At 38.0% G+C, this 72,089-nt stretch overlaps 2 protein-coding genes across 2 annotated transcripts; both read right to left on the bottom strand.

The window, feature by feature from the left end:
- Positions 1–25,049: 25,049 nt before the first annotated feature.
- LOC113298228 (probable LRR receptor-like serine/threonine-protein kinase At1g67720) lies at positions 25,050–29,558 on the bottom strand. The gene is made up of 14 exons (XM_026546921.1): positions 29,348–29,558; positions 28,604–29,141; positions 27,950–28,464; positions 27,719–27,851; positions 27,485–27,556; positions 27,319–27,387; positions 27,094–27,234; positions 26,731–26,903; positions 26,391–26,650; positions 26,181–26,307; positions 26,012–26,077; positions 25,738–25,924; positions 25,519–25,651; positions 25,050–25,429 (listed from the first exon to the last, which is right to left on the bottom strand). Exons 1-14 carry the CDS (start codon positions 29,415–29,417, stop codon positions 25,088–25,090), a joined length of 2,826 nt encoding a protein of 941 aa, XP_026402706.1. The 5' UTR covers positions 29,418–29,558; the 3' UTR covers positions 25,050–25,087.
- Positions 29,559–30,331: 773 nt separating this feature from the next.
- On the bottom strand, positions 30,332–32,234 carry LOC113298229 (adenine/guanine permease AZG2-like). The gene has a single exon (XM_026546922.1). It carries the CDS (start codon positions 32,043–32,045, stop codon positions 30,372–30,374), a length of 1,674 nt encoding a protein of 557 aa, XP_026402707.1. The 5' UTR covers positions 32,046–32,234; the 3' UTR covers positions 30,332–30,371.
- Between the last annotated feature and the right edge of the window lie 39,855 nt (positions 32,235–72,089).

Here is a 72,089-nt window from a genome sequence, read left to right as displayed (position 1 = left end):
CTTTCCTGATGCGGTGCGGTTGAGGGCTGCAAACATGTCTTGACGTTGTGCCTTGGGGAAACATATAATTTCCTATAAATGTGTCATCATGGACTGCACAGTTCTGTGGCCGAAGTCCCCAGAAATCATGCGTCTCTTGACAGGAAGAGAGTCTTCGTGAACTCAGGGGGTTTGCTGATTTTTTTTTGCTTCGATTTTGGAGAACTCGTTCTTGATCTTTACGTGTGATGAAGTCGGATTGCTGATTCCCTATGGGGCGTTCAAGTGTAACGCTTGAAGGATGCAAGCTGCTAGCGCTGGGAAGATGCAAGCTGCTGTAAAATGCAAGATGCTGTAAAGATGCAAGCTGGAAGTGCAAGTGTGACGCTGGAAGGACGCAAGCTGTCAGCGTGCTGGAAAGATGCAAGCTGCCGGCACTGGAAAGATGCAAGTTTTTAGCGCTGGATCTTGCTGTAACGAGCGCTGGCTTGGCATGGACGCTGGCTTGTCAAGGCGCTGGCTTGGCACGACTCTGGCTTGGCGTGGGCGCTGGTTCCGGCGTGGGCGCTGTAGCAATAAAGTGGGCCAGCATATTCCAGGTATGTGCTCCAACGTTTCTTGTTGGTGCAGACCCTAGCCATAGGTATGCCTCCCATAAAGAAATATTATTCTTCTCTTTGAATATTACCGTGGTAGCGTCAGGTACCTCATGAATAGTGACTGGTAATCGTTATGATGCAAAGTAGGTACACATGGGCATGCAACTGATTCCACGAAGACTGGGTGTTAGGGTTGCTCTGAGATCCAAGGTTGCAGGACAAGGTGACCGAAGGTCCTTCTGCGGACGTGGTCAAACAACAAGAGGCGGAGATTGGAATGCTGTCCAAAGAGTTGGAGATGAAACAGGCGGTCCTCCAAATGACGAAGGACATCTTCTTCGAGAAGAGAAAACCACTATTGAATGACTTCCTTTGGATGCACTTCTGTCTTCTAAAATTCTTCTGTGTTTTTTTTTTTGTTTGAAAGGCAAATGAAACACCTGGCTTATGGTTTTGATTTTCTGGATTTCTGGGTTGATAGACAAGTGTTGCCTATGAGGGTTTTGGGTTATTATTCAGGATGAACGTTTTAAGATGATGTCATTTTTGGTTATGATTGTAAGCGATACGAACATCCCAGGGAAGATATGAAATCTTGAACGTTGCGTGTTGGTAGATGACATGGGATGAAACATAACATGGCTATTGGTTTTATCATTCCCGTGAAAACTTGAAATTGTAAACCATATATTCTATCTATGCAAGACTTACTCGGTTTCCCGGATCTCTTAATGAAAAAGGGATCCTCTGTGTGTAAGATCGAGTTTTGTGGGAAGCACCGCCGCGACTGTGGAAAGTCCCCAGTCGTTTTGAGTCACTTGATGACTGGATCGTTTGCTTTCGGTTTATGAGAAGTCCCCAGCCGTCTCTTTCGGTTTGCGACTGGTAACCAGGTTGTCTGGTAGTCAAGTTGTGGATCCCTGAAAAGATCGCTCGCTTTTGCCGTCCTGCTGTCTGAATCGAAGTACGAGATCGAGGATTGAAAACTGATATTGTAACCGAAAGATCAATCTCCCACTGTGGTTGCCAATTGTGTATGGGTGAAAATTGTTTCTACCGATTTTGGTAATTCCGGTAGGTGAGTGAGAAACAGATCTAAACCCTAAACAAATGTACTGCACGGGAGTACTTTAGATTCGAGAGATCAATCTGTACAACTTCGGCCTAAACCAAGAAATGGTCGTTCCGTATTTGCTTCGGTCACAAAGAGGAGGAGAAGGGTTGGTTTAGGGAGGGAAGCGAAGAGAGTGTTGAGACCAGAACAGTTCTGGAAGAGTAGTACTTGACTTGTATCAGAAGGTGAAAGCTTTTGGGAAAGCTAGCAAAGTTTCCTTTCTGAGTATTGTATTTCTCCTGACCAAAAACTTGTTGTATAGGTGGAAATAGGTAAGACCTATTTATACAAGTCTAAGTGAAACGTACTCTGGCCTCGTAAGAAAAAGAAACATATGAGTTAAATGGGAAGAGGTGGTAACACCTGGTATTGATTGAATTTGATGGAATTGATGTTCCATAATGAAAGAGCGTTTCTCCATTACTTCCTGCATTTACTAACCGTTTTATTCTTAATACACTGTCTTAAAACGGGCATTTGTGTATGCCGCACGCTGTAAAACGCCAAACCAAAACCCTAAAGAGCGTCCCCCAGCTTGTGACATGTATTGATGTCTCGAGTGTTTTCGTGGAAAACGTGTAGCATGTCGCTGGTGTTTGATAAGTTGAGCTTGAGAGATGTGTCGGCTCAGTGGCGACCTTCGACGGTCGAGATTTTGCATCTTAAGAGAAATCATGGACTTTGATGTAGGCGCGACATGCCAAAGTGTAAGGGTTGCACGACATGTGCCAATGGCTTGTGCGGAATGCCTTGGCTGTAGGTTGCACATCGGGTGAAAGTGGTAATGCCAAAATGCAAGTGTTGCATGGCATGTGCCAATGGCGCGCTTAGCGGCTTTGGCCCTAGGTTTGCACGGCTTGGCATGCTAGGTTGCAAGGGTCGCTTGGCATGTGCCAATGACGCGTATGGCGGCTTGGCACTAGGTTTGCACGGCTTGGCATGCTAGGTTGCAAGCGTCGCTTGGCATGTGCCAATGGCGCGTGTTGCGGCTTGGCCCTAGGTTTGCACGACTTGGCATGCGAGGTCGCAAGCGTCGCCTGGCATGTGCCAATGGCGCGTGTGACGGATTGGCCCTAGGTTTCCACGGCTTGGCATGTTAAGTCGCAAGCGTCGCTTGGCATGTACCAATGGCGCGTGTGGCCGCTTGGCCCTAGGTTTGCACGGCTTGGCATGCTAGGTCGCAAGCGTCGGTTGGCATGTGCCAACGGCGCGTGTGGTGGCTTGGCCCTAGGTTTGCACGGCTTGGCATGCTAGGTCGCAAGCGTCGCTTGGCATGTGCGAATAGCACGTGTGGTGGCTTGGCCCTAGGTTTGCACGGCTTGGCATGCAAGGTCGCAAGCGTCGCTTGGCATGTGCCAACGGCGCGTGTGGCGCAATGATTGTGCAACTCGAATTTGGCACGGTTGCTGTGAAGCGCAATGATTGTGCGGCTTTGGTTTTGGCATAGTTTCCATGATGCGCAACGATCGCGCGGCTTGGTTTTGGCATGGTTTCCATGATGCACAGCGATTGTGCGGCTTTGGTTTTGGCATAGTTGCCATGATGCACATCGATCGTGTGGCTTGGTTTTGGCATGGTTGCCATGATGCGCAGCGATTGTGCGGCTTTGGTTTTGGCATAGTTGCCATGATGCGCATCGATTGTGCGGCTTTGGTTTTGGAATTGTTGCCATGATGCACAGCGATTGTGCGGCTTTGGTTTTGGCATCGTTGCCATGATGCACAACGATTGTGCGGCTTTGGTTTTGGCATATTTGCCATGATGTGCAGCGATTATGCGGCTTAGGGTTTTGTGTGTCGAAACCCTAGTTTAGCATTTGAAAAAAGATACCTTGGTAATTTTTTACATAAGTGCATTAAATGTTCTAATAAATGTGTTTAACGTCACCGGTGACGTCATGCTATGCGTAAGGTTTTACGATTTTACCCCTTGTCTAAAAACCACCATCAACAATGACGTAACTAAATAAATAAATAAACTTAGTACTGTTGTAGAGAACTATAGGTCAACATTGATGTCTTACTCTGAGTACGATTCTAAGAATCCCACTACTAAAAAATATATTTATTAAGAATTTCCACGACATATTGTGTGGGACAAGAAAAACAAAATGAAAACTAAGGAAATAGGGTTTTGTTATTGCAATGATGTACTTCGTCAGGATAATACAAGTGAACCGCACATAATACTCAGAGGCCAAATCATGAGTATATACTTCAATTTGTATTGTGGATGAACAACCGCACATGAACTATTTCTCTTCCGCCAAGCTTTCTGATGTACTGCTTCTTCGTTTGGAATTGCTTCACTTCTTTTGATCGGAGGTCTTACAACACATCTATTGTTCCAGATTCCCACAGAAATATGTGAGAACAATGTTTAAGGAGTCGAAAAACAGGATCCACATCCATGGAACATAGATTCTGTGTTGAATCAGTAGATCAAACACATCATATGATATTAAGGGTAGTAAGAAAATACTGTTTGGTCTTTGTTATGAAACAATGGCGAACATGGATCCATTTTTTTCCTATTTCGTTCCTCAGTAATGATTATTGGATTTAAAACTAACCAGGGATAAATATTAATATAATTAAATCAAATGATTTTTTTTGAGATATATTTTTGTTGGAACTGTGTGCCTAAATATAAACAGATTCTATTAGTACTGATGTTATAGCAGTATGGGTATCCTGGAATGATATAAGTCATCAATTGTATAATTAACTAAGTTGGAGTATTTTTAAAGAATTTGGATTCATTACTTAATTTATAATATTCCTATGTTGTAATCTTTGTTAATGTGTGTTACAAAAAAAAAATGTACACTTAAGACTAAGTTGTTAATGATACCTAGTATATATACATATATGATTTTCATTTTCATTTTCATTTCAAAATCAAAAGAGTTTGATCGTATCATATGTTGTTTAGGATGTGTATATATATATGCATTTAGGATATAATTAAAAAAAAGAGAGAGAAATAGATCTAGAGTACACATGTCAGTGTTTGCATCAACTGAAATAAAATAAAATAATATCAAAACAAATAAGAGACAATAAATGAAATTTTAATTTCTTTTTAGAAGTCTCCCAAAATATTTCATATTTTGCAAGACTTTCTCTAAGGCGAAAATACACATAAATGTCATTCAAAGTCTTAAAAATTGGTAAGTATGCAAAGTCTTTAATTTTTTTTGTTTATGACGAGTAACACAAACTTTGAACGAGATTTTACAAGTATATAACGAGTAACATATACTTACAAGGAGTTTTATAAAGTATACAACCAGTAATACAATACTTTGGAAATCTATTAAAGTCTCTGGAAATCACAAAAAGTATTTATTGAGTAAACCCCCGTAAATAGCGTGCTAAAAGACGAAAAACACTATTCTGAATAACGTTTTTTAAAGCTATTTGGAATAACGTTTTTCGTCTTTTAGTATAAGTCATGCGCAGAAAAGCTATTCTTAATCTCAACCATGCAAATATTTTAGTCAAATACCATTGACCTATTCTTTTTAGCGTTAAACACCGTTTGGATTAGCGTTTCTACGATTCCATCAGAAGACTTGATCTTCCATGAACAATTCCAAATGCTGAGCTGTCATGAAAGATGGAATTCTTACACCACAAGACTTGTTCTAAGTTAATATCCCTTCTAAAAGAACCCTCACACTCTTTCCCTTAACAAGACTATCCCAGTGGAATGGGAGTGGTACCAACAGGAAGATGGGATCGGAGTCATCAGACCTTTTACGAGCATCCGATGAACTTGCTTCTATCGCATTTTAGAGAGTTCCACTTACCCGGGTGAAAATGATAGAGAATCTAATGAAGTGGTTCAATCAAGACATAATTTTCTGCCCATATTTAGGTAACAAGGATGTATCCATCTAAGTCCTGGAACAATAAGCAGGAGGTTGATAGTCTTGTTAACAGTCATAGATACAATGTATGCATTATCACACTCACCAATCATAACTAATGGAACCTTTTGTGGGTGGTTGCTTATTTTGGGGGATATCAAGTTGACCGGTGGGGGATAGGTTGGGGTGGGGCATGATGTTGATATTACAGGCCTGAAAGCACAATTTTCGTCGATTATGATTTTTCTGGTATTGTCACGAAGAATATCACCAACAGATATAATATTTCCAAATCCTCGAAAATGCTTCACACAACTATAAAATCCTTTTCACTAGCAGCATGTGAGTGTTCCTTGGAATATGCTCGAACTAAGATGTTTAGTTAATGCCAAAGATGATATGAGAACCGCTGAGAGTTAGATACTGAAGGGATCCAAATATTCTCATGTATTCTTGTGGATCATCTAGACTGTCACCATCATTGACAGAAAATCTTGGACCATGTGCACAAGTGGGGTGCACGGTTTGCAATCAACCATATCAGTTTTCTGAAGAAAATCAACTGTGTAGTTGGATTGAGTGAGGAGAATAGAGTTTGTTGTAGAAACATGCTATAACTTAAATGCCAAGGAAGTAGTGCAAGTCACCTAAATCTTTCATAGCAAAAATTTGAACTCAATTTTCAAAAGAAAGATGACAATCGAGATGAAGAGCTGCCAACTAGTAGAATGTCATCAAGATAGAGCAAAAGTAGAAGTATCTCTGACCCAGAGAAGTAAATACAGGGAGAATGATCAGATTCTGACATGATGAAGCGTTGATTGATAAGAAAGATGTTGAATTTTTGAAACTAGGCATGATGTGATTTTAACCATAGATTGACTTGTTTATCTTGCACACATGAGTAAGGTGATCTGGGTGCACAAATCCCTTTGTTTTTTTCCATGTAAACAGTTTCATGAAGGTCACCATGCAAGAAGATATTGGAGACATCTAATTGTCTTATTATCCACCTTTGATAATCTCTCTTATAGTAGTTAATTTTATAATAAGACTGAATATCTTTGTGTAGTCGATGTCATTAATTTGATGACACCCTTTAGTAACCAAACGTGCCTTGTACCTCTTAATAGTACTATCTGATTTTATCTTAATTTTGTAAACCTATTTGCAACATATCACATTCATAGATGGATCATAAGGTAATTTACTCCATGCATTGTTGTTGATGAGAGTTTTGCTCATTCTACACAGCAAAAACCCACTTATGATTTTTAACTGTTGTCTTCTAAGTCTTTGGTTTAGTTGGATAAGAGACAGAAGATACAAAGGCTATTGCTAGAGGATGAAGAGATGCATAGTAGGTGACATAGTCTGATAGATATTTGGGCTTATGAATACCAAGCTGTGATCTGGTGGTCATTGCGTATGGGGCGCAATGATACTGGTGCTTGAATCATGTTGTGTTAGAGAAATGCTCGGTTGAACTCACAAGTTTTGCTATCTCAAGCTTGTTGTGAATGTTAGATGATAAAAATTATTCCTTAATTTCTAGTCTTCTAAGTCAAGTCTCGGACTAGGTTAGAATTTGGTAGTTGAGTATCCAACATCACCCTCGAACACTGAAGATCGACGAATACATTTAAAGAACTTCTGTATCAGGTATGTGAAGATTGAACCATTCTATTTTACTCACTATCTTACCATTCTATTTATTGAGACTATGTTCCATGACTTCTAGTATATTTACAAAGAAGAAATTACGAGTCAAGTTTGTCTCGTTCAAAGGTCCTTAACAATTTAGATCAAAACAATTTATTGTTTGAGAATTAATTTTTGGATTAATTGTAAAACGCCCATATAAGTGATTTTATCATTTGGGAATATTTCAAACATCAAAGAGAGTAAATCATGAAATTATGATATTTCTGCTCAGGGTAGGTTGGCAAACCCGTTTGCAAACCATAGATATCTGATTTCAGAAATACAAGAAGGTTGGCAAACTTGTTCGCAAAACTCAAGTTCAGTTGTGAATAGTTCACGAACCCGGTTGGCAAGCCGTGATGAACTGATTTTTTAAGGTTGGAAGAAAAGGCTTAAGGTTGGCGAACCCAGTTGGTAAACTGTGTCCATCTGAGTTCACAAACCACATAACAGTTAGCGAAACCAATTCGCAAACTGTGTCCATCTGAAGTCCGCGAGCCGAGTAGCGTTGGCGAATCCGGTTCACAAACCGTAGCAACTTGACTCGTGAACTATCCTTACGGTTGGCAAACCATTTCACCAATTGTCCTAATAAACTTAGCAAATGCTCAAAGACTTATTTTAAAAAATGTTTACCATTGCTATGACTCTCTTAAACACCTTTAAGACTTCATTGATCACTTAAAAACTTTTGTGTGAGAATCATGACTAAATCCTTAAGTGTTTCATGAACATCAAATTATTTATTGTTCACATGGCATATTTGCCAAATCGAACTATCATTATACACGGTTCCATTACCAGACCATAGTGTATATTCTTCTATTATATTTTCAAGACATAAAGTATTTGCTTGAAACCAAAGTTAGCTTAGCTTGAATTCTAAGCAACCCTCATTCTTGAAAATCTATAAATAGAGATGCTATTTCAATTGGGAAATTCAATCCCTGACACTATGTGTCCTAGTTGATCTAGAATCGTCCTCTATGAACCTAGGTTTTCTTTGATAAACATAATTAGGTTTACGACTATAAGACTTCGCTTTGGAGATTTGTGAAGCCAGGTTCGACTATATTTACCTTGATAGTTAGTGTATCCTGATCTTACTTTTCTGTTATCAAAGTTTTCAAAATCTTTTTCAGGCAAGATAGATAAGAATCACAAAGTTCACTTCGTCTCATACTTTGAGATTCCTCAAGATAGATATCTCAAAATTGATCTTAAGTGATCTATTGAACATTTTTCTTAAGATATGGTTAAGAAACTAGGTTGCTCTTCGGGAATCGTAAGTTCCGGATTTGTGAGGTTTGCTAGGTTGTCTATTGCAAACAGAAATCCACACCTTGATCTATTGATCTAAACTGAAGTCAAATAGGCTTATCTAATAGAGGCAGATTGGTATCAAAAGTCTTCTCTGAGGTTGAAACAACTCTTAGACTGCAAAGGACGCCAACTAAGGGAATCAAGTGCGTAGAACCTTGCGAGGTTTAATAGATGTAAGGAGCACGATTGTAACTGAATTGCTTGGAGAGTTGATTCAACCCCATCTACATTTTAGACCGAAGTATGATGAAGGATTGTGTCCATAGTTGGTTAATACAACTCGGTGTTCAAATCTGGACGAGGTCCCAGGGTTTTTCTGCAGGTACGGTTTCCTCGTTAACAAAATTTCTGGTGTCTTGTGTTTTTCCTTTTTCTTTTACGCATTATATTGTTTATTTTTATAATTGGATTTATGCAAGTTATACATCTTCAATCTAACTAGATACGTCCATCTAATTGTGATCAATTACGTGACTCGTTCTTGTAGAATTAGTATCTTGAAAGATAGATAACAAGTTTAGTTACTTGGCAGAATTCTGATTGAATTATTTGGACACAACTAGATTGATCTTGGATATTGATCTTTGGGATCGTCCAAGTACTCTTCTTAACAATCAGGTTCACGGACTTATTGTCTTGTACATACTGATTGAGATGAGGTCGAGATTTAAACTCTATATACATATTGTCAAGGATCATTAAGTTGGTCTTCTTGATATTGGATTAGTTTTTGTCTATATAGGTTGTCAAACGAAAAATTTGGTGGTGTACTTGGTACCCTCACGTTTTCAAGGTGTAATAAAGAAGGAGGGATAGAAAATCAGATGCAGACACATCTGATATAGTACATGAGTGTTGAATAAGTTGTTCAGGTTCAAGTTCTTCAATTATTACTGAAAGAGTAAGTGAAGTAATAGTAAAACTTGTCCGAATATAAATAGTCACAATTGAGGTAGGTGAGGAAGTATCAGATGAGGTGCAAGTATAAAAGGGAAATCCAAGCTCATGAAACACCACATGTCTGGAGATGAAGTCTTTCTTACTTGAATTTTCATAGCACATATATCCCTTATGAAGATGATTATACCCAATGAAAGTACATTGAGAGGATCTTAGTCTAAGTTTGTCCTTTCTAGAGTGACTAAGAAATGGAAACTAAGCACACCCATCAACTCTCAAGAATAATAGATCTGATGCTTTGTTACAAAGTAGCTCAAATGTTGATTTGGATGCAAACAACTTGGATGGTGTCATATTGATGAGGAAAGTAAGAGTGAGAAATAAATCCACCCAGAAACTCTTGGGTAGTACAAGTAGAAAAGAAATTGTATTGCCAACTTCAGTGATATGTCTTATCTTTCTCTCCTTAGCTTCATTTTGTTGGGGAGTACTTATATAAGAAGAGCAGACAACAATGCCAGATTCATCAACAAACTTTTCGAGTGGACCATCAACCAAATCATGAGCTCCATCACATTTAAAAGTCTTAATAATACTTGTGAACATATTCTGAGTCAAAGATTTGTAATACTTAAAACAAGTAATACATTCATCTCTAGTTTTCATAGGATATATCCAAGTATTTTTGCCAAAGTCATCATCAAGAAAAATGATGTAATACCCGATCCTAAGTTATATATAACATGGGATGGTTCCCAAATGTCACAATGGATAAGTTGAAGTGGTGCAGTGGATATTCTATCTAAGGGAAGAAAGGGCAGTCTCATGTTATTTCCTACTAGGAACGAATGACATAGAAAGCTTTAAGCATCATTAATGATATGGAAGTCAGATCTTGAGACCAACTTCTAAAAAATAAAATTAACTTGATGACCAAGCCTTTGATACCAAATGGCATGGTTTACTGAATAACAACATGAGATTGAGATGAAACAATACGAGAAGAAAGCAAAGGATAAAGATTACCATCCTTGGGTCCTTGAGAAATGATTTTTTGAGTATTTAGATCCTTAATGCTGGACCCCTATGGAGTAAACTCAACGGAACAGAAGTTATCATTAGTAATTAAGCTTCCCTACTGAAACAAGATTCTGCTTCAAATGTGGAACATACAACACATCATTTAGAGCAATAGATAAGTCAATGGTGTTAATACAGAGTCACCCACCATTTAAATGGGTAGAAATTTATCATCGCCAACCATTTGTCAGAACCAATATAAGGCAGTGGGTTTTACAGAATAGCCACAGAGTTGGTCATATGGATAGTAGCTGCTGAATCAGATAGCCGATGAATATGTTGAGAATTACAGGGCACTTGAATGGTTCAATCAGCTTGTGGCTTAGGTGAATTTGGTATTTCATATATATAAGGACTTCTATAAGCATAGTAACTAGATTTTTTGCATATATGGCAGATAGAAAAGCTATGATCATGTTTCATAGTTGAGGTGGAGGTACCATCTTAGGAAGTGAGAAAAGTTTTCCTAGTAAAGAATGCATATGACGTGAGATTATCAACAACCAAAAATGTTTTCTAAAATTTATTTTGGGGGTATTTTGCGTTTCCTCCCCTTTAAAGATAGCTAATTAGCGTTTCCTCCCCAAATAGATTCAAATCGGTGTTTCCTTCCATCGTTAGGAATTCCGTCCATGACTTGGTTAGATGACTCAGCACCTGTGCACGCGTGGCAGAAACTATACACGTGTTTTTTCGCCTTCCCAACATACCCTCCACTAAACCAGTTCACACCTATCTGTAGCCGCAACCACCACCTTCTCTGTTAATTCTTCACAACTCAAACCCATTAAATCAATTGTTTTTTTTTTGTAACACGACCCTCAATTCCATTTCACAATACCTTCACAGAACCCTAATTTCACCATCTACAACAACATCAGTTCTTCATAATTCGAATCATACACTATATCATTCATCACCATTTTGTTCATAAAATTAACGACAACAAGGTCATCTACTTGCCTTGATTTCAAAATCAAACCCATAGAGAATACAACCACCAGATCCATTCCCTCTAAACAAAATCCATTCTTAATTTCACATCCATCAATCACCACAGACTCCTCCATTGTAGCAACAACAACAATCAACTTCAGCAGCAGCAGATTCGAGTCCCTTTCTTTGTTGTTCAATTTCAAATAAAAACAAAACCCATATCTTCTGCAATTCAACAGACCCATCTGAATCCCCTCTCGAACTTTCAGTAAGCCATCAATTCCATTAATCTTCAATTTCAACAACCAAAAAACCGTAACTAATTCTGAATCTGAAAATTTATTTTTTTCTTCATCTACTTTCTCCACCCATAACATATGAACATCATCGTCTCTCAGATTCAATCGGAACTGCGACTGGGATCAATTGAGAAGGTCAATGAAGCTGTGATGATATAAAGACATCGGTTATGTTTGATTTCCTGAACAAGGAACTGAAATGGTTTGTTAATGGTGGATCTTTACTGATTTTAGAACGAAATTTGGGGGTTTTAGATGTGAATCGGTTCTGAGTTTACCACAGAGATGTTTGATTGGGGCTGATTCTGTGTAATTGGGTTTGGTGATGATTCTGAGTAATTGGGTTTACTGTGTTGCCATTGAAAATGCAAACAAGTGATCTGAGTTTCAGTTTCAAGGAAGAAGACTCAGATTGTGACTTTAATTTAATTCACCAAAAAAATGAGGGTATCTTGGTAATTTTGTTTGACACACATACAGTTTCTGCCACGCATGCACAAGTGCCGATTCATCTAACCGAGCCATGGACGAAATTCCTAACGATGGGAGGAAACACTAATTTGAATCTATTTGGGGAGGAAACGCTAATTAGCTATCTTTAAAAGGAGGAAACGCAAAATACCCCTTTTTACATCCATTGTTCATGTTGTAAGAATCAGAATTTAAGTTCATTTGATGGTAAGAATCACATCGTTGTTCTGGCCTGAGATAACAAAGTTGTTAAACTCACGACCTAACCCAATCAAAATTTGCATCAGCAGATCTAAGTCATAGACTCGTTCAACAATAACAAATAATGAATTAAAAATCTCTTTAAACTTTTGTAAATAAATAGTAAACGAATCAGACCCGTTCTCATTTAAATAACTAATTTCGAAGCATAGGTTTCCTATCTACGAACTTGTTTGAACAACTATTAGCAAGATATTGTCATACTTGTCAAAATTTACTTGAACCCAAAGTACCTTTGGAGACAAAAGGAGTGAAGGTTGCATTTAAAAAACTGATAATAAATCGACCCATTTTTTCCAAAGAGCATAGTCAGAATTTGGTTATGTACCTCTAGGAAAATTTATAGTAGATGGTAGTAAAGGAATGAAACCATCAGTGAAACTAACAAGAATATATTTCATTTTAAACTTCCAAACCAAGTAGTTTATACCATGAAGTTTCTCGGAACGAAATTAGAAATATTTGTTAATTGTATTGATGTAGAAAAATTGTATTTATAAGTTACATTTGGTATTTCATTTATGGATAGATTATCAGATGAAGAAGATATATTAGTATCCATTGAAAATTGATGACAATTGTTGTTTTGTTGGCGACGACTGTTCTTACGATCGAAAACCTAAAGTCTTGATACCATGATTATCATGCCTTTACAAGATAACACTGCATTTAATAACGACAAAATAACGGGTGCGTATCGTCTGTGCCCAAGGTTACATGTGCCAAGCGAATCATATCATGACATTTGTCTTTCCTGATCTAATTTAACTAATCCAGCTATCTATTCCTTAATTAGCTATTAATCAATTAATAGACGGTTAATAATTTTAGGAAACAAAATTCATTCAACCAATGAAACATTTAGAATCATTCACTTTATGTTTGTCTATACTGCTGAACTTAGTAATAATGTTGTGAAAATGCGGGGGTCTAACAACCTCACCCAATATTTCAATTAGCAATCTGTATGGACCAACTCTAATGTACTTTTAAGAGAATCAACTAGACAGTCCGACTCAATATTAATAAAAAGTATATCAAGGAGTTAATATCTCTATCTCTTGATTTAAATCTTACTCAAGCAATCTGCGAGTCTCGATTAAATACAAGAGAGATAAACTTGGATTGTACCAAAGACCAATATCCAAGGATCAATCAATATCCAACCAACAGAAGGTTGGATTTCACTATTGATCGATACAACGCACAACCTGTGATATTTCAATTATATAACAAAATATAATGCAGAATAGAAATAACACAGACACCACAAATTTTGTTAACGAGGAAACCGCAAATGCAGAAAACCCCGGGACCTAGTCCAGACTGAACACCACACTGTATTAAGCCGCTACAGACACTAGCCTACTACAAACTAACTTCGGTCTGGACTGTAGTTGAACCCTAATCAATCTCACACTGAATCAAGGTACAGTTACGCTCCTTACGTCTCTGATCCCGGTAGGATACTACGCACTTGATTCCCTTAGATGATCTCACCCACTACCAAGAGTTGCTACGACCCAAAGTCGAAGACTTTAATAAACAAATCTGTATCACACAGATAAGTGTACAAGGATAGATAAATATGTCTCCCATAGATAAACCTAAAAGTTTTTTTCTGTCTTTTGATAAAAATCAAGGTGAACAAGAACCAATTGATAAACCGGACTTATATTCCCGAAGAACAGCCTAGTATTATCAATCACCTCACAATAATCAAAATCGTATGGTAGCGAAACTAGATATTATGGAATCACAAACGATGAGACGAAGATGTTTGTGATTTCTTTTTATCTTGCCCTATCGGATATATAATCTCAAGTCAATTATTCAATTGAACTCATACGATAGAAAATGGCAAGATCAGATCGCTCAACTACAAGAGAAGTTGTTTCGTCTGGCTTCACAATCCCAATGAAGTCTTTCAGTCGTTAATCGACAGGGTCTCGAGAAGAAACCTACGATTAAAGGAGAATCGACTCTAGCAAACCAACTAGTATCACACAGGAGGTGTGGGGATTAGTTTTGCACAGTTGCTAGACGTGCCCTTATATAGTTTTCAAATCAGGGTTTGCAATCTAAGTTACCTTGGTAACAAGGCATTCAATAATCACCGTTAGATGAAAAACCTGATTTATCCAAGCTAATATATTTCAACCGTTATATCGAAAATTAGCTTGTCACATACAAATGAAATGTATTCATTTAGGTTTGAGTAACCATACCTAAACGTGTACATTGGTTGGTTCACAAATGGTTGACCAATGGTTAGCCATATGAGTGCTTTCATATTAACCGTATTCATCTTTCTCATAACTATTTCAAATGACTCATAAGAACTAGTTCAAGAATTGTTCAATTGCTTAGGTCTCTATACATAGACACAATTGAACCAAAATCGGTTTGATTCATTTGAATCAATTCATGAATAATATACCCACGGTTTGCAAAGATTGCATTAATTTATTGTTTTAAGTACATGAACTACCGATTTGAGAAATAACTAGCTTGGGTATGCGTACCTTAGTTACCGGATTTTGAGTTGGTTTTAGTTTCCAAACTCAGCAGACTTTTTTGGGTGAAAAAGTTCCGCCAGTACGCGTACCTAAGGTGACTGGTTTTTGAGTTCGTAAACTTCAAAATCAGCAGAATTTCACGGACGTGAATTTCCGCCAGTACGCGTACCCAACCGGTCTCCTTCACCAATACCGCATGCACACATATGCACGCACTTGGTTTCCGACACATGGATTTATACACTAATGTGCGAACACACTATATGCTTACATCCATAGGTGGTTACATATTCTCAACTCTACATTTCAATCGTTGAAACATTCTTCTATAATGTTATAACAGTCGTTAGACATAAAGAATCGACTATCGTCATCAAAGCTATTTTCAAGATTGAAACGTCATCATGACTTTCGTCACAGGTAAAGATGAAGATGGTTAAAGTAAAATCTTACCAACACGTATTTCGAGAAAAATATAGGCGAGTAAACTCAGCTCGGAATAACAAATGTGTATTATGAAAACTATCATACTTATACGACTTTGGTCTCAAGAGTAGGAGATAGAGTAGATCGACTTTTGAGTGACAAGATGAGTTCAAGTCTCCACATACCTTTTGGTCGGATGAAGTTCCACTGGTTCCTTGAGTAGTTCTTCGTCTTTGCAAGATAATCGCCATGGAGTCCGGAGCTCAACTATTCCTAACTATCCTAGACCGAGACTTAGTCATAAGTATACTAGAAATCAAGACATATAGTTTTAATCACTAATATTGACAAACATGCTTGAGATAGCAACGCATGCGAGTTCGACCGATAAATGCTCTAACAAGCTCCCCCTTTGTCAATTTTAGTGAAAAAACTATCAATACATATGGATTACAAAATAAATAAAACTTTGTAGCTTCTCGTCCACATGCTTGATCTCCTTGGTGCTTCAACGTTACTTGAAAACTTCGTCTTTCCCAAGTACTCCCATGATTCCATAGATGTTCAATTCAGCATCATGGTTGTTCAAGTTCCGTATCAATAACAATGAGAAAACAAAAGCTCTCGATCATTGATACAACATCAAAGTTCTCATATCACAACTCCGACAACAATACTATGGTGATATGTATCACCCCCCTTAGTCAATACTTTCGTATCAACATGAAAACCACTCTCCTTACATAATGACCCGTAAAGCACGTAAATCATATGTATTTGTAGTGTGAACTACACATTATATTCCCCCTTTTTGTCAATAAAATTGGCAAAGGTACGAAAGCGGGATCCTAATGAAATTTCCATGAAGACGCTTCAAGACCAAATAAAAGTACATATCAACTTTTTTAGATGAAATCATAAAGCCGAGGCTAAATGCATTCATCAAGGAGTTTATAAAGATACAAGATAACCCCTAAATAATTCCATAGCCGCACTCCCCACAAAGATATGAAAATTAAGCGCAAGTTCAAAAGAACTCTCCCCCATTTGATGTCATTCCCAAGAGAACAACAAGAGCGACCTTACTTTTACAAGAAAAGAAGGATTTTACTGGACATCAAAAACCATAAAGAAATGATTTTATATATCCAAAATTCTCAATTAAACTAACCACAAGAGAACCCATGATTAATTTAATCGGAATACACAACCAAAATAACCACAAACGAATCTAGTTGGAAATGCTCGACATAAGAGAGCTTACGGAGCTACGACTAAGTTCACTATAAAAGAATGATTAACTCAAACGTATTATGCTCAACACAAGAAAAACTTATGGAGCATTGCAGTATACACATAAAATATGGATCTGGGAATGATCAATACTGCGACATATACACAGATTCATTCTATTTTCCGTCACTATTTGCACAATGACATACAATAGACATAATCCTTGTAAACAAAAGATTTTAACCTATCTTCCATCAATAATTGACATAATAGGCTTAACTTTTGTTTGTCAAAAGTTCATCGATCTTGTATCAATACTCGCATATCGACATATAAAAGAGATAACTTTTGACATCATATGGGACAATAATAGTTCACGGACGCAAACACACATATCCCATAACATATTGCAATGTATAAAACCATAAAGATTAATACTGCAAAAATCATCTTCCAAACAATTTTTAGAATTTAAATAAATAAACCTAAAAAATAAAGATGAAAAAACGATGGACATAGCTATGTGTACTCACAATAATGGCTATTCCAAACTCTAGTTATTCTTCCTAAAATATAAGAAATAAATTATCATAAGAAGACTTTCTAGACATTGATATCTTTGAGAAATTCTGTATCATTCCCGAACTCCTTGTCATCAACAGCCATTGGAACATAGGGTTCGTGGAGGAATGAGTCAATACCAACAAACCGTCTTGGATGAAGATGTCGAACCAGGGCCTTCTGAATTGCCAAAGATCTTAACACACAAGCCTTTATTTGCTGAATCTCCTTTCTTGTCTCTTTCAACTCATCAAGAACATCAGAGAATTTCTGAGAGTTAGAAGTAACTGCCCTTGGCTTCCTCACATTCCTTCTTTTTCTTTTCAAGGATGGAGACACTGGAGATTTTTCTTTTTCCTTGGTGATTGATGGATTAACAATCATATTGATATATTTTTCATCTGAAGACATGATGCTTAGAGTTTCCATGAAGGCACGGTTGTGTGAGAGGAATTCACAATTCAACTTCAACAAGCAGTCTTAAGATATAAAGAATATCAGAGAAGGAAAAAGGAATGTAGGGATTCGAAACCTTTAAAAAGGTTCGTACACGTCCAACTGACAACCCTATAAAGAGCGGAATTGTCGATAATAACCCTTTTCTTTTGGCAAATCGGTCCCTTCCAATATCAATAATGATATGAAAATTTCAAGGCAAAACAACTCAAAGCTAAAAAAAAGAAATATATATATATATATATATATATTATTTTAAAGCCTGAGGTGTGCAAGATCTTGTCTCTTTTGAACAGGCACATGAGACAAGATGCACAAAAACAACACAATCAGGTTGTGCTGTGGTGAACAATGATTTGTCTACCATGACCCTTTTGTACGGAATCAATGGAGCTATTCCTTTCCGCATGTTTAGACCAGGTTTTCCTCTCTAATGGTCTATATCTTTCCTTAGAAACTATTCTTTTCGAAGAGGACACGATCTTACATACCTTAGCTGTTTTCTCCGCGAGTTTAAGCTTATTGGCTAGACGATCTGCTTTTCGTTGAAGCTTGTTGAAATATCTCATCTTGTGTTTGTACTTGAAACACTTTGAAAATTCATGTCCCTTGAGAGAACAATAGGAGCATGTCAACGCAAAGGATGGTTCAGGGGCCTTTGAAACGCAAGCTGCTAGGCACAAAGTAGATCATGAAACATTAAGCAAAGAGTTTCCAAAAGATGGGTCAATTGATTCTTCCATCTTGATCTGGATCTCTTCTAAAATATTATCAAGATTGATGTATGTATTGCTACAATTATCAAAATCAATATTTTCAGACAGAAGAGCAACACTTAATTTCTTGTCTTCATCAGAATCGTAATTGTCAGACATCCCGTCAAGTGTCGCAACAAGACCTTTGTTCCCAGTGTATTTTCTACGATTTGGGTACTCGTTTGCAAAGTGACCGAATCCTTTACACTTAAATCACTGAGGCATATCCTCGTCATCAATCTCATCCATGTCCCTGTTTTTGGGAGGAATACGATTATGAGGTTTGACTGATGCTTTTGGCTTATCTCTGGAGAACCGTTTACTTCTCTTCAACAGAATATCTCTAAACTGTCTTGTGATCATCGAGACTGATTTGTCAAGATCTTCATCTGATGAATCTGTCTCAGAGTGATCATCGTCAGAGATATACACGTTTTTACTTTTATCAAGTAATTTTGTGTCTTTCAGTGCTTTGAACGCAACATCCTTAGATTTGGAAGAGTGTTCGTGATCAAAGATCTTGGCTTCCCAACTAGTGTATTTCTGGAGAGGTTATCAAGGTTATTTCCCTCAACGATGGCATGCTTCTTAGAATCGTATCTAAATGGCAGCGATCTGAGAATTTTCATCACAATGTCCTTTTCAGGAATAGTCTTACTCAATACAAAAGATGCATTAACAATTTCAGACACTTTGTGATTAAACTCATCAAATGAATCCTCATCTGCCATACAAAGGTTTTCCCACTCGGAATTAAGGTTTTGAAGCCTAGCTTCCTTTTCACTGGTATATCCTTCGAATACGGTTTCTAAGATATCCCACGCATCTTTATACCTAGTGCAATTTGACACATGGTGCTGAAGATTTGGGGTAATGGCATGTATGATAGCATTCAAACCGTCGGAGTTTTACTTTGCAGCAAGTATCTCAGCAACATCGTATTCGCCAATATTTTTTGGAACATTAACGTTACCTACTGCAACAACGGGAGTATCATAGCCATTAACAACATATACCCATGACTGAAAATCACACGCTTGATGAAACGCTCGCATAACAATTTTCCACCATAAGTAATTAGAGCCATCAAAGACTGGTGGTACGTTAATAGAGATAACACCTCTGTCCATAGAGTCAGATCACTACAAACACAGACTTTTGAGGTCTTGAACGTGTTTGCCTGCTCTGATACCAATTGAAAATGCGGGGGTCTAACAACCTCACCCAATATTTCGATTAGCAATCTGTATGGACTAACTCTAATATACTTTTAAGAGAATCACTAGACAGTCAGACTCAATCTTAATAAAAAGTATATCAAGGAGTTAATATCTCTATCTCTTGATTTAACTCTTACTCAAGCAATCTGCGAGTCTCGATTAAATACAAGAGAGATAAACTTGGATGGTACCAAAGACCAATATCCAAGGATCAATCAATATCCAATCAACAACCAAAGGTTGGATTTCACTATTGATCGATACAACACACAACCTGTGATATTTCAATTATATAAAAAAATATATTGCGGAATAGAAATAACACAGACACCAGAAATTTTGTTAACGAGGAAACCGCAAATGCAGAAAAACCCCAGGACCTAGTCCAGATTGAACACCACACTGTATTAAGCCGCTACAGACACTAGCCTACTACAAACTAACTTCGGTCTGGACTGTAGTTAAACCCTAATCAATCTCACACTGATTCAAGGTACAATTGCGCTCCTTACGTCTCTGATCCCAGCAGGATACTACACACTTGATTCCCTTAGCTGATCTCACCCACAACCAAGAGTTGCTACAACCCAATGTCGAAGACTTTAATAAACAAATTTGTATCACACAGATAAGTCTACAAGGATAGATAAATCTGTCTCCCACAGATAATCCTAAAAGTTTTGTTCTGTCTTTTGATAAAAATCAAGGTGAAAAAGAACCAATTAATAAACCAGACTTATATTCCCGAAGAACAGCCTAGTATTAACAATCACCTCACAATAATCTAAATCGCATGGTAGCGAAACTAGATATTGTGGAATCACAAACGATGAGACGAAGATGTTTGTGATTTCTTTTTATCTTGCCCTATCAGAGATATAATCTCAAGTCAATTATTCAATTGAACTCGTACGATAGAAAATGGCAAGATCAGATCGCTCAACTACAATAGAAGTAGTTTCGTCTGGCTTCACAATCCCAATGAAGTCTTTCAGTCGTTAATCGACAGGGTCTCGAGAAGAAACCTACGATTAAAGGAGAATCGACTCTAGCAAACTAACTAGTATCACACAGGAGGTGTGGAGATTAGTTTTGCACAGTTGCTAGACTTGTCCTTATATAGTTTTCAAATCAGGGTTTGCAATCTAAGTTACCTTGTTAACAAAGCATTCAATAATCACCGTTAGATGAAAAACCTGATTTATCCAAGCTAATATCTTTCAACCGTTAGATCGAAACTTAGCTTGTCACACGCAAATGAAATGTATTCATTTAGGTTTAAGTAACCGTACCTAAACGTTTACATTGGTTGTTTCACAAATGGTTGACCAATGGTTAGCCATATGAGTGCTTTCATATTAACGTATTTATCTTTCTCATAACTAGTTCAAATGACTCATAAGAATTAGTTCAAGAGTTGTTCAATTGCTTAGGTCTTTATACATAGACACAATTGAACGAAAGTCGGTTTGATTCATTTGAATCAATTCATGAACAATATACCCACGGTTTGCAAAGATTGCATTCCTTATAATTTATTGTTTTAAGTCCATGAACTACCGATTTGAGAAATAACTAGCTTGGGTATGCGTACGGGTATGCGTACCTTAGCTACCGGATTTTGATTTGGTTTTAGTTTCCAAACTCAGCAGACTTTTTCGGGTAAAAAAGTTCCGCCAGTACGCGTACCTAAGGTGACTGGTTTTTGAGTTCGTAAACTTCAAACTCAGTAGAATTTCACGGACGTGAATTTCCGCCAGTACGCGTACCCAACCGGTCTCCTTCACCAATACCGCATGCACACATATGCACGCTTGGTTTCCGGCACATGGATTTATACACTAATGTGCGAACACACTATATGCTTACATCCATAGGTGGTTACATATTCTCAACTCTGCATTTCAATTGTTGAAACATTCTTCTATAATGTTATAACATTCGTTAGACATAAAGAATTGACTATCATCATCAAAGCTATTTTCAAGATTGAATCGTCATCATGACTTTCGTCACGGGTAAAGATGAAGATGGTTAAAGCAAAAGCTTATCAACACGTATTTCGAGAAAAAGATAGGCGAGTAAACTCGGCTCGAAATAGCAAATGTGTATGTATGAAAACTATCATACTTATACGACTTTTGTCTCAAGAGTAGGAGATAGAGTAGATAGACTTTTGAGTGACAAGATGAGTTCAAGTCTCCACATACCTTTTGGTCGGATGAAGTTCCACTGGTTCCTTGAGTAGTTTCGTCTTTGCAAGATAATCGCCATGGAGTCTGGAGCTCAACTATTCCTAATTATCCTAGACCGAGACTTAGTCTTAAGTATACTAGAAATCAAGACATATAGTTTTGATCACTAATATTGACAAACATGCTTGAGATAGCAACGCATGCCAGTTCGACCGAGCAATGCTCTAACATGTTGTTTCTTCCCCATTTTTTCCATATATTGATGCAAGTTATATAGATCTTTATTTCATCCCAAATCTGTAAAGGTTCACGATTCTTGATTTTCTATGTTAGTTTCTATTAGTTACTACACAATCATAATGGAGTTGTTCATAATAAAAATATGACTGACACAATAGATCTTGATCACCTGTTAGCGTAACAGGTTGCGATATGTACCTTCTTAATATTTATATCGTCCCCTACTACTACCTCGGTCACTCAGAGTACAAAGTAGTTGATTTTAACTAGCTGGCTCTGAAGCTAGGTTTGGATTGCCGAGGAATGGAATGGCATAATCTAACACCTTCTCCGCAGAACATTGTCATTTGCTCTTCATGGGTTAACCCCATTTTTGATAACATAATCTAACACCTTCTCACACTTGCTCTTCATGGGTGAACCCCGATAACATAATCTAAAATTCACACGTAATATCTTGTGTTTCCTAAAAATATTAACCGTCTATTAATTGATTAATAGCTAATTAAGGAATAGATGGTTGGGTTAGTTGAATCAAATCAGGAAAGACAAGTGTCACGATATGATTGTTTGACACATTATGCATAAGTACCTTTGTGTACAGACGATACGCACCGCAAAATAACATCAAACTACATTCGGTTAAAGCAACTATATTAAATTAAATCCATGCACATAAACCTATAGAATTCATAACAATGCGTAAACTCTTTTTCGTTATCTTCAACAAATTGGGAATGAGCCTCAGTCTTCTGAAAAACATATAAACAATAAATTAATATGATATCCAATACCGAATAATAACAACATCTTCTTTTAAAGTGAAGTGAGCAAGAGCCATTGTAGTGTAAAGGATGTGTGATTGGAATGAATAAAATATAGAATATTTATACAAAATTCAAAGAGAACCATTGGATAACGACTATATTTTGAGAACTAACATCTATAAATATATTGAAAAGTAATGACTGTATTATCAACGGTTATACTTTTTTTTAATAAAATGCCACCCATAAAAAATTTTATTCTAAACATAACCTGTCGAAATCATTTTCAACCAACACCATCAACCATGTTTCATAAAGCAAAGAGAAATAAATATTATGTATGGAAAAAAAGAAGAGGTTTGTCCATTATGTTTTATGCATGACCGTAGTCTGATGCATTACCCTTGGATGTATACTAAGTATCCACAAATAGGTTTTCCAGGCATCAGAATGGTCATTGAATCGTAACCGAAAAGACCAGGTATTTACAATGTCAGGATCCTAACTGTCTTGGAGAGCCATGAATTCTAGATGATGCTATGAAGGAGAAAGAAGATGAAAAGGTAGCAACACTTTGCAGAAACTTAAACCAAGTTGAAGAAGTTACAACGTGACCAATACGGAGAAGAAGATCACCCAAAAAAATTATTTATCAGATGCTTAAATCATGGTTGCAACTATTTTTTGCACATGCACACTTCTACAAAAGAAGACACATAGGAAAACACTCCAGGAAATGTCCTATGTGTTTTAAGTCGGAGGGGACTGGTTAAGTGTATGAATTGATTCACTGCTATTTTATACTCCCTCCATCCCTAATAAGATGACCTAGTTGTAGTTTGCACAAATTTTAAGGCAAGGAGTAAAGTTGAGTATATTTAACTATTTTTTACAATTATAACCTTATGGACAATAATTAGTAAAATTTAGAAACGATTTATCTCTTAAACTATACCACGGTTTTCTATAAACTTTATACCGTTGAAAAGCATTTTAAAACACCTACGCAACGAATATAAACATGACTATCAAATTATACATATTTCTTATAGAAAAAATAATCAATTAAAAGGGTAGTTTTAGAAATATCTCTTGATTAGTGAAATAGGTCATCTATTTATGGGACAAAGTTTAAAACCAAGTAGGTCATCTTATTAGGGACGGAGGAGTATATTAGTTTGGTATTATTATGTTGTCCAATGTTTAATCCATGAAAATGTCTTTGTATTTTCACGACTAATTTGAACGTTTCTTATATGAAAGGAAATAACATTAAATTAAAGTAAACTACGTTGGATTAAAGCAAACTACATAAATTAAAACTAATTGCAACATTTAATTAAAACTAAATTATTAAACTCGTTAATTAAAGTCCTGATTCAGTAGCCGGCTGGTAGAGCAACATTTAGGACTTAGAAGGGGTTGAACCATTGAATGTCTTTAAGGAGGTTGAAACAAGCTTCGTAAACGAATTTTTTCCCGTTAGTTAGCTGCCATATCGCTAAGTTCTTTGTACCACTTCTTCAGAAGTCTCATTGTTCGATCTAGTGCGTTTAATACACATTACTTAACTTAGGAACTACGTGACTTTATGATTAGTTGTTTGAAATCGACCTGGCAATCATTGAGCATCACGCATTCTCGGGTTCCTTGTTTCCTCGGTGAACATTGTAGAAATTTTGTGCTAAAAACCAAATACGACACGACTTGTTCACTATGGGTTTCTTTTGTTTGAAAAATATAAGCTTTATAAATAGCTAAATCCTACTTTTGAGTATATTGAGTATATTTAGGACAACAAGCTCTGAGAGATATTTATTGGGTTTGAGATTAGGAAGGAATTAAAGTGAAACTATAAGAAATTATGGGGGAAGAGTGTGTGATTTTGATTTTTTTACAAGGAATGAAATTAAAGCCGTTGGGCGAACAAGCCGTGATCGGCTCAAAGAAGGCCTGTTAGCTCAATACGGGACGATGGTCGTCCCAATTAGAGTCGAGGCTCGCCCATCCTGTGGGGTGAAAGTTGCCCATTTGCCCACCCCACTGGACGGACTTGCTCTAAGTTCGGATTAAGCTTATTTATGTATATAGGTAACGAGTTTAGATGAGATGATGATGAATGATAGATATAACATAATGAACACCAAGAAGTTAGATTCCATTAGTAAAAATTCATTATCTTGCAGATGGATTTAAACATCTAGTTGATAAATCAAGACATTCAATATTGATCGGATGATCATGAGAAGATGTAGAGGAGTGTTGCAGCTTATCTGAACCATCCTCACGAGATGATGATGCTGCTAGGTAATTTCTTTTTTTATTTTCCTTTTCAATCTTAATTGTTTCTTGAATTGCTAATACTATCTCTTGCATTTTTGGTCTTGAAACCCCATGTTTTTCAACACTTAGAATTGCAATTTCAGCTATTCTCCATAAACATTCAAGCTTTATTGTCCCTGCTAATGTTGGGTCTACTATACTTGTCACATCTCCTTTATGTATTAGTGATCTTGCCTACAAAAATATAACCAAAACATTAATTATTGAAATAATAGCTTTGAAGATCAAATGAACAGCACACCTATGAGAAACAGAAGCAATACCCAGTGAACAATGTTCCATTCAGGTCCATAATCTTGAGCTGAAAAAGGTTTTCTTCCTGAAATTAGTTCGAGTAGAACAACCCCAAAACTGTAAACGTCACTCTTTTCAGTTAATTGTTGATTTCTATAATACCTGCATTAAGTAATTGACATAAGATCTGTTATATGCATAACTTTTTAGGGCGATTAAAACAGATTTTCATGACTATGTCGACTTACTCAGGATCTAGGTAACCAACTGTTCCACATGCAAGACTTGAAACGTGGGTAAAGTTTTCATCAGTTTGTCTTGAGAGACCAAAATCTGACACTTTTGCTCTCATATTGATGTCAAGGAGGATATTACTCGTTTTTACGTCTCGATGAATAATGCTTGGATTGCACCCAGTATGTAAGTAGTCTAGACCTGCAAATGTCCATCTTATGTTAAGGTTATAGTGTAGGAATTAATCGCATACCCATATGTATACAGGATAATAGTCGAGTTTATAACCTTTTGCTGCATCTTCTGCGATAGAAAGACGAGATAACCAATCCACGTGCTTCTGATTGCCAGAACCTGGTTGGATGATTATGTTATAGGATTGAATCAAATGCACTTCTTTAAAATTTGGAATTGAATTTGTAAGAGGAGTCAGATGATACTTAATCACAAGGAATACCATGTATATGATCACGTAGAGTCCCATTGTGCATGTATTCATAAACTAGAATTCTCTGGCTTGCTTCTTCGCAGTATCCAACTAAAGGAACCAAATTCTTATGGTGAATTCGTGACAAGAGAGAAACCTAAAACATTTTTTTATGACGATTAGTGCAAATAGTGCTTGGTAGTTGCTTGATCCATAAAAAATATGCTTACAATTGCATACCTCATTTACAAATTGCTGGTTTCCTTGGATAGATTCCTCAGCCAAGATCTTAACCGCAACTTCTTTTTCATCTTTCAATTTACCGTAATAGACAGGTCCAAAACTTCCCCTCCCTATTTGTTTTGAAAAATTGAGAGTAGCTTCTTCTATCTCGGAGAACGTTATATGGTAGGCTACGTCTAGGCCATCATCAATCAAAGATCCTGGTCGCACCAGAGAATAGGCTGTTGAAGGCTTGGAGGTAGCTCTCAGTGAATTACCTGAAATATTAGTCGAAACCTGTGAAACTGAGTATATATGAGGTCAAGTGAATTAGTCCATAGAAGTTGAGGGTGCATACTTGTTTCACTAACTTTCGGTTGAGGTGTCGGCCTTCGACAATTGCACAATAGTATCGAGCTTCCTGACAGCATAAGAACAATTATTACAATTGCCCCAAATGAAGCACCAATTATTAACTTAAGGTTCTTGCTGTGCTCCCCCTTTTGAAAAAGTTCAGGATTTCCACCATAACTGCATATCAAATGCAATAGCCTTTTAAGAATATGTTTGACTAAAAGCTGACGCAGCTCTCTTGTTTTGTAGCAATAGGATGTTACTATCTATTGTTTCTCTTTAGCCATATATGTACTGGGTATCATTTTGGTTACAGGTTTCTCTTTAGCAATAGGATGTCAGTTCTCACTCATGCATATATACTTACTTGAATATCAGCCTCTTAGTTAGCAATGCTGAAGGTATCTCCCCTCTGAAAGAGTTGTTCTGAACATGCAATTCTCGTAAATTAGGTAGGTAACCAAGGTACGAAGGTATTGGGCCAGTGAGTCTGTTGTTCTCTAGGTGACTGCCCATTTACAAAATAAACCAAGATAAGACAACTGTTTTGATGAGGTAGACTATGATATCAAAGCATGAGTGAGAAACTTACATAATCGTCAAATTAATCAGATTACTTAGGTCAGGGATTTGCCCAGTCAAGCAGTTACCGTCCAGCCACCTAAAAACTCATAAACCGATATGGGTAAGTATATATCTTTGATACTTTGGAGTAAAATTACTTAAAAAAAAATCATTTACTGGGTAACATCACTTACAGCTCCTTTAGACCCTCCATGTACTTAATCTCTATTGGAATCTCACTCTTTAACTTTTTTCCTGATAGAACTCTGTTTAAGAAGAAAGTAGGATTCAGATGTTGTTAGATATGTCAGTAATTTAGGTGACTTCTCATCTCACTGAAAGAAACTCCTGATGTTTAGTTTCCTGCATAAACTACACTACAGCGATTCCAAATACAACAACTATTATTAAGAACAAACAGGATTTACATTTTTGTGATCCTTGGTGGTGAGCTCGAACTGCAAGCAACCCATTCCCAGTTAGTTGGGATACAAGGATCACCTTCTGCATGAGTCCAGTTACTTCCTTTGGATATGTCTCTAAAGGCATCCAGTACAATAGCTTCAGACCCAGAAACAATTCAAACATCAACATGTGTAAGAGCCAAGAAAAGTTCATAGATCTGCAAAACATAACCAAAAATATTCTATTTGACTTACCATCTTTGTTATCTGTCTTTGGTATAATCTGCACATATTTACAGATTTCTATAGCATTTAGAAGTGGACCACGTGTAGAGTCCTGAGTCTTAACGAATGAAAATGACAAAACAAAGTCTAACGATATATTCATGTAGCTAGGTTCGTAAAGTGTGTAGCTCCCGTTTGCATTCTCAGCGATATTTACCACGACGTTGTTATAACCGCCAGGAACATGAGGTTGCTCCATTTTGAATTTCCGAGTTTCATTAATACCCAAGTCTTCGATTTCGGCTAGGTACGCATATGCTCTGGCATTAGCTGGAAAACCATCAAGGTTCAACCTGTAGCTAAGACTTCCACCGGAACCCACTACTGCTGTTTGCATTACCTTATTAGGTGGAAATTCTCGTGTTTTCATTTCTATTTTCTTAGAAGTACTGATCCTTTCAGTTCCGGTAGCCACACCAACCAGGTAGTTCTGCCTCTTTTCGAGATCCGAGTTCCATATACGGTCATAGGGGTCATCTGGGTACCTGTTAAAAAGTATACTAGTCTTGGTATCACTTCATTGATGATCTTGAACAGCTTAATTAGATTTGTGCAATCTAAATTCTAAGACTAGTATCCGACAGCATAAGTTAGATGTTCATATCAAGAGAGAAGATTACCTACCTCACTGCATCTTTTGTTGGAGCTCCAAAGTTTACTCTTGCCGCAACATTGAGGAAGAAATCATCCTCATAGTCTGTGGTATACATTGAAAGATTTAACGGTCGAAGTTCAAGAGTAGAGATGAATGGAGAACCAGTCGATGCACAACACAGACACACATTGATTAAACTAGAAGGTGCTTTGACAATCATTTCTTCAACGTAGACCCTTGAAGCATCAAATATAGTCACAGTTGACCACATAGTAGCATCCAAGTAGAGCTGAAATTTGGGATATGGATCTCCGTTTCCCGAGTTGCCATACTGGAATGTAGCCCGGACAAGATACCGTCTTCTCTTGGTTGTTCTTAATGTATAACAATACTTTTTGCTGTCAGCAGGGAAATCTCGACGTCTCCAGTGTTGTGAAATGTCTCTGTTTGGGCTATCAATTTCGACTACCGTACCATGACGAAATAAACCTGTATCCGAAATCCATTGTAATCCAGTGCTTGGATCAGTGTAATCACTTGTCGCTCCACAATCAATACTGATAAACTCTGTACATGTAAGTTCTTTAAGGCATTAAATCACTACCGATTTTCTTCCCTCTAGATTATGTAAAATGTTTTATAGATTCGATTAAGATTTATACTGAAATAAAGAATTTCAATCTTGTGAACTCAATATAAATCTGTTAGTTGTTGTTAGTCATAGTATGATGCATGTGCTATATATCACTTAAGTTTCAAAATTTAGAACTTACCGTTAACTTGGGCTAAAGCAGAAGGAGCTGAATGAAGAAACAAAATTAGAATGCAAGAGATTAGACCCATTAAACTTCCACGAGCAACAATTGATATTTCGGGATCTTTTTTGTGCTTAACTTCCTACTTTCTTAACATTGTTGCACTTAAGATTCAGACTTATCTCCCATCACCCTTCCACTCACCCTCATATCTTTCCGTTTAACTGTTTTCTTTAAGATGTTTGTTCATTCACATGTCTCTTTCTATCTTCGAATCTGCTTTTACTTTTTTGAAAATTCACTTTCACTGGTCACCTTTTGTGATCTCCAAAGGATATTCTCATTCCAAGGCTCACAAAAAATCCTACAGTATAAGATTTTATGTTTTAATTACTTATTCTAGTTTGTTCTTTGATCAGACGGTAAGAATTAGGATACTGCCGAGTTTTAATTTCAGGTCGTTAATATCTACACTTAAAATTTTGTCACTCTATAGAGGATTATCTACAACGTTTAGTCTAATTTGAGTTGAATTTTTTATTTTAAGATGACAGAATGGCCAAGGAATATTAAAAGAACAAAAGGAAAAGATAGGGAAAAAATGGTGCTAAGTAAGAAATTTATCACACCCATATTCCGTCTTTGTTGTTCTGCATACACATTATTGATCTCTCTTTCAAGATATTTGCTTTTAGGTTTTTCTCTTGTACTTTTGCTGTTATTGGATTTACCAAAGACCTCAAATCTACGTACAAATGCTTCGCTTTGATTGTGTTGCTCAATTCTTGGCCACACCCTTGGTCAAGACTCGAGTGGATAAAACTCTTTCTGATGTCAACCATGAATCAAAAATCTTAACATTTGTTGTATACCCACCATGGTCATGGTAGAACCCAACTTGTTCTTATTCTGACCCACACATGTACTTAAACATTGCATAACAAGAGACATGCATAGACAAAGAAATTCAGTTAGAAACAAGAGTGAAACAAAACTTGAATGTTCGTCAAAGGAAATTTCAAATAACAAGTTGAATTTGCATTTATGGAGCAATTACAGAGATTGGTTCATTGGTGTTAGTAGCTGAAACCTGATTCTGAACACCCCCCATAGCCTTTCTCATCAAACCCATTACCCATTTTACAGACATAACCACATAATCATAGAAATTAAGAGCTACATAAACCATAATCCCTCCGATAATCCCATTAGATATGGAATAAGTTAATGGCATCAACAAAATTGTAACAAAAGCAGGAACACCTTCTTTAATGTTATCCCAATCAATATCCTTGACCACTTTCATCATCATCATTCCAACCATAACTAGTGAAGGTCCAATTGCCCATGGAGGTACACTAGCCAACAGAGGTATGAAACACAATGACAACAAGAAGTAAAACCCGACAACTATAGTTGTTATACCTGTTCGGCCTCCTTCCTTTATCCCGGCTGTTGATTCCACATAGACCGCAGTCGGGCTAGTTCCTAGAGCAGAGCCGATAATTGTAGCTATAGCATCAACTATATATGCTATATATTCACCTTCAAATCTCCCTTTTTCATCAACAAATCCTCCAACTTCAGCTAAGGAAAACAATGTACCTGTAGTTGCTAAAACATCTACATAAAGGATTGTAACCAAAGCTATCCAAACTTCACTCCTATTAAACTCACTAAAACTGATTGCACCAGCTGTGGTTTGAATTCCTTGAAAATCCACAACCTTTTTGAAATAATCATATTTAGTGTTACCTATTTGTGTGTCGGGAAAAAATGTCACACTAGTACCTCTGATCCAGGAAACTAATGTAACAAAAACAATACCATATATCATGCTACCTTTGATGTTTTTCATTAATCCGTAAGACATGATTAACAGCCCAGTGGTGCCGAGCCAAAACGTCGGACTCCGTAAAATTCCACCTTCGCATGCGCCTGTGACCGGGTTAATTCTAGAGCAAGCTGCTAATGTTAGCATCGTCGAAGAACTAGGCCCAACAAGACCTACTCCTTGTTGGGTTTGGAGGCCTGTGAACGCGATGAAGAGACCGATGCCAGCGGCGGAAGCTAGTCGAACTGCACGAGGTATAAGCCGAGCGAGTTTAGCTCGGTAACCAATCAAGGCTATTGCGAGAAACGCACAACCTTCGACTAATACCACAGCTAGAGCTGTCTGGTATGTCATTGGTCCTGATCCATGTAAGCCCACTAAGTTGTATGCAAAGTAAGCATTGATTCCCATTCCTGGTGCAACAGCTAAAGGAAGGTTAGCAAAAACACCCATTCCTACACAACCAAATAGTGAAGTTAATACAGTTGCGACAATAAGATCACTTTTGGTTTTGGTTAGGCAATTTTGGTAGCCTATATTTGGTTTGAATTTGCAGTCTGGAGTTGGTTCCTGATCATTGATGATATTGTTGGTTGTGTTCGAGGCGATTGATGGTGGAGTACAGTCTTGGATAGAGCACGTTCCACCGGAGTCAGCGAGTATTGTTGCGTTAACCGTTATGATATATGCCATGGTGAGAAAAGTGGCTGTACCTGCACATATCTCTCTAGTGAAACAAGTCTTTCTTGCTTCTAGTTTGAAATATTTTCCAACTTTGCTTTTAGATACTGTTTCATTCAAGTTTTGCTTCTTTCTTTTCCATGATTCTCCTAATCTTGAACAAAACCCAGTACCTAATCTTGAACATGCCTCACCACCCATTTCTAGCTAGGATCTTTCAGAGATGTAAGCTTACCAAGTTTTAGATCCCTGAGAGATTAGACAGAGAAAATGAAGAACTCGAGATGATTGATATAAGCGGAGTCTTATCTCATTCGAGTATATAAGAAATGGTGTATTTGTCTTTTTAAGAGAATATAAAACTAATTAAGTACCAATATTTAAAAGCAAAAGTTTAAATAAAGGAAGCGGAAATGCTATTAAGTAGTACTAGTATTTATTTTTGTGTCCAGGTTTTTGATTGATGGGAATGGGATTGGGTTTCAATATCTTTAACAAACTTGATATAAATAATGGATTCTAAGCATGCAAAGCTGGTCCTCCATTAAATGAGCTAGTTTTTCTTCTAATGTATGCTTTATTGAAAATGATATTTGAACCGATTAAACCAAAGACCAAAATGAAAGAGATAGTGAAGCAACAACTTCTAAATGATTTTGAATTACTCTACTGATAATTGAATTTGTGTTGGGTAGTGGAAATTTGACAGCTTTCAGTATAGGTTCCACGTTGTTACAGATTATGAAATCTAATAATGTTCACAACTTCCATAATGAATAGAAAGTCTTCGAAATTTCAAAATGTAAGCATGCGTGGGAGAGATGATTAGGGAGGGAATAGGGGTATTATTGTATTATTATTATAAGTGTAGTAGATAGATGTAATGTTAATTGGTGGTAGTAGTTGTTCTTTTGAGGGAAAAAAAGGGGAAAGAAAACAAAAGAAAAATTAGAAGCTAGAATTAAAGAAGTAAAAAACAGATTAGATCAGAGCAGAACAGAATACATATTATAATGGTGATGGCATTATTGTTAGTCTGAGTGTACATGTGTTGAGGGAGGTAAAGATCAGGCTCAGATTTTAATCTTTTTGATGCGCATCTTCTTTCCCAATTTCCAATCATATGTATGCCGTTCATCCAAAGTAGTAATACCACATAGCTCGAGATGTGCATGTGATTTTAGGTCAACAGACTTGCTAGGATACCACAACACAGGTTTTTTTTTTTTTTTTTTTTTTATTAATCAACAACACCTGACCCTGTAATACCTGTCGAGGTTCATCGTACCAATTATTGGTAATGCGAAACTTCCTACTGCATTTTGCAAGCACATCTGTTGCATTATTACATGATCTTTTCGCATAACAAACTTTCTGGTTCGGAAGTAAATTCAATCAAGCTAGAGCATCAAGCAGAATGTTTTCGTTCTCCCAAGTGATAGTAAGCACGGAGCTATTGATGTAGTCTGTTATGTTCTTCAAATCCAATTCAAAAATCACATTCATCAACTGCATCTCACTGCTCCAGTTTACGGCATCCAGAAAAGCATAGCATTCCGCATGCTCAGCACTTAGCACATTTCCCAAGCTCCTAGACCTGCAACCCCTCCAGGCACCTGTAAAATCGTTCAAAATTAATCCAACGACTCCTGAATTATTCCTTTTTAGATTTTTAGAAATTTATTGTAAAGAAAGGTTGAGGAGGTGGAGTCCAGGTTGGTTCATTAAGTATAGCTAATGGTAAGCTAGCAGGTGAATCTGCTACAGGTTGTAGTATGATCACTATGATACATTCACACGGACCATTCGACAAATAGTTAACAATATGCTAGGTAATTAACACCACTGAATGTAAAGAGTTCTAATATAACACAATTCCATCAAATTAAATGTGGTAATATAAGAAAATTACCTCGTTACGGTAATGAGATATCTTGAAGATTTACTCTAGTATCTCGTTAATTTCAGATGGATAAGAAATATGTAGTTTGCAATTACTCTAGTAACTTCAATATTTCACAAGTAAAAGACGGTTTTTTTTATCTAGATCATACATAATGCATATTTGGATGTCGTTCAAAACTCTAATAATACGACTGATTTCAGGAATTCCACGAATCTACATAGATCTAATTTTTTCTGGCGGTATAAGCAATATACTCGTGCAAAAGAACAATACTGATTATCCAGTGTGAACATTAGAGATATTGGGGTTTTCTTAAAAAATGAAAGCTAAAAAAACGGCCTACTCAAAAAACAAAAAGTTAACTATTAAGGAAAGTGTAATACTTTCCAAGACCGTAGTTGTCAGTCTATGGAAAGTATTATCCATGTAAGTCACTAATGTGAGACCGATAAGGTAAGTGATATATTAGGAAAGGATTGTCCATGTAAGTCATGATTTTGAGACTTATAAGGAAAGTCTCAAATCCGTGTCTTAGGAAAGTTTTGAGTCTCCAAGTTATCGGTCATGTATAAATATCTATAGAACGACTATGAATAAAATCAAGAAAGGAATTTACCAAAGTTTTAACATGGCATCACGAGCCAGTTGAAAACCGAAAAAAATCATTGAGAATGGGTGGAGATGGAGAATCAAGCAAAGACAAGAATATAGATTATGATACACAAAAGAAGAATCCAGTATATCACCTAGGATCCAGTGATGGTCCAGGTATAATTATCACACCGGTTGTTCTAAAAGGACATAACTATGATGAATGGGCTAGAGCCATAAGAAGATCATTAATAGCTAAGAGGAAGTTTGGTTTCATTGATGGAACAATCCAAGAACCTAAAGAAAGTGAACAGTTGGAAGAATGGGTGGCAATTCAGTCAATGCTTGTCTCTTGGATCAGCAACACATTGGAGCCATCACTCATATCGAGTTTGGGAGACTATGATGATGCCAACTTGTTATGGAACCACTTGAAGAGACGGTTTTGTGTTGTAAGTGGAACACGGACATGCCAGCTAAAGACATCTTTAAGTGAGTGTAAACAAAAACAAACAGAAAGTGTGGCTGCTTATTTTGGAAGATTGGATAAGATATGGGATGAGATGATCACATATATGAAGGTACCAACGTGTAAGTGTGGCAAGTGCGAGTGTGATATTGCAACACAGGTTAGTACTTTGAGAGAAGAAGATTTACTACATTATTTCTTAATTGGACTAGATGCTGTCTATGGTTCCTTGCGTGAACAATTGTTGGCAAGAGATCCACTACCTTCAATAGATGTAGCATATCAAACAATGATAAACTCGGAACGTCTCAGAAGAGGAGATGTAGCTGCCACACCGGAAGTTCATGACAATGTTATGGCGTTCAAGGTACAATCTGATCAACGTACTCTCAATAACACTTATGATCCTAATAAATATTGCAAGCACTGTAGCAGACAAGGACACTCGGATGAAGGTTGTTTTCAGCTTATTGGATACCCTGAATGGTGGGGAGATAAACCTAGAAGTGGAAGAGGATATGGTCGAGGTGGAAGAACCGGTGGTAGAGGTCGTGGTGGATTTGCGAATGGAAGATGAGGTAGAGGACAAGGAACGGGCAATCAGGTTCGAGCACATAATCTAAATATATCAGAGACAAAGCAGTCAAATGGTCCATATTCCTCAGACGGCTCAGATTTGATGGGAGTAACCGCAACACAACTCAGACAGGTGCTTGAGTTTTTGAATGCAAAGAAAAATACGTCCCAACTTCAAGGTAAGCAAACTAAACCGAATTGGATTATTGACACGGGAGCTACAAATCATGTCACGTGTAGAAGAGATGACATGATTGATGTGAAAGATATTGTGAAGTGTACTGTTGGACTCCCAGATGGAAAATATGCACAATCTGAGAAAATAGGGACTATTATTCTGCAGGGCGGTTTGAGACTTAATAATGTGCTTTATGTGCCTCAAATAACTTGTAACCTAATTTCAGTCACACAACTTATTGATGAATTAATATGTACGGTACAATGTACTAACAGTTTATGTCTTATACAGGACCGGTTGACGAGGAAGGTGATTGGAATGGGTGAACGACAAGGTGGACTGTATATTTTCTGTGGTGTGCCTCAAGTTGAAGTTATGGCAGTCAGTGGAGAATCATACGAGATGTGGCATCGACGAATGGGACATCCATCAGAAAAAGTATTGCAAAGGTTGCCGGGTGTGAGTAGACTGAAGAAGCATAATGAAGTTTGTGACATTTGCCCAAGAGCGAAACAACATAGGAGTAGCTTTACTAGTAGTCTAAGTAAATCCAGTTGTATTTTTGAGTTGATTCATATAGATTTATGGGGTCCTTATAGGGCTACATCGTCTTGTGGAGCACAGTATTTTTTAACAATAGTAGATGATTTTTCAAGAGGTGTGTGGATTCATTTACTTCAAAATAAAACGGCAGTTGAACGAACGTTTCTTGATTTCATTGCTCTTGTGAAACGACAATTTGATAAAGACATCAAAATTGTTAGAAGTGATAATGGTACCGAGTTTAATTCATTGCGTGGATATTTTAAGACTAATGGGATAGTTTTTGAAACATCGTGTGTAGGCACTCCGCAAAAAAATGGAAGAGTGGAGAGAAAGCATCAACATATATTGAATGTGGCAAGGGCTTTGAGATTTCAAGCCAACTTGCCAATACGGTTTTGGGGAGAATGCGCATTGACAGCTGCGTATTTGATTAATCGTACTCCTACACCTATTCTGGAAAATAAAACGCCGTATGAAATATTGTTTGGAAAACAACCTCCGTATAATCAGTTGAAAGTGTTTGGGTGCCTGTGTTATGCGCATGATCAAAGTAATAAAGGGGATAAATTTGCAAGTAGAGGAAGGAGGTGTGTTTTTCTTGGATATCCGTTTGGTAAAAAGGCATGGCAAGTATATGACTTGGATGAAAGAAAATTTCTAGTGTCAAGAGACGTCCAGTTTTGTGAGAATAGTTTCCCATATAAGAATGAAACGTCTGTGTTGCAGCAGCCAACAGTTTCGACTAGCAACGAGAGTGATCAGCCTGGTCATTCTATTGAGACCGAGGTGACTGGTGTATCAGCTGAGACTGATCAGTTGAATCCAGCGTTTGACTGGAGTGATGATGAAGACGTAACAACGACAGCAGGAGAAAGTGTGGCAGTACCAGGCGTAACTGCGACAGCAGGAGATGCTGTAGGTATACCAGGCATAACTGCGACAACATGAGAAGGTGTAGCAGTTCAAGATGTGACTGCGACACAAGGAGAAGGTGTAGCAGTTCAAGATGTGACTGCAACGGAAGAAGAACGTGTAGCAGTTCAAGAGAGATCTGCTGGGATTATGAGTCCGGGAAATGATGTTGCAGTAGACGGTGATATGGGTAAAGGAAAGCGTACGAAAATTCCATCGAGTAGGCTTAAGGGATTTGTGACGCACACCACTCGAGAAAATAGTCCATCACATCTGCATCCATCACAATCATCCTCCTCGGGTACACCGTATCCTTTGACATATTGTGTTAGTTGTGATAAATTTTCTACACCGTATAAGAAATTTCTTGCAGCTATAACTGCGAGTTCTGCACCTCGCAACTTTAAAGAAGCAATGAAACATCCAGGATGGCGGAAAGCCATGGAAGAAGAAATACGAGCACTAGAAGAACAAGATACCTGGTTTTGCAAGAATTGCCGGAAGGCAAGAGAGCACTAGGAAGTAAATGGATATATACAGAAAAGTATGATGAAAATGGGAATTTGGTTCGTTTAAAAGCAAGATTGGTGATCTTTGGAAATCATCAGGTGGAAGGCTTAGATTACAAAGAGACTTTGCACCTGTAGCAAAAATGACAACAGTGCGCACTTTTCTAGCTGTTGCAGCTGTTAAAAATTGGGAAGTACATCAGATGGATGTGCACAATGCGTTTCTACATGGAGATTTGGAGGAAGAGGTGTATATGAAAATACCACCTGGATTTGCGAGAGGTAATCCTAATATGGTATGTAGAATGAAGAAATCGTTGTATGGTTTGAAACAGGCTCCACGTTGTTGGTTTGCAAAACTATCAACAGCTTTGAAGAAATATGGTTTTCGGCAATCTTATTCAGACTATTCTCTCTTCACTATGATCAAAGGAAAGATGCAACTTAATGTTTTGGTGTATGTGGATGATTTGATTGTTGCAGGAGATAATATAGTGGAGCTAAATAAATTTAAAACATATTTGGGACAGTGTTTCAAGATGAAAGATTTGGGAAAATTAAAATATTTTCTGGGCTTGGAGATAGCTCGCAGTAAGCAAGGCATTTATGTTTGTCAACGGAAATATGCATTGGACATTATTATGGAGACGGGGTTATTAGGAGCAAAACCAACAGAGTTTCCAATGGAAACTAATCATCGTCTAGCTTTGGCAACATGGCCGTTGCTGACTGATGCAGAAAGGTATCGACGACTGATCGGAAGGTTGATTTATCTGGCTGTGACTAGACCAGATCTAGCTTATTCTGTGCATATTTTGTCACAGTTTATGCAGCATCCAAGACAAGAACATTGGGAAGCTGCACTTCGGGTAGTTAGATATTTGAAAAAGAATCCTGGGCAAGGAATTTTGTTGCGCTCTGATAGTAGTCTAAGTTTAAAAGGCTGGTGTGATTCAGATTGGGCAAGCTGTCCTTTGACTAGACGATCGTTGACAGGATGGTTTGTGCTTCTTGGAGATTCACCAGTGTCTTGGAAGACCAAAAAGCAGTACACAGTTTCTCGGAGTTCAGCTGAAGCAGAATACAGATCTATGGCTGCAGCTACTTGTGAATTGAAGTGGTTGAAGCAATTACTAGGTGATTTGGGAGTTTGTCATACACAGGGAATGAGTCTTCTTTGTGATAGTCAGTCGGCGTTGTATATTGCTCAGAATCCCGTTTTTCACGAAAGAACTAAACATATAGAAGTGGATTGTCATCTCATCAGGGATGCGATAGTACAGAAAATTATTTCTCCCTCTTATACGCCTACGGGGTTGCAGTTGGCGGATATCTTCACCAAATCATTAGGCCGAGTTCAGTTTCAAGGTCTTTTGTCCAAGATGGGCATTTGTGACCTGCATGCTCCGTCTTGAGGGGGGTATTAAGGAAAGTGTAATACTTTCCAAGACCGTAGTTGTCAGTCTATGGAAAGTATTGTCCATGTAAGTCACTAATGTGAGACCGATAAGGTAAGTGATATATTAGGAAAGGATTGTCCATGTAAATCATGATTTTGAGACTTATAAGGAAAGTCTCAAATCCGTGTCTTAGGAAAGTTTTGAGTCTCCAAGTTATCGGTCATGTATAAATATCTATAGAACGACTATGAATAAAATTAAGAAAGGAATTTACCAAAGTTTTAACATTAACCATAGTTATCCCCTAATTTGGTGACGTCAGAAAGACCCGAAATGAATGGACGTGGTGATGCTAGAGCAAAGTTTCTCTAGCAAATTTTCTTCCCCTCGAGGACATAACCAGGAGATGATATGATGAACATAAAAAAAAAAAAGTTTTGTAGTTACAAGCAGACAAGGGATGCAGATGGCTAAAACCCAGATGGGCTATATATGTTTATTTTTTTCGGGCTATAGATTTGGGAATGGGCTACAGCCCACCCTAGTCTCCCCCACCTGCACTTACTGATCAAAATGAATACTGAGCGTTCAACCATTGACGAACCGAATTAGCATTTCAACCAGCCTAGTTATTCCACTTAGTTTACCGGATCGAATATTTTGTAATACCACACTGATATACTTTCTCTCTTTTGAACAAGTCTTGATATGTGTTACACTGATTCAACCTCGGATAGTAAATTGTCAGACATGCACGTATTGGTGGATTATTTCTGCCGCTTTGCTCGTCTCTGTTTGATCAAAAAATGATCTTGAATAAATGCATGTCTTGTGCCCTGCCGTACGAACCCGCCAATGCACTATAGACAAATTTAAACTCAAACTTTAAAACAAAGTGAATCAAATTGATATCGTAAACGAATTCTTTAATCATTATGCTTGGTTCTGTTATATCTAAGTCAAATCTAAACAAAATTTCCTATATTATTTCCTTTTAAAAATCTTAATAAGACCACATCTCTGCATTTAAGTATATGATTAGATTAGCATGTTCCCTAGTATTGTGCGTAACTCCTAGATCTCGGTCAAGTTGTACTGAAAGATGATTTGTTTGACATGTCTCTTAGTATCAATCAAGAACTATATGCTCGTATATCTGGCTCCGCACCAACTCGTCCTAACGCTGGCACCAAGTTGTTGTCCACAAAATGATTATGCCACAAAGAAAAACAAAATATTAAATACGTTGGGATCAAGACTAATTTTTTTTTGAACAGAAAGGAATTTTATTAAGAGGAGAAAGAGGAGTTACAACAATTCCATCAGGAGTGGAAGTTTAAACAAAAACTACACAAAGATGGAAAGCCAATTGTTGTGGATTGTGTTCGCAAAGTTTAAATGGACACGTCTGCCTGCTGCTGCTGCCCAAGATAAAACCAAAGAACGCACTTCCAAACCCAAGTCATCATCTGTTTTAAACGTATGTTTCTGCTGAAATATTCGATTGTTGCGCTCATCCCATAAAATTTGCACCACTGCCGCAGGGATCAGTTCCCAGATGAAATTTCCTATAGCACTGAAGTGACCATGGTACCATTCTTGTGCAAGGGAATTGAAATTTCTTGGAATCACCCAAGACCAGCAGTCAGTCGGGATCAAGACTAATCACTGTCATCCAAAAAAAAGTCCTTGGAAAAAGTCTTAAATTCTACATGTCATGCTATTTTAAGATCTTAACTCCTACCATTAGAGATGCTTTTATAAAGTCATCTTTTCCTTCCTAATATAGACTATAAAATTATAAAATATAAATAATATATGAGCACAGTAATAATCGATGAAATTTGATATTTTCTTTTCATTTTTCATTTTTCTTATATGTATATTGATTCTGTGATAATAAAATACTGAAAAAAATAATGTTAAACAGAATTTTTGGAAAATGAAATAAATCACTAAATTGCAAACGACACACTGATGATAGAGTCACTTGATCACCAAGCTGTCCTTAACACAATAATTTACCGGTACACCTCAACAGTAAGTGATACTAATACCCCACAATGAAGTTATGTCCTGGATAAAAAGAAACAACAATAAATAAATAATTGCCCGCTACAAATATTGCATATCGCTATAATACTTCGTAAGAACTCAACAACAAAATACTACAGAAGGAAATAAAGACTAAGTACGCAAATTAAAGAGAGAAGAGTCGAAAAAAATTGGGATAGTAGGAATGAAGAAATCGAATTTCCTTTTATAGGTAGAAATCTGATAAGATGCGGTAAAGGTAATTGATTCTCAATCAATTATGTGCATGAAGCATGGACATAAATAATAAAACGAATAAAAATACTTCGATGATGTGCGAAAATAAAATTTCGGAAAACTGGAAAAATTTAAATCATCCAAAACTAGCCATTACTGCAAAAGAAGTAAATTTGGTAAGTAAAAGATATTCTGCCTGGTCAGACACCCCCACATTAAGACAAAATTTACTTTGAAAATACTTCAAAAGTATTTTGTCCAAAAAAGATAAGACTTGATCGACCCACACTCAAGCCCGAGCCCTGACATGTGTGAACTATGTGGTCGTACCAACTAACCTATTGCATAAGTCTTCTCTCTCACACAAAAGTGTGTTGACCTAAAGGGCCACTCTTAAATAGAAAAATCCTAGTAATATGGAGAGGCAACATCTTTAGTTTCCCCTATCTAGGACTAAGGGTTTCATTCACAAATAGTGAAAATGAGATAATGTCCTTAGTGACACCTCCGTTCTAATATCCATTCACACCAATACCAAAAAACAAACATAATAAACTCATTTTTTCCAGCAACCACATAAATGAAATATCGATAAAAAAATCATAAATCAGAAAGCGAGACATACCAATATAGGAAAGAGGTATCCCTTGAACTTTTGCTTATTAAAAAATTACTGGAGCTAATTGATGGAAAATGAACGCGATGTCTTGAACTGCCATCGTTTGGTGTAGTTCATCAATAACTTCCACGCGTGAAATATCTCTAGGTGCTGTCAAGTTCGTGTTGTTGTGTCTATTTTGGCCCTTGATATATCCCGTTTCTCAAAATTCTCTAGAGAATCACCTTCATTCTCAAGGGAAGCGTCTCACTTCCTCATTCAAATAGGTGAGTTCAAGCGAGAGTTTTTACTGCTACACCCCACTTCAATCTTAAATTGAAACTGCATAATTCATTAAGACTTATTTAAAAGTCATCCTACACATGCACTCACACTATCACGTCTACACCACAGGGAAGAGACAAAGAATGTAATTTTCTGATAACGTTTACGTTACCCACCATAAATTAGTCGTCTCATTCGAAAACTTGATCCTGGAATCTCCAATCAGCAAAGTTAAGTATCCTTCATGAAAAGTTTAATTAATAAGCTTAAGCCCCATCCCCTCAATGCATTACTAACTATCTCTTTGGACAAACCTTTCGCCAAAGGGTCCGAGATATTCTCCTTAGACCTCACAAAGTCAATGGAAATAACGCTAGTCGAGATTAGTTGTTTCAGGATATTATGTCTTCTACGAATGTGTATAGACTTACCATTATAATTGTTGTTTCTTGCATTATCTATTACAACTTGACTATCACAATGGATGATACAGCTGAGATAGGCCGATGCCAGATATCAATGTATCCTAAAAAGCATCTTAGCCATGTGTCTTCCTCTCTTACTTTATCTAACGCAATAAACTCTGATTTTATAGTAGATCGAGGTATACATGTCTATCTGGAACTCTTCCAAGAAATAGACCCACCTGCTAGATTGAAAACATATACACTCGTAGACTTGGACTCCTTTGAGTCTGATATCCAGTTTGCATCGCGAAATCCTTCAAGGACGGCAGGGTACCTCTTATAATTCAAAGAAAAGGTAAAAGTTTACTTCAAGTACCTCAACAGTCCAAAAGTGCATCTGGATGCTCCTGCCTTGGATTACATGTATACCTACTTAACCTACTCAGAGCATAAGCAATGTCTCATACAGTTCATCAAGTACATCATACTTCCCATAACACACGAGTATTCAAGTTATGAAACTCCATTAGCCTTATTCTTTTTGAGTCTGCAACAAGGATCATAGGAGTACAAATAGGTTTACAATCAAAATGATTATATTATCTAAGCACAGATTCAATATAATAAGATTGATCAATATTATATCCTTTAGAATTCTTCTAATTTTCATCCCTACGATCACATCAGCGCCGCCTAAGTCCTTCATGTCAAAATTCTCATTTAGCATGTTTTTAGTGACATTAATTGCATCCATGTTTGTACCAAGTATAAGCAAATCATCTACAAGCATACAATCACACGTGCATCATTCATAAGTTTAGTGTAAACACACTTATCGGATTGATTAATTTTAAAACCATTAGAAACCATTGCATGGTCAAAATTTTCATGCCATTGTTCTTCCACGACCTCAAGTTTGTTAGAGATTAATCAAAAAATTGGTTATGAAAATGATATTGGTGTTGAAGAAACCATCAAATCCATACCCAATGAATGATATATACTAGAGGGAATCTTAAATAAACAAAGAATTTTGTCCTAATCGCATTTGACGAATATCCTATAAAGAAATAATGACGATGTCCATTTTATCTGGACGAATATACTATAAGGTAATTTGTTTTTGAGACAAAAATGGATCGAATAACATATAACGCTGTAGGAAGAATGGGTTCTCAAGTTTGTGAAAAGGTTTCGGAAAGAATTTTTGGCCAAAAAATAGTTGAAAAAAATATGTGTTCTTGCTGGATTTTGTGGGTTGTTCTCCAGGGATAGGGATCTTGTTTTAAAGTCCAGATAAACAAAAAACATGTCATTTAAAATTATTTTGTGTTAGAAATTAAATAATTGCAAGAAGATGAGACTGAAAATTTTGTCGTGGTCGTAGATTTAAGCGAGAAAACAACATAAATGAACTTTGATGTATCATTGGTTTTTGCGAATGAATGGTGGAAGACTAATATATATTTAGGAATTTGTGTAAGATAATTAAGGTTTTTTAGTTTGTGTTAAATTCGAATATGCATGTTGAAATAGTTGTAAAAGGAGCCAAACATGCAACAGAAACTCACATCTCGATCATTTATTTAAGCATATTTTATTAACCCCACTTGCTGTATTGACAAAAAAAATGCAACTGGACATCGAACGAAATGATGTAATCTATTGGGAGGGATAAACTTATTTTAAAAACTGTTGTCCAAATGCTTCAAGAAGGAAAAAAATTTTGTTGTCCAACGAAGATTCTCTCAAAGTTACCGTAGAGGCATCCAAGTCTTTTACCCTATGTTGATCAATTGTAAATGAATATATTATACTGTGAAGGGCGGCATTATTAATTTATACAAGAATTTTAGTTTCAATCAGTTTTTGTCTATATATCACCATATCATATGGATTGATACGATAATGATACATGATCCATTAAACTGCGGTTTCCCCTCACTGATCAATTCCAAATTTGAAACCAATCACATGTGTTAGAGCACTGCTCGGTCAAACTCGCAAGCGTTGCTATCTCAAGCTTGTTTGTCAATTTTAGTGATCAAAACTATAAGTCTTGATTTCTAGTCTACTTATAGCTATGTCTCAGACTAGGATAGATTGTGTACTTGAGATTTATATTTCATGTCGTTCATCAATTGAAGACGAAGAAATACTAAGGAGAGCTGAACTTCATCAACAAAAGGTATGTGGATACTGAAACTCATCTATCACTCGGAAAGTCTATTTCTAGTCTATCTCCTATATTGAGACAAAAGTCGTATAACTATATAGAATTCGATTATACGCATTTGATATTTCGAGCTGAGTTTAACTCACTTACATATTTCTCGAAATATGTGTTGGTAAGCTTTCGCTTTAACCAAGTTCATCTTATGTTCTTGACGAAAGTTCAAAGATGATCATATGAAAATCTCCTTGTAACATCTCATTTGATGTAGACTCTGAATGTTTCGTATTGATCATGTCAATCACTTGAAAATAGGTTTGATGCTAATAGTTTGTGAAAACAACTATTGTCATCCTCTAAGAATGTTTCAATGATTGAGAGATAGAATTTATAACACTTAACCATAATTTGATTATAGACATAGTATGCGTACTTGCATATATGTTGATCCAAGACCGGTATAGTATGCATACATGTATGCGTACTGGCGAGGTCAGGTAAAGTCCGGGAGCCTTGGTATCCGTACCCGTACGCGTACTAACGAACTCAGTTGAAGTCCGGGAACTATTGTATGCGTACTCGTACGCGTACTAAATTCAATTGATGTTTTGGATGTGTGACAGTATGCGTACCCGTTCGCGTACTGTCGGACACAGTCCAAGTACGGCTACTTAAGTATGCATACCCATTTGCATACTTGAGTGGGTTAAGTTCTAGAATCGGTTGTGCCATGAACTAATACATTTATATAATAAGGAATGCAATCTTTTGCAAACCGTGGTTATAATGTTCATGAATTGATTCGAGTGAATCAAATCGATTTTGCTTCAATTGTGTCTTGTATAATTCTATGAGAATATAAACAATTGAACAACTCTATAACTAGTTTCGTTTGAGTCATTTGAACTAGTTGTGGTTAAAATAAATAAGTGTTTATGGGTGAAAACTGTTTCTGTGGTTTTTGGTAAATTTGGGTGTGTGGATGAGAAGCGAATTTAAAACCTAAACAAATGCACTGCACGGGAGTGCTTTCTTATTCGAGAGATTAATCTATACAATTCTGGCCTAAACCAAGAAATGGCCGTTCCAGACTTGCTTCGGTCACAAAGTGAAGGAGATGGGGTTGATCTTAGGGAGGGAAGCGAAGAAGCTGTTGAGATTGTGAAGGTGTTGGTTGTTTATGACTTGTATCAGAATATAGAGCTGGCTTGCAATAATGTAAGCAATCAACTCTAGGTGTTTTCTGGATATCAACACTTAATTTTCTGTGCTTGTCTCTGTGTGTTGTTTCGAAATAGGTGATGGACCTATTTATACAAGTCATAAAGCACAAACCTCGTATATCGTAGGAAGTGGAGGAAGTGGAGTGATGAAGTAGTGGGGTCGTGTGTGAGTGATTGCACGATCACGTCTTGGCCCACTTCTCCCATCATCGCTAACCGTCCATGTCTTCCTGACACGTTCTTGTAAGGGCGCGTTGCACGCTGCACGCTGTAAACCGCCAGACCAATACCCCAGTAAGTATCCCCCAGTTTGTGACATGCTTGATGTCTCGAATGAGTGGATCGTGGGACTCACAGGGAGTAGCATACGATGCTAGGTTAAATAACTGAGTTATTTAGGAAATCGATATTCATGAAATTTCGTGTATACTCTATGCATGTAATGCATCGAATATAATCAATGTGTATGAAGCATCGTTGTTTTAAGGCTTAACGGAGTAAGTCGCGGATTAAGCGTCTTAAAACAGATGCATGCTTAGATATCTTCGAATGATAGTTTGGAGGCTGCACAGCAAGCCCTCCCTTGGACGATCTCATGATGTGGTGGAGTGGCGGATGATAATCACCACGAAATCTAATTGGCCATTTAACTCCTAGCATGGGCTGCCTATCCAAGATGGTAGAGTTGGACGGACGAGATGATATATGACGCTCATCTGCGACTGTTGATGAAGTTTTAGGGTTTTGAAGAGGTGCGCAAGCATCACTCTTCAGCTTGGTCGAAACCAAGCATGGGAGGCGTTTTTGGCAGGACCGACCGGGCATGCGTGTAGACGGCTTGCCGATGTACATGTCCGTACCTCACTGTCTCATGAAGATGCGATCTAGGCCACTCAATTTGACCGGTAAATAGGAGTGGCCGAGATCAAATTTCAACAGGAATCCTATGTTGCAAAGGATTCTTAAAGGGCGCGACATGCCACCTTCAAGGCACACTAATCGAGGCATCCGGCCATGGCTTGTCTTGGTCGGTCGGGCATAGAGATAGACTGGCCCACAGTGATCACGTTGACACTCTTTGGACTTCCTTAGTCTATTCCTGCACCCTTCATCCAAGCTGGCGAAGATGGACGCTCGTGATTGATTAACGACACATGTAACATGCCGCAAACCCTAATTAAGGTTTTAAAACAGTCACACACACATGGTTTTAGCTAATCGGTTTTGCAGGTTAGGCTTCTCCTTTGGAGAGGTCGATCATGTGGGGCCCACGTTGGGCCGACGGTGAACGTGTGTGCACTTCTCCAATGGTCTTAGGCGCAATCTAAGCCATCCAAACATGATGGAGAAGTTGGATGGTTGTGATTGTTTTAAGACACTAGTGGAACTTCTGCGACCTTTAAAAGCATCACACCAGCCATGTTTGGAGCAAACGTTCATTGCTCCATGGCTTTGTCGTGAGAAAAACGATCGAGCAAGGATAGAATGGGCCCGCTAATGTTTGTGCTAGCGCCTCCTCCATCTTTCATGGTGCGATCTAAACCGTCCAATCAGGCTAGTGAAGTTGGACGATCATGATCACTTTGAGACTGCCTTAAGCAGTCTTGCTCATTCGAGCTTCTTCCAAAGCAGCATGGCCACCCTATTTTGGGTTGGAGTTTTGGCACGCTGAGAAGAGGAGTGTGATGTTCGACCGGCTAGGGCGCAAACAAGCCCGCTGGTGGTCATCACGGTGATAGCCTGCTCCTGCTAGGGTTCGTCTAGTCTAGTTAAATCATGCGGTCAATCTGCGTGGCCTTGATTATTTCTGAGACTGATACGGTCAATCCAGATTTCCCTTAGGAAATTAAATATGCTCAATCGGGCTAATATAACAGACCGATAGATATATCCTATACGGATATTTCGTGCATACCTCATCATCGACACTTGGAGATTCGTGTTACTCTGCTGAGAGCAACACTCAGTCATCATGCCGCACCAACAATGAGAGTTTTGCGGGAACAACACAGGAAATACTAGGTAAATCATGCATTATAAATAATGCTAAAAATTCACAGGGTATTTGGGATTGTTGCCACATGCTCCAACCTGGATGAATTTTGTATATTTAATTCACAGAAATATTTGGGATTGTTGCCACATGCTCCATTCTAGGTGAATTAATAAAGCGAAGAGGTACTCATCACTTATAAAACAACTTTATCCTCTGCAGGATGTCAGCGCATAAATTTGGCTTTACAATTTTAGCCTTTGAACCAAAATCCACCATCAACATTACGTCCCCTTCCTAGCACATAGTGGTTGCATTATTGTGGGGTAAGCATTAGATGGTGACAAATAAAGATAAAACTTATGAGACAAAGTTAGATGTTACCAGGAGAGATGGGTCGTCCTGTCTTTGGAGCATGTCACGTTCAAGAGGCATCCAGGTGAGCGTTGAAGCAGCTTCTGAAGCGAACGTGGAGGCGGCTCTTGGAGAGAGCGTTGAAGCAGCTTCTGAAGCGAACGTGGAGGCGGCTCCTGGAGAGAGCGTTGAAGCGACTCCTTCTTCAGTTTGGTTTTCCCTTTACATTCTTCTATATTTACCATCTCTTGTGTTGAAGAAGTTCTTGACTGGTGGCGAAGGAATCTCGTGCTGAGCCTCAGTCCCCAAGCGTGGTCTACGTTGCTCTATATTGTATGGTCGGTGAGTTTATCATAATAAAGATATTGCCATCTCTCCTCCGTGACTCAATTACTTCTCCGTGGGAAAATAAAATATGCAGAAGTTCAGATTACCTCTGTCCGTAGTGGTTGTTGTTATGGTGAAGCTCGGGCACTGGTATCAACAAACGAACAACGGTTCTTAGCTGCAGCTGTGATCAGAAGAGACTGGCAGGAAGAGGCGTGATAGCTACGGGCACGAACTTGGTGATCTTCATATAGTGGTAGAGCTTGTCTCGATGGAGAAGCTAATGATGGAACCGATAGCTTCCTTGATGTTGCCTCATGGAATGAAAAAGAGGGAGACAGTCCTCTGCCCACGAGTATCCACTGAGCCTTCGACTTGATGGACGTTGTCACGCTGGGTTCATGAGTCCGTCTTTATATCTGCGTTGCGTTTTATATACGTCCAAGAATATCACTGGTATTTGACAATACGTATGCTCTCTTGAGTATATCCTCGTCTTTGGACATCTTGGAATCATAGTGATAGCGTGCTTGCATCTCTCTAAATTCACCATCTTTGAGATGGGAAGTGCTAAGCAGTCCCCAGTCGTACTCCTTTGGTAACGCAACTACTTCTTCTACGGGAGACAAATTCTGAAAGTGTCTCTCATTGACGTAGTTACCGTCGATCCAGATATGGAATATCTTGGACGTTGTTTCACCGTTGTGGCAGTCGTGCATATGGTACTGGAGTTTGGAGTTGGTGATTTTGGACGTGCAGGATGTTGTATCTCGGTGGTTTTCCTCTTGCTACTTTAGCGAAACTGCTTACAGAAGGCTGAAGCTTGCATTGCCTGTTGGTGAGATGTATGTTTCCACGAACATCATGAGGCTCTTTATTACGGGCATGCTTATTCTTTCTAGCAGGGCAGGTGCTGTTGCAACCTAAGCGTTTAGCAGCTTCACGGAGTTCAGAGGGTGTCTGAAAGCACATGCTCTTCGACAAAGCACGATTGACGGGTACCATCTATTGATGCTCAATTACACCACTTGTTGTTCAATCACACTTGGATTGTGACCCTTCAGTGCCTGAATTCGGGACCTCTTGACATAATCATTTGGATGTTCGCTGTTTCGCTGAAGCATTCCTCTTAAGTCTGACATAGTGATTCACCCAAGCTGCGGATTCTTTCTCTACATGATGATGTGGACATCGCTATCTTCTCGAGGCTTCTCCTTTGAGGTGTCGGCTCCAGTAGATCTGAAGATGTCCCGGGCTCGCTCTTCGTTCGGGCTGACATAATAGGCGAACCCTTTATGATGATTTGGAGATGACAATATTCGTTGAATCTTCCGAAACGCTTCCTGTTGTAGTGTGGTCCATGCGAAGCTTGCTCCTTTCTTCAGCAAGGGAGTGAATGAAGCAACAAGCTGGGACAAACCAGGTATAAAACGTCGAATGTAGTTCACCTTTCCCATGAAGCTTTGGAGCTCGCTTTGGATCTCCTTCACAGTTCGCGGCAACGGCATCGTGAGGATAGCTTGAGTCTTGGATGGGTCCACCTTGATACCCTCAGCAGTTACCTGGAACCCCCGAAACTTGCAAACGCCGAAAGCGCATTTCAAAGGATTCATCTTCAATTTATTTTCACGGCACCTTTCGAACACTTGTTGTAGGACTCCTGTGTGATCCTCCCGAGCTTTCGATTTGACGACTATATCATCTACATAGTCTTCGACTTGCTTATGCACCATGTCGTGGAAGATTGCCGTCATAGCGCGTTGATACGTTGCACCGGCATTCTTGAAACCAAATGGAATTACAGTATAATAAAAATTTCCAAGAGGAGTTCGAAAAACTGTCTTACTTGCGTCATGCTCGTACATCCTTATCTGATTGTACCCGCTATATCCATCCATGAAGGAGAACATGCCGTGTCCGATAGTGGCATCTACTAACATGTCAATGTTAGGTAGAGGAAAATCGTCTTTTGGGCAGCATCTGTTCAAGTCTCTGAAATCTACGCAGCACCTGATTTGTCCGTTTTTCTTTTTCATCGGAACTACATTAGCCAACCAGGTCGGATGATGGATAGGCTTAATGAAGCTAGCAGCTTCTGAATCTCAGTCTTGATTTGCTCTTCTACCTCGTGCCTGAATTGTCTCGGAGATTGCTTGATCGGCTTGGATCCAAGTATGACATGTAGATGATGGGTGACCAATTTTTCGTTTAGACCGGGCATTTCTTCATACGTCCAAGCGAATATGTCCTGGTATTCTTTAAGAAGTTGCACGAGATCCGTGTGTTCATCCGTGGAAAAGGTTGAGCTGATGGAGATAGTCCTGAGAGATTCTCCATTCCCGATAGTAACAATTTCGATCTCATCGGTCGTGGAGCTGGTGCCGTCCTGCAATTGCCGTGGAGCATCCTGCACCTCTTCCTGTGGCTCGTCGTTGTTGTAGCATTCCATTGGCCGGAGAGACTGGGTAACAGTCTCCCCTGCTAATTGCTAACAGCGGCATCGGTAGACGGTTTTCGCTTTCTGATCACGACTTGCCACAAAGGTTCACTCCCTCTTAGTGTGAACGTGGGAACGCCTTGTCATCAAAAATGCATCGTGGGGTTTATCCCTCAATGATGAAAGTCGATCCTCCTCTTGGATTGACGCCCACGTGGGGAGTGGAATGCAATGAACTTTGTCTGCTTCTTCCCGCGGAGCTTCTCTTGGTTCAAATAATTCCACTCCACATATCAGTGCGTAAGGAGACAACGATGCAGGAATACGAATGACTTCTTTATTCAGAATAGTCTTCTCAGTATCATATGGTAGTCCGGGTTCTTCTCTATGACTTAAAATTTCACCTTTGACTGAACGGGCCCTACAGATAAATTCAAATTGACATACCCGTACATGTTGGTTTGGTTTCCTTCGAAGTCTGTCATCGTGGTAGGCCTACGTACGATCTTGCCTGGGCGAACCTTGGTCGTCCTGAGAGTCTTGAGAGTAATCACATTCTAACACGCTCCCGTGTCGATGAGAGCCCTCTTGAACTCCGAGTCCTTAATGCATGCAGTAACATGTAGGGCCCGGTTGTGACCTTCCTCTGCCATCATGTCTTCTTATGTAAATGTAACATTATTCACAGATTTCTCTGATGTTTTTGAGGTTTCTGGGCGCAAAGGAGTTAAATGCACGTCTAGGGCTATCTGGTTGATTGCAGCAAATGTCTCCGCCCGCTGGTCCTTTGAAAGATGTAAAAGTTCGCATAAACTTTCCACTAGAGAAGCCGCTTCCTGATCCACCGGCCTCTGGTTCATAGTGAAGCTATTGACCTGAGGAGGATCGTTGCAAGGATCAGTCCCCAGTGTAGAAATTTCGGTCACAGGAAAACCGCTCATATCTGACGTCATATTGATGAGGAGATCGAGTATGCCGTTTATTGATTCTTTGATCAGGTCCATGTTCTTTGCGCGAACCTCCTGCACTCGTGCCAACTCGATCAATGTTGGGATTCTTCCAGCCGCACCGTCATACATACCGTTGGAAAGAGGAGCATCTTCGTTGGAGAAACTCCGACCGAGATCTGAAGTTGTTGGGGAAGTCCTAATACCAACCATTTTGAAATCATCCAAATGGGATTGGGTATTGAAGAAATTAAATTCACAACCGAGAGATTAATCTCCCACTGTGGTCGCTAGTTGTTTATGGGTGAAAACTGTTTCTGCGGTTTTTGGTAAATTTGGGTGTGTGGATGAGAAACGAATCTAAACCCTAAACAAATGCACTGCACGTGAGTGCTTTCTGATTCGAGAGATCAATCTATATAATTCTGGCCTAAACCAAGAAATGGCCGTTCCAGACTTGTTTCTCTCACAAAGTGAAGGAGATGGGGTTGATCTTAGGGAGGGAAGCGAAGAAGGTGTTGGCTGTTTATGACTTGTATCAGAATATCGAGCTGGCTTGCAATAATGTAAGCAATCAACTCTGGGTTTTTTCTGGATATCAACACTTGATTTTATGTGCTTGTCTATGTGTGTTGTTTGGAAATAGGTGATGGACCTATTTATACAAGTCATAAAGCACAAACCTCGTCTCTCATAGGAAGTGGAGGAAGTGGAGTGATGAAGTAGTGGGGTCGTGTGTGAGTGATTGCACGATCACGTCTTGGCCCACTTCTCCCTGACACGTTCTTGTAAGGGCGCGTTGCACGCTGCACGCTGTAAACCGCCAGACCAATACCCCAGTAAGTATCCCCTAGCTTGTGACATGCTTGATGTCTCGAATGAGTGGATCGTGGGACCTACAGGGAGTAACATACGATCCTAGGTTAAATAAATGAGTTATTTAGGAAATCGATATTCATGAAATATCGTGTATACTCTATGCATGTAATGCATCGAATATAATCAATGTGTATGAAGCATCGTTGTTTTAAGGCTTAACGTAGTAAGTCGTGGATTAAGCGTCTTAAAACAGATGCATGCTAAGCTATCTTCGAATGATAGTTTGGAGGCTGCACAGGCAATCCCTCCCTTTGTCGATCTTATGATGTGGTAGAGTGGCGGATGGTAATCATCACGACATCTTATTGGCCATTTAACTCCTAGCCTGGGCTGCCTAACCAAGCTGGTAGAGTTTGACAGACAAGATGATATATGACGCTCATCTGCGACCGTTGATGAAGTTTTAGGGTTTTGAAGAGGTGCGCAAGCATCACTCTTCAGCTTGGTCGAAACCATGCATGGGAGGAGTTTTTGGAAGGACCGACCGGGCATGCGTGTAGACGGCTTGCCGATGTACATGTTTGTACCTCACTGTCTCATGAAGGTGCGATCTAGGCCACTCAATTTGACCGGTAAATAGGAGTGGCCGAGATAAAATTTCAACAGGAATCCTATGCCGCGAAGGATTCTTAAAGGGCGCAGAATGCCACCTTCAAGGCACACGAATCGAGGCATCCGACCGTTGCTTGTCTTGGTCGGTCAGACATAGAGATAGACGGGCCCACATTAATCACGTTGACACTCTCTGGACTTCCTTAGTCTATTCCTGCACCCTTCATCCAAGCTGGCGAAGATGGACGCTCGTGATTGATTAACGACACATGTAACATGCCGCAAACCCTAATTAGGGTTTTAAAACAGTCACACACGCATGGTTTTGGCTAATCGGTTTTGCAGGTTAGGCTTCTCCTTTGGATAGGTCGATCATGGGGGCCCACGTTGGGCCGACGGTGAACGTGTGTGCACTTCTCCAATGGTCTTAGGCGCAATCTAAGCCATCCAAAAATGCTGGCGAAGTTGGATGGTTGTGATTGTTTTAAGACACTAGTGGAACTTCTGCGACCTTTAAAAGCATCACGCCAGCCATGTTTGGAGCAAACGTTCATTGCTCCATGGCTTTGTCGTGAGAAAACCGATCGAGCAGGGATAGAGTGGGCCCGCTAATGTGTGTGCTAGCACCTCCTCCATCTTTCATGGTGCGATCTAAGATGTCCAATCAGGCTAGTGAAGTTGGACGATCATGACCACTTTGAGACTTCCTTAAGCAGTCTTGATCATTCGAGCTTCTTTCAAAGCAGCGTGGCCACCCTATTTTGGGTTGGCGTTTTGGCACGCTGAGAAGAGGAGTGTGATGGTCGACCGGCTAGGGCGCAAACAAGCCCGCTGGTGGTCATCACGGTGATAGCCTGCTCCTGCTAGGGTTCGTCTAGGCTTGTTAAATCATGCGGTCAACCTGCGTGGCCTTGATTATTTCTGAGACTGATACGGTCAATCCAGATTTCCCTTAGGAAATTAAATATGCTCAATCGGGCTAATATAACACACCGAGAGATATAGCCTATACGGGTATTTCGTGCATGCCTCATCATCGACACTTGGAGATTCGTGTTACTCTGCTGAGAGCAACACTCAGTCATCATGCCGCACCAACAATGAGAGTTCTGCGGGAACATCACAGGAAATACTAGGTAAATCATGCATTATAAATAATGCTAAAAATTCACAGGGTATTTGGGATTGTTTCCACATGCTCCAACCTGGATGAATTTTGAATATTTAATTCACAGAAATATTTGGGATTGTTGCCACATGCTCCATTCTAGGTGAATTAATAAAGCGAAGAGGTACACATCACTTATCAAACAGCTTTATCCTCTACAGGATGTCAGCGCATAAATTTGGCTTTACAATTTTATCCTTTGAACCAAAATCCACCATCAACAATAAGGTTGATATGAAAGTGTTCATATGGCTTACTTCGGTTAACTATTGTTGAGCCAACCTGGTGTACACGTTTAGGTACAGTCATCCATATCTAAATGAAGGTACATTTCATTTGTGTATAACAAGATAAGACCATCTAACGGTGGAGAGATATTTCTTAGGTTTCAAGCAAACTTAGCTTGGCTCTTAGATCAGGTTTCATCTAACGGTGAATATCGATTGCTTTGTTTCAAATATATCAAACCCTGATTAGAAGACTATATAAGGGAGAACTCTAGCAACTGGGAAACCTAATCCACACACCTCCTGTGTGATACTAGTTGCGACTAGAGTCGATTCTAATTTAACCTTAGGTTTATTCCAAAACCATGTAGGTTAACGACTTAAAGACTTCATTGGGATTGTGAAGGCAGACCCAACTATTTTCTATGTAGTTGCGTGTTCTGATCTTACTTATACTATCGTAATTGAGTATTATCTTTTCTAAGATTTGCTTGAGATTTATCTCCAATAGGTAAGATTAAAAGAAGTCACAAACATCTTCGTCTCATCGTTTGTGATTCCTATAATATTTTGTTTCGCTTCCATACGATTAAGATTATTGTGAGGTGATTGATAATACTTGGATGTTCTACAGGAATATAAGTCTGGTTTATCAATTGGTTCCCGTGCACCTTGATTTATCATAAGACGAACAAAACTCATAGTATTTCTGTGGGAGACAGATTTATCTATATCAATAGACTTTTCTGTGTGAGACAGATTGATTTATCAAGTCTTCAACTTTGGGTCGTAGCAACTCTTAGTTGTGGGTGAGATCAGCTAAGGAATCAAGTGCGTAGAATCCTGCTGGGGTTCAGAGACGTAAGGAGCGCAACTGTACCTTGATCGGTGTGAGATTGGTTAGGGCTCAACTACATTCCATTCCGAAGTTCATTGGTAGTAGTCTAGTGTCTGTGGCTGCTTAATACAGTGCGATGTTCAAAGCTGGACTAGGTCCTGAGGTTTTTCTGCATTTGCGGTTTCCTCGTTAACAAAATTTCTGGTGTATGTGTTATTTCTTTTCCGCATTATATTTTGTTATATAATAGAAATATCACAGGTTGTGCGTTAAGTTCAATCAGTTCTTGAATCCGGCCTTTGGGTTGTTGATTGAATTGATTGACACTTGGATATTGGTTTGTGATACTGTCCAAGTTATTTCTCTTATTCAATCGGGCTCACAAATTCTTATTTGTTTGACTGCGGATTGAATTGGGAAATTGAGATATAACTCTTTGATATACTTTTCTAAAGATTGAGTCTGAATGTCTAGTTTATTGTCTTGAAACTATATTGGAGTTTGTCCATACAGATTTCCAAACCAAATATTGGGTGTGGTTGTTAAACCCCCGCTTTTTCAACATGAGAAAACAATAAAAATTCAATTCAAAGGTCAGGGATTTCACCGGCCCCTCAAGCCATAAAGAAAACAATAAAAGTTTTTGATTTGTGAGTGAATTTTCAGGGAGGTAATTGTGAGTGGATTTTCCCATAAAGTTTTTGATTCGTGAGAAAACTCAAAAAACCTCTCTCTTAAACCAAAAACTAAAAGAAACCCAAACCCTAACCGCTTGAGTTCAACTGCTCAGATTTGCTACTTGTAGGAGTAAATCTGAGCAGACTAGATCATCTTCAACCTCTCCTCCTACCATTCCTCAACAATAGCTTTGATTTTATTCAGTTCTAGTTTCTCTTCTAGTTTGATTCCATTTTCTCTATTCTTCTTTCTAGGGTTTGTTTGTTAGGGATCTTTGATTTTCTAGCTGCATATTCAAATCTTGTTAAGATTTATTGTTTGAAGTGGTGTTCATAACTAAAGGTTCAAATTTTTTATCAATTTCATGTGAAGTTTTCGCTGACTTTATCCTTTCCAGTAGAATAGTTTCTTCAACATCAATGTATACTATATGTACTTCAACAGAAACCCGGTTAGCAACAACACCAAAGCTTCCATCAATAGCTTCATCAACAACAACATCAAAAGATACCAAAATTACGATGCAGATTAAGTCAGACTCCGACCTATTTCTTCTGATTTCCACGGATCCAGATGACATGTATTACTGTTACTTAGAATATCTAGTTTAATGTTACTGATTCTGTTTTATCCAAGTGATTGATAATCCTTGGTTTTATGAAAAAAAAAACCTTTGGATGAATCTTTTCAAAGATCCCACTGCTGCATTTTCTCAGAGTGTAAATATGTTTTGTTTGAAACAAATTTGGCCCCTTATCATTATTATGCTATTGACTTGTTCTTTAGTGATTCTTGGAATGATTGTAATAACTAAAATGGAAGGAAGTTTAGTCAAAAATTGGCGGAGTTTCTCTATGTTTGATGATTGTAATAGTTTTTGTCAAGATTTATAAAGGGGGATACCAATATTATTCGGGGGTGATACCATTTCATACATGAGTGTTGATGGTGGTTTTTAGTTCAAGGGCTAAAATCGTAAACCCTGTATTTAATGCGTTGTCATCATGCAAAGGAACAAAAGCCATTTAAAAGCAATAAGTGCTTAAGCCTCTTCGCTCACATATTTATTGAGCAATTCAATATATTTGTATATATGAAGTTTACTCAGAATGGCGCGTGCAACAAAAATCCCAAATATTATGTGAATTTTATCTTCCACTGGCATTATTCACTAATGCATTGCCTGATTAGTATTTTCCTATGCAATGTTCCCAGTCGAACTCTCAATATTGGCATGACATGACGATTAATGTTCACTCGCAGCGGAGTAGCATGAATCTCCCGAAGTGTCAGTATTGAGACCTGCATGAAAACACTCACGTAGGCCACACCACTTTCTATAAAGAGATCAGCATGTTTACACACTTTTTAATTAAAAGTTAGCGCGATCTAACGCGTTTAAATTCCTTAAGGAAAATCTAGACTGTCCCTATCAGTCTTAAAAAACGATCACGGCCACACGATTTGGCCACACAATTCAACAAGCCTAGCCTACTCCTAGCGGAACTAGGTGATCATACAGATTGCCAAAACGAAATAATGGGTGTGGTTGTTCGACCCCCACTTTTTCAACATGAGAAAACAATAAAAATTCAATTCAAAGATCAGGGATTTCACCGGCCCCTCAAGCCATAAAGAAAAAAATAAAAGTTTTTGATTTGTGAGTGAATTTTCAGGGAGGTAATTGTGAGTGGATTTTCTCATAAAGTTTTTGATTCGTGAGAAAACTCAAAAAATCTCTCTCCTAAACTAAAAAATGAAAGAAACCCAAACCCTTACCGCTTGAGTTCAACTGCTCAGATTTGCTACTTCTAGAAGTAAATCTGAGCAGGCCAGATCATCTTCAACCTCTCCTCCTACCATTCCTCAATAATAGATTTGATTTTATTCAGTTCTATATTTTCTTCTAGTTTGATTCCATTTTCGATGTTCTTCTTTCTAGGGTTTGTTTGTTAGGGATATTTGATTTTCTAGCTGCATATTCAAATCTTGTTAAGATTTATGGTTTGAAGTGGTGTTCATAACTAAGGGTTCAGATTTTTCATCGATTTCATGTGAAGTTTTTGATGACTTTATCCTTTCCAATAGAATAGTTTCTTCAACATCAATGGATACTATATCTACTTCAACAGAAACCCGGTTAGCAACAACACTAAAGCTTCCATTAATAGCTTCATCAACAACAACATCAAAAGATACCAAAATTACGATGCAGATTAATTCATACTCCGACCTATTTCTTATGATTTCCACGGATCCAGATGACATGTGTTACTGTTACTTAGAATATCTAGTTTACTGTTACTGGTTATGTTTTATCCAAATGATTAATAATCCTTGGTTTTATGGAAAAAAAACCTTTGGATGGATCTTTTCAAAGATCCCACTGCTGCATTTTTGCAGAGTGTAAATCTGTTTTGTTTGAAACAAATTTAGCCCCTTATCATTATTATGCTATTGACTTGTTCTTTAGTGATTCTTGGAATGATTTTAATAGATAAAATGGAAGGAAGTTTAGTCAAAAATTGACGGAGTTTCTTTATGTTTGATGATCGTAATAGTTTTTGTCACGATTTATAAAGGGGGAGACCAATATTATTCGGGGGTGATACCATTTCATACAGGACTGTTGATGGTGGTTTTAGTTCAAGGGCTAAAATCGTAAACCCTATATTTAATGTGATGTCATCCTGCAAAGGAACAAAAGCCATTTAAAAGCAATGAGTGCTTAAGCCTCTTCGCTCACATATGTATTGAGCAATTCAATATATTTGTATATATGAAGTTTACTCAGAATGGTGCGTGCAACAGCAATCCCAAATATTCTGTGAATTTTATCTTCCACCGGCATTATTCACTAATGCATTGCCTGATTAGTGTTTTCCTATGCAATGTTCCCAGCCGAACTCTCAATATTGGCATGACATGACGATTAATGTTCACTCTCGACAGAGTAACATGAATCTCCCGAAGTGTCATTATTGAGACCTGCATGAAAACACTCACGTAGGCCACACCACTCTCTATAAAGAGATCAGCGTGTTTACACACTTTTTAATTAAAAGTTAGCGCGATCTAACGCGTTTAAATTCCTTAAGGAAAATATAGACTGTCCCTATCAGTCTTACAAAACGATCACGGCCACCCGATTTGGCCATACAATTCAACAGGCCTAGCCTACTCCTAGCGGAACCAGGTGATCATACAGATTGCCAAAACGAAATATTGGATGTGGTTGTTAGACCCCCGCTTTTTCAACATGAGAAAACAATAAAAATTCAATTCAAAGATCAGGGATTTCACCGACCCCTCAAGCCATAAATAAAACAATAAAAGTTTTTGATTTGTGAGTGAATTTTCAGGGAGGTAATTGTGAGTGGATTTTTCATAAAGTTTTTGATTCGTGAGAAAATTCAAAAAACCTCTCTCCTAAACCAGAAAATGAAAGAAACCCAAACCCAAACCGCTTGAGTTCAACTGCTCAGATTTGCTACTTGTAGGAGTAAATCTGAGCAGACCAGATCATCTTCAACCTCTCCTCCTACCATTCCTCAACAATAGATTTGATTTTATTCAGTTCTATCTTTTTTTCTAGTTTGATTCCATTTTCTCTATTCTTCTTTCTAGGGTTTCTTTGTTAGGGATCTTAGATTCTCTAGCTTCATATTCAAATCTTGTTAAGATTTATCGTTTGAAGTGGTGTTCATAACTAAGGGTTCAGATTTTTCATCGATTTCATGTGAAGTTTTCGCTGACTTTATCCTTTCCAGTAGAATAGTTTCTTCAACATCAATGGATAATATATCTACTTCAACAGAAACCCGGTTAGCAACAACACCAAAGCTTCCATCAATATCTTCATCAACAACAACATCAAAAGATACCAAAATTACGATGAAGATTAATTCAGACTCCGACCTTTTTCTTCTGATTTCCACGGATCCAGATGACATGTGTTACTGTTACTTAGAATATCTAGTTTACTGTTACTGGTTCTGTTTTATCCAAGTGATTAATAATCCTTGGTTTTATGGAAAAAAAACCTTTGGATAGATCTTTTCAAAGATCCCACTGTTGCATTTTTGCAGAGTGTAAATATGTTTTGTTTGAAACAAATTTCCCCCTTATCATTATTATGCTATTGACTTGTTCTTTAGTGATTCTTGCCGCAATGAGTGCTTAAGCCTCTTCGCTCACATATGTATTGAGCAATTCAATATATTTGTATATATGAAGTTTACTCAGAATGGCACGTGCAACAGCAATCCCAGATATTCTGTGAATTTTATCTTCCACTGGCATTATTCACTAATTCATTGCCTGCTTAGTATTTTCCTATGCAATGTTCCCAGCCGAACTCTCAATATTGGCATGACATTACGATTAATGTTTACTAGCAACGGAGTAGCATGAATCTCCCGAAGTGTCAGTATTGAGACCTGCATGAAAACACTCACGTAAGCCACGCCACTTTCTATAAAGAGATCAACATGTTTACACACTTTTTAATTAAAAGTTAGCGCGATCTAACGCGTTTAAATTCCTTAAGGAAAATCTAGACTGTCCCTATCAGTCTTAAAAAATGATCACGGCCACACGATTTGGCCACACAATTCAGCAAGCCTAGCCTACTCCTAGCGGAACTAGGTGATCATACAGATTTCCAAAACGAAATAATGGGTGTGGTTGTTCGACCCCCACTTTTTCAACATGAGAAAACAATAAAAATTCAATTCAAAGATCATGGATTTCACCGGAGGGCCCACTAACATCCCGACCGAACGGATTCCATCTAGTACACCCGCAAGCACTTCGAACGTTAACCCTAATATGGGTGTTCCCGCTATTTGAAAATTAAGCTCAAACGAGCTAAGACCGGCAAAAACGGTCTCAAATACATCATGACCGTCCAACTAGGCTGAGATCTTCCCTGGAATGATCAAAGAGGCGCCAACATAATAATTGGCCTCCCAACTTCTCCCTTGGTCGATCGACCTGCCCGTGGCAAGTCAAGAGGGCGTCAAATCGTTTGCCCAAACTAGGGCGAACATGCTATTCCAAATCCCTAATTTGGGTTGCGACAGCATACAACTATCCAAATCATCACACCCATCCAGCTTATCCATCCAAGTTGGACGTCCTAGATCGTGTCCCGCACGATCAAAGTGATGTCAATGCGTTCACCGCCGTCCCAATTTCATTCCCGGTCGATCGACTTGCTCATGAGAAGTCAATGACGCATCAAACCGTTCGATCGAACCAGGGTGGACGCGGCCGTTATAAAACCCTAATTTATATTTGCAGCAGTATGATACTGTCGCCAATCGATCATGACCACCCATCTTCGCCATCCGAATCGAAGCCACTAGTTCGATCGAACTAGTGGCTTAGATCTAATTTTAGATGGCCCAGGATATGTCAGCGTGCTCACAAGCGTCCCGTCTTTGCACATGGCTGATCGTCCTGTTCAAATCAGCGCCCAGCGCTTTGATTCGATTAGCCAAACCCTAAATCAACGACAGCAAGCAGCTGCCGCAAAACCATCTCGTCCGTCCAACTTTGCTAGCTTGGTCGGACGGCTTAGATTGGAAACTAGATGATCGATGGTGTAGCGCTGTGATCACCGGCCACCCCCCTCCCGTAAGGAGTGATCGACCGAGCTATATCTCTCCCATGCGATCCCAAACGATCGCCCAAAGATGGCCCATCGCGCTGCTTCAACAACAGTCATTAACTGCCGCAAATCGTCTCCGCCACTCAACTTGGCTAGCCGATTTGAGCGATCCAGATCTAATTTAGATCAACCGCTAGGATTTTATAATGGCTACCATCCGCCACTCGCCTACAGGGAGCGATCGACCAAGCAGTAGATCACCCCTTTTGCCACCAAACGATCGCCCAAAGGTGTCCGGTCACGCTCTTCTTTTTAAGACGATCGACTCGCAACTAATTTAGACAAGTTCTAAAACAACGATGTTCCATGCGCATCGATTATTTTGAGTTGCTTGCTTAAAATCGATGCTTTACGTGCATCGAATACATACGATATTTTATGAATATCGGCTTCACAAATAACTTGGTTATTTAACCTAATAGCGCTGCGTGTTATTCTGTGCGGCAAGTCCCACGACTTGACCCATTTAATCGAGACATCAAACGTATCACAAACTGGGGGATGCTCACTGGGGTATTAGTCTGGCGGTTTTTAGCGTGCGGCGTACAACGCGCCCACTACGAGAAAGTATCAGGAAATGACAGACGGTTAACAACGATGATAGTAGTGGGTGAAGGTGTGACCGGTCTTCCCTCATAATGGAAACGTGATGATCACCACCTCTTACACAACCCCACTACTCCACTACTTAATCTCCTTCACTTCCTACGAGATCAGGGTACGCTCAATGACTTGTATAAATAGGTTTTCAATCTATTTCGACAGGGAGAACACAAGTGTTATCAACACAGGTTATACAGAAACCATATTCTGATACAATCCATAAAACAGCCGCACCTTCATAATTCAACATTCTGATCTCCAACACCTTCTTAGATTCCCTCCCTAAGATCAACCTTCTCCTTCACTTTGTGACCGAATTGAATCTGGAATGACCATTTCTTGGTTTAGGCCAGAGTCTTACAGATTGATCTCTCGAATCTAAAAGTACTTCCATGCAGTGCATTTGTTTAGGGTTCTAATTCGTTTCTCATCAACACACCCAAATTTACCAAAAACAACAGAATCAGTTTTTACCTCAAAACAAGAACAAATAAGTGTTAACAGATCCTGACTGTCGGATCGCTCAATTGGTATCACCCCCGCTAATAGTGGTATCCTCCTTCATAAATCATGGTTTTTTTTTAGACTTGATGATTGTAATATGATTTCTGATCACCTCTGTAATGATTCTGATTTCCAAATCGGATGAATCTATCAATATGTGAAACTTGCCTCTTTTATGGAGAAAAAAAAAGGGCAATGTACAAACTGCAAAACGACATTTTTTTAACCTTTTTCCCCCTTTTTTGGGTAACTTATATATCCAAAAAATTGTACTGCATAAATGGACCCTCACCCTCTCTTTTTTTTTTTTTGATAAATCTCATAAAATTTCATTCATGATAAAATAGAGATTACATGGACTTCAAGAACATCAAGATCAAAGATATACAATCAAAAGGTACTAACAAAGAGTAATTCATGAAGAGAACTAATGAACTACCAACAAGAGTACCAAGCAATCCGAATATTGAAAGAATGGTTTTGGGATTGTAATCCAACCATTTTGATAGGGTTTTTCTTCTTGAAAAAGAGATCCTCTCATAAAAATATGAGAGTAATATGACCAAAATCAATCTTGACAACCACACTTAAACTTCTACCCAAAATCTCCACTGAGAACACAATGAAACGTCATGAGAGCGCATAGAGAATCTCTATAAAGTAGAAGACATAAACAAAAAGGGCAAAACACCGACAACACCATAAAAATCTCTTTAAACAATGAAAATTGAAACAAAAACTTAAATAAATCTAACCCAAAATACTAGTTATCTAAGAAAATAAGAAAAAAGAAAGAATATTTTCAAAACGTGAGAATTTTAGCCTGGAATTGCCAAGGTTTTCTTAATAAAGTCACTAGAGACCATCTTAGGGACATGTTAAAAAGATATGACCCTGATGTTATTTTTATTTCGAAAGAAAAATAGATTGCGAGAAAATGTCAAAACTGATTAGGCCACTCAATTTTCCAAACAAGAAAGCAGTTCTACCTAGAGGTACTGCTGGAGGACTAATCCTTCTTTGGAAGGATGGTTTTCACTTTGAAGTTGTGAATTCAGTGCCGTGGATTATTAATTTCATTGTACAGGATGATCTTCTAAGACAGAATGGGTTCTTACATGTATGTATGGTTCTTCCTATACTAATGAAAAGAAGATCCAATGGAATTATATAAAGAACCTAAGCACAACAATTAATAAACCGTGGGTTGTTACTGGTGATCTGAATTTCACCTTCAGTAATGATGAAAGGTCAAGATCATGTATTCTTCTACACAATTTGTTGAATGAATCCTCTTCTCAGGACTCTTCAACAGTTGCTCTAATTGATGAAGCGGGTTTAGAAGATATGGGCTTTATCGGTAAACCATTTACATGGACTTCTAACATACATGGAACGAGTATTCAAAAGGCTAGGTTGGACAGGGCAATCACCAATGGTAATTGGACACAATACTTTCCAGATGCACAACTGTTATATCTTCCCCAGCTTGGTTCAGACCATTTACCGATTATGTTAGACTCTATTGCTTCGAATGGAGATAAGAAGAAGAACTGGAAATACTTTCAAAGCTTTGAAAGAGACAATTCGCTGAAGGAACAAATAGTGGCAGCATGGTCTATACAGGTGGATGGCTCTGCAGCATTTCGAGTATCAAGAAAACTTGCCTCAACTAGATTCATTCTTGCGAAGTGGAATAGGGAAAAGTTTGGTAATATAGATAAAAACATTAATCTTCTTCATCAAAAACTGGAGATGTATCAACAGCTTCCTAGAGGGTCATATACAGATGATCAGGTGGCTAATGTGGAACAACAACTAGAGCATTGGCATCAGATACAGAGTGAATTTTGGGGCCATAAGTCTAGAGATGAATATTACTTGGAAATGGATAGGAACAAGAAATATCATCATACGAAAGAAAATAGAAGGAGATCGATAAATAACATTGTTGAATTAAAGAATTCAGATGGGGTATGGTGCTCAACAAGACTAGAGTTAGAGAATCTTCTAGTATCTCACTTCTAAGATATTCACACTTCTACCAATCCGGTAAGGGATGAAAACATTATTTCTTCTATACCTACTTCCATTTTGGAAAGTGATAATGTGACGCTTACAATAATCCCAGATGCAGATGAAATAATCAAGGATTTGAAAAGTATGAAGTCATGGAAGGCACCGGGCCCTGATGGCTTTCCGTTTGGATTCTTCAAATCGCATTGGGATGTGGTGGGTACTGAAGTTTTTGAAATGGTCAGATCATTCTTCACTACATGATTCATTCTCAAGAAGCTCAATGAAACCAATATATCTCTGATTCCGAAGACGAAAACAAAGCAGACCCCTGCGGACCTAAGACCAATTGCTTTGTGTAACACAACTTACAATGTAATTTATAAAATAATGTCTACTAGGATGAAGAATATTATGCACAAGATCATCTCTCCACTACAAGCTGCATATGTTCAAGGAATACAGATCTCAGACAATATCCAACTTGCTCAGGAATAATTCATACTATGAAGCTGAAGACAGAAGGTAAAGGCTTTCTTGCATTAAAGTTGGACATGTCAAAGGCCTTCGACATGTTAGAGTGGTCTTTTCTATTTGATGTAATGCAGCAAATGGTGTTTTGTGATAGTTGGATAAATTTGATTAACCAGTGTATCAGTACCACTAAAGCTTCAGCCCTTCTAAATGGTGCACCATGTCATGCATATCCACCATCAAGGGGGATTAGGCAGGGAGACCCCTTGTCTCCTTACCTATTTATGATCGCGATGGAAGATTTTTCAAGGAAGCTGATCCAGGCAGAGGATCAATAACTTATCCATGGTATTAAGATTGGTACAAGTGCACCGTCACTAACATATACACTTTTCGCTGACGATTGCCTATTATTCATGGAAGTTGATCTGCACAACGTCAACAACATTCTACAAGTTATACAAACTTTTGGTGATGCTTCAGGTCAACTAGTGAATTTCTCCAAATCTAGTGTTCATTTCAGTGCTTCCATTCCGGATAGATTCTGCAGATTGCTGTCGACAAGACTTAAAATGCAAAGAATGAAAGCCGATGAAAAATACTTGGGAATCCCGCTTTTATTTGACAAGAACAAAAAAGTTTGCTTCTCACGTCTAGAGGATAGAATTAAGAATAAATACCATCAATAGAGGGGAACTACCATGTCGCAAAGTGACAGAACTACAATGGTGAAGCATGTTACAACTACTATTCCAATTTATTCTATGAGTTGTATGAAAATTCCTAATGAAACCATTAACCAAATGAACTATTTGCAGAGAAAATTTTGGTGGGATTTTTAAGAAAAGAAAGGAGTTTGTCTTACTTCCTGGATAAACTTAATAGGCATAAACATGTTGGAGGGCAGGGCTTTAGAGATCTCAAAATTATGAATCAAGCTTTACTAGTAAGAGCTTCTTGGAGATTGTGCATACGCTCTGACCTAGAATGGGTCAAATCAATACAATCAAAATACTTTGCCGGAAAAGGTATGCTTCACTCCTCAGAAGTTACTAAATCTTCATGGTCTTGGAAAAGTGTGCAAATAAATGTTGCTTTCATACACGATAACATCTTTTGGAGAGTAGGCAAAATGGTACAAATTATTTATATCTGGCTGGATACATGGGTACATGGCCTTAATCATCATACGACTCAACACAATTCTCTTGCTCATGATGAAAATTATATATGGGTCAGTGAACTAATTTTGTCCGAAACTGGTCAATGGAATGTGGAGCTGGTGCAGTCTCTTTTTTATGGAAATACAGCAGCTCTAACTCTACAAATGCAATTACCCAGTTCAACACCAGACAAACTCATTTGGAAACTTACAAAGCATGGAGGCTTTATGCTAAAATCATCATACAACAAAAATTTTGAGCTGAGTCTCGGCAATATTCAGCTCTCAACATAAATACAGGGGACTTCTATGCAGTGGAAGGATTTCTGAAATTTAAGTTCATGGGCTAGGGTGAAGCATTTCTTTTGGAAGTATCTATCTGATATCTCACCAACCAAGGAAAGACTGGCAAGGGTATGCAGATACATTAATCATACATGCCAATTGTGTAACCAGGGGGTTGAGGATTCTATGCACATTATTTTTAAGTGTTCCTTTTCAAAGGCTGTATGGATGAGTATTCCAGGTGGCAGTAGAGTGTTAAATAGTTCAAGCAATAGCATAGGTCATATGTTTACTGAAACGGAATGGTGAATGGATTAACCTAACAATGGTTGTGTGTTGGAGTATATGGAATACGAGATGTGACTTAGTATTTCAGAACAAGAGTGTTGATCATATAAGAGTTGCTTAAGGAGTTGTTAACTTCGCAGAATACCTCAAGAATGAATCGTGTTTTTTTTTTGATCGGTATTAGATAGTAGATGTATTGTTGAATATAATTTTCTTGCAATAATGATTGAATCAACTATTGTCTTCATGAATCAGGAGATGATGGTTCTGGAAACTCTCTCCCTACAAGAACATGATAACTTGTCTTTGGAAAATAATTTTTCAATGAATGAAGGCCCAATACATGGTATTAACAAATAAGTGTCATAAATTGGTATGAAATTCGACTCAGAAGAATTGGCCTATGATTAGTATAATCGGGTTTAGTATACGAAAATATTCAACTACTCACCGCAAAGATAAAACTATTTCTAGAAGAGTTCTAGTTTGTTCAAATTAAGGAAAGTATCGACTGAATCGAAGGGGATCTCCTTTGAAAGGACGCTTGCACGCACGAACAGGTTGCGAGGCAAAATTGGTTATTAAATTGCAAAGTAATGATCCAAAATACTCCATAGTAGATTTTATGGAAAAACACAATCATGTGCTTACTTGTTCAGATCAAGTGCATATGTCAAGAAATAGTGAACTTAGTGATACAGACATGGATCTGTTAAGATATGGTGAGAATATTTACTAGTTAGATGTTGCAATACACTACCTGATTTCAATTAATTCTTCTTGTTCTCATATGCAATTCTTCCTTTCTCTCTAATTTCCCATGCTTGATTGATAAGTTTGGGACTTATAACTTAGTTTCAAACATAAATATGAGAAAAATTACTGATACACCTTATTTTGTTGTACACCAAGTTCATTTTTCCGTGCACCTTATTTTTGCAAACAAAGACTTATTAAGAACTCACTTCGTTTGTTACTTTGTTGATATTTGTACATTTTCTCAGGAACCAGTAACATTGGGCGGTGAAGGAACTCGTAACCTTGTCGAAAACCAAAGCTTTTTAACACTTATGTTGAACTAATGCTATTTGAGACTGTGTTAGCACATGTCCAGGTTCATGGTCTCATGTTTCGCAAACAGAGCTACGCAGTAACGTCATTGAAAGGATATAAGGCTTGTGCTGTATTTTGTAGAATTGATGTCGCGAACCTTAATAATCTAATTTAACCTTTATGAAAATATATTTTGGATTGAGAACTCCAAACAATTCTAATGCTTAATTATGTTTGAAATGGTTTGAAACCGGTGTTCATTGGAATGGTTCAATCCTCTCTCGGCAGTGAAGTATGCTTAGAATGGTATTCCGTGAAACTATTGCTGCAATATTTTGGAGTCAATTCTTGCTTTGGAAAAATATACATTCACTCTTTTCGATGATCTGTAATCCAAGTAGGCTACGAGGTTGGCATCTGCAACTTAAAATATGTCTCTGACCCATTTTTTTTTTGTCTCTGCAGTATTTGTTCAGACTGTTGCAGGTCTTGCGCAGTCTCAATCCTTGTATGTTGAGACTTGTTTTGTTCTAACTGTAACTTGTAAAGGGTGTTGAATGTTTCAATAGACACAAAAAATAGTTCTTTAAGATATCAGATTCTTTTTAAATTAAAAAAGATAAAAAAACGCTTGTGATACTACCAAACTATAGTTAGTTATTTATGGTTGGCGATGTCACAAACAACCAGAATAAGTGAACACGGTGCTTCTAGATCAAAGTTGCTCTAGCAGCGCTAGAGAAAAATTTTCTCCCATCGAGGGCGAGGTAAAATCGAGGATTTGAGCTAGACAATCTCTGTCTTATCTCTATAAACTCTATGTATCTATATAAGATTTGAACTATCCAATCTATGGACTCGTTTGCACATTAGTATTCCTCCACCTATTTACTTTTACTTCGCCATCTATTGTATGTTACTGTTGTTTTCATTTTTTAATTAACATTGCCTATATATATATATATATCTATTGTATATTCAAGTGGGGTTATGGTGGTATGTATGGTTTGACTCGTTCCATATTTAAGTTACACGATTGGATCATCACTTTTATATCTTTGAATTGGTTAATGTTCAACGATGCACGTTGTGATGTTGCCAATTTTATAACCTGCATAGAATTATGAAACCACAACCTTGAGGGATAGGCGATGACAACCATTGAAATACCAAAACAATAACATTGCAATAAAATGCAGGTACTTTACGCATTTATTTTTTTAGTAATTGAGATGAATATGGATGAGTCTTTCTGAAGAAAAAAATTAGCCCTCCCGAACATAGATTCCTGGTTCCTTCGTTGTTAGTAAAAAATGCTTTCCGAGATTTGTGGCCTCCCTAAAGAACATAGACAACTAGTTAAGCGTAGCTAATCTCCTGGTAGTATACTTTGTCTTCCACATACAAGTTCTACGACTATGGCATTCAAATCTAAGGTTTTTCCGTAAGATCTCAGGAATATGCAATTTTTGTGGCTTCGAGGTGGTTTCCTTCTTCGTTCTTTTTTACTTATGCAAAAAAGTGCAAAATCCTTTAGAAAAGACAAACTAAAGTCTTATGCTATTCAAATCTATAAGATTTTATCTTTCATTCTTCACTTAAAAACCAATGCTGGATGTATTCGGAATTAGAAAATTTTCATCCCGCAAGACTTGCTCAGACAGCCATATATAGCAAAAATGCTTTATATCTGGTTAGTTTTTCATTCACATACTTTTGCAGAGCCTGTGTGGCTTTGTTATACGAAATAAAAGAAAATAACTGGGCTAGGTGTACAAAGTCATGGACATATAAGATAACTTCTTATAAGACCAATCATCTTTATCTGGCCCATGTGCGCATCTATGTTAAGTAAAATAGGTTGTCATTAATCTTATAGTCCTGTAAAACAAATATCAAATCTGTAATAATGTTATTTCAAATGTGCTTCGATTGCTTATTATTTCTTATTTTGTTGCAAATGATCATCGAGAATCGAGATTCCTCATTCCTTTCATGTATGTAAGAAAATTTAGAGCCTAAACTTAAAATTTAGGTCCACGTGATTGCTGAGCTTGGTGATGTCAGAAAATGTGGGTCACTTCATGTATACCTATATAGGACGATGGTGCTTCTAGTTTGAAGAATATCCCATATTCATTAAGTTCTGATTGTTTGTGGTATTTCAATGTTTGATGATTGTTGTTAGATGGATACATCAAATTCAAGTCAAGCTACACCAACTACAACTCTGCAAACTCAAGTTGGATCATCATCTAATCAACCTGGATCTCAGATACCTGAAACTGAAGCTATGCCTACAACTGAAGTTACAAATGTTGAAGATGATGAAGCTAAAAAAATATCCAAATTTAAATCTAAAATATTGAATGGTTTTACCAGGATAAGTCCAGTCTGTGCTGGATGCCATCATTGTAAGAAACCATTTTCCGCAGATAATGACAGAAATCATACTTCTCGTTTATGGAAGCATTTGAAAAGATGCCCCTCAAATTCTAATAAGAAGAATGTAAAGGGACATAAAACTCTGATGAAGCCACCCCTAAGACCAGGTGAGGATGGTAAAATACTTGCTTTTACTTATATTTATGATAAGTTACGAATGGCTCTTATTGAGTGAATTTTTAAGGATGAGATGCCTTTAGAGCATTATAAGGTCAAGGGTTTCAGACGTTAATGCAGGTGCCAGAGCCTAGATTCAAGGTCCTGAGGCATATGACAATTTTTAAAGATCTGTTGGAAATCTATATAGAAAAGAAGTGGAATCAGAAAAGTTATTTTGAGACATCTAAGCAGAGGGTATGTTTGACAACAGACCCATGGACATCACTAAATAATTTTAACGATATTTGTGTAACAATTCATTTTATTGATCAGAAATGAGAATTACAAAAGAGAATACTTATATTTTTTCAAGTTAAAGGTCACATAGATATTGCAATCGGTAAGATGCTGGAGAGATATTTGTTAGATTGGGGTCTTGAAGATGTGTTTGGTATGACTCTTGATAATATTAGTGCTAACACAGTAGCAATTGATTATTTGAATCAAAGTGTGATTGGTTGGACAAGAACAGAAACTAGAGCTCAATATTTGTATGTAAAATTGCTTAATTTTATGAGTTTTTTTTTAATGCAGATGATTTAATTGTCAATGGACCCTAAAAATGCAATTTTTAATATTTCTTAATTATGCAATTTCTTATCAAGTCAGGTGTGCAACCCATGTTCTTGCTCTTGTTATAAAAGACACAGTACACCCTTATAATCAACCGGTTAACAAGATCAACTCAGTTGTTAAGTATGTTCTTAATTCTCCTGCTAGGTATACTAAATTTAGACACTGTGTGTGACAAACCGGAAAATTAAGCCTACGGCGCCCAACTATACATGCCGAAACTCCCCGATGCACCAGTCATAACATACTGACCGAGCCTTAAAACTACATTTCTAGCCAGGAAAATTCACATTCTTTTGCCTTTGCAAGCATACTTCTTAAGAACGATTCCTTAAATATAGCTTCTGCGTCGTTCAAGATTACCCTTGTTCGAAGGGTTTAAAGCCATAAAGGCAAATGCCGATGCATTCTTGCATGTATCACTGTCTTACGAGTCTTGTACAGGCATAAGGAATTGCCTTGGACTTGCACATAAGCCATGGAAACCATATTCCAAACTTTTTCACTTCTTTAAAACTTTATTAAAGAATAGCAAAAAAGGCTTTTTGAATCCCCAAATAATGGA

The sequence above is a fragment of the Papaver somniferum genome, chromosome 7, assembly GCF_003573695.1.
Source record: "Papaver somniferum cultivar HN1 chromosome 7, ASM357369v1, whole genome shotgun sequence".
NCBI lineage: Eukaryota > Viridiplantae > Streptophyta > Magnoliopsida > Ranunculales > Papaveraceae > Papaver > Papaver somniferum.
Note: the sequence above shows the minus strand (reverse complement) of the source record. Positions and strands in the feature narration are given on the sequence as shown.

Excerpts from the sequence above, each read along its gene's own strand:
- LOC113298228 (XM_026546921.1), bottom strand. The coding sequence starts at position 29,417 with ATGGGTCTAATCTCTTGCATTCTAATTTTGTTTCTTCATTCAGCTCCT. Across the intron at positions 27,557-27,718 it reads CCACCAAGGATCACAAAAAT|AGTTCTATCAGGAAAAAAGT; the intron begins GTAAATCCTGTT and ends CTTCTTAAACAG. Across the intron at positions 26,078-26,180 it reads TCTACGTGATCATATACATG|GTTCTGGCAATCAGAAGCAC; the intron begins GTATTCCTTGTG and ends TCATCCAACCAG.
- LOC113298229 (XM_026546922.1), bottom strand. The coding sequence starts at position 32,045 with ATGGGTGGTGAGGCATGTTCAAGATTAGGTACTGGGTTTTGTTCAAGA.